The sequence below is a fragment of the Panicum virgatum genome, chromosome 9N (genome assembly GCF_016808335.1).
Source record: "Panicum virgatum strain AP13 chromosome 9N, P.virgatum_v5, whole genome shotgun sequence".
Taxonomy (NCBI): domain Eukaryota; kingdom Viridiplantae; phylum Streptophyta; class Magnoliopsida; order Poales; family Poaceae; genus Panicum; species Panicum virgatum.
In genome coordinates, this window is record NC_053153.1 from 81,644,725 (window position 1) to 81,714,668 (window position 69,944).

The following is a 69,944-nucleotide window of genomic DNA, read 5'->3' on the forward strand; positions in this document are numbered from 1 at the left end:
TAGTCAGAGTTGTATTTGCACCGCCACCAACCTTTAGTCAGCAGCTTTGCTGAGGCTGCTAAGTGTCATGTAACATCAAGGTGCAACGTGGATCCTATTGGACTGGTAGGCTCTGAGGACCTAATTATAAAATTGATTAGGCATTAATCCAGCCATAGTTCCATTTTCTCTTTTTTTTACACTGGAGGATTAAAAAAAACAATTTAACACTGGAGTTGCAGAATATAAATGAGCATACAACAAGATGAGTTAAGCAGGTCCATGCATCCTTGGATCTTGCTATTCCAATAAGCACGCATGTTATTGTTTATGATGGAAGTATCCATATGCATACTGTGATACTGACACTAATTAAACAGATAAAACCGAATGGTGCCATAGACCAGGAAACAGCACAGCCAGTGCAAGTAATACTACTGCAACTGAGCAATTGGCACTACTGATACTATTGTACAAATCATGGCCCGTCTAAAAACACATATAATTCAAATTCTGAATCAAGATCATGGCAGCTGCAAGGCTCCAAGACACGCAGCTTCACCGTGGAAGGAACCTTAGGTTCAATGTATTCTCTAATAGCCAGGACTGCACTCTGAGCTTCCATGAGAATATCCCTAACCATTGGGAAGCACTTTCCAGATTTGTTCTCAGGCTCAGAACACTTCCAAGAACTCTGAGGAGCCTCCAACGTGAGGTACTCAAGTGACATTACATGCTGGAGAACATGGCATGTTAGCTCAACCAAGCTCTTTGCCGAGCAGAATCCATTGATCCGTACCCTCTTAAGTTTGTGATGATGCCCTCCTTGTATACATCTCAGTTCAGAGGGACTTGCAAAAATTGAGACATTCTCCATGAATCGCTGGAATACCTATATTGAAAAGGATGAATTTCAAGTTATTGTTCCACCACAGCTAGTGATATCGCAGCAGTACAAACAACGACTCACATCCAAGTGGAAGCTTTCCAAAATAGGAGCGGCATCAAGAAAAGAAGCCAGAGACAAATAATCATAGGCCGGGGAAAAGGGTGCTCCATTAAGGGAAATACTCAAGTACTTGAGGTGCAGGAATTTGCTATGCAGAATTGGAGCATATGCCACCTGCACAAAGATGCAGATTAATCGTAACCCGAGCAATGACATACCATAGCACAACATGATATGCATATTGCTCATCTAAAGGCACATAAGGCTATACCTCGCTGCGCGAAGATACAGTAAGAGCTTCAAGATTTGGCATGCTTGATGGAAGTTCAGCACGGGCATAGAAAACTGCTCCAGAACGGTACATGTTTAGTTTCTTCATCTGCAACGTTTCTCCGAATGATAGTTGTACTGTGGTGTCCCCTTCAAATTGAAAACTGGTGAGATTTGGAGCTTCATTGTTTATCACTTTCAGCCTGCCACACCCAAACACCTCCAGATAGCAGAGCCGCTGCAGCAAGCAAGGTACCTTGAGGCAAACTATTCTATCACAGTACCTGACTTCTAATCGCTCCAAAGCAAAAGAACGGGAAAGGAAGCATCCTAACTCATCACCCGTAATATGCACAAGATTAAGATGCAATCTCGTCAGACTTCTTAAAGGACCAAGAGCGTCAGTAGGGTGGAAGGAACAACTAGAAAGGTGAAGATATTGGATTGAGTCTCCACTCCCGTTAGACAGAAGTGTGTATGGGAAATTATATTTTGCTTTCATTGTGCAAAGCATGAGTGTGAGTTCTTCAATCCCTGGTGTAACAGCAATCTGAAGCCAACTGTTGAGATAATAAGAGTCCTTTGCACTATAATGTGAACCAGTTTGAATCTTGAGTTTCTTCACGCCGATGCCTGAGTGCCTTTGCAGAATGTGGTCCACTTTGCCGTAGAAAACTCCAGCTAATTCATCCTTTCCATATGCCTTTGTATTCAATCCAAATGTTGTATAACTAAAGGTGAGGTTGGGATGGCATCTCCAGGAATGTAGAAAGGCACGAGAAACACAAGCGACTCGGGCAGAATCTCGCATTGGCATCAGGGAACGTATATGGTGCCAGATGTCCTGCATGCACAAGCATGGGAGAGGTGAACATTGGAATCACAAGGACATATGGCTGATTTAAATGGAATTAAAAAAACATAAATAACTTACAGAGTAACATTGTAACCCAGGTCCAGGTGCTATGTGCATGATTAGATATACTATGCACTCTACACTTTAGAATTACTGGAAGCATACACTCTTACACAAATAGGGTCTTAGTGTCCAACAATATTTGTTTCTTTACATTTGTGCCAAAAAAGATGGACATAGTAGATGTTTAATCGTCTAATGGCACGTTAATCAATGGCAGCAAACGAACATAACTAAGCATGCACTTTGCATAGGGTACCAAGAGTACATCTGAATGTTTGAACGGCTAGAAAGCCCAGGTAGTAACGTAACAGGACCAAATGACTTTGGTATCTACAAAATCAAATGCCTAGTGACCAAAATGATGAAATAGTAGATTGAACAGACCAGACAGAAGAAGGCCGTCCTGCAATTATGCAGCTAAAAAATTATCATGTAAAAAAGAACCATTATTTTAGGAGATTGTACGGCCAAGTTAGAGAAAGTATGGAGAGTGGTGATAACTTGAATGCAGCAGCGTCGTGGGAGGTTGCAACATTAAAGTATCAGTATCATAGACTTTATTTAACGAGCATTGGCTCACTGATTTGAGCAATTGAAGCAGTCATCACGATATGCAAGTCTCCCAGTATTATGCCGTACCTCTGGAAGGGTTGGTCCTGATTGTATCTCTAGTTGATCATTCTGAGAATCATCATCTTGTTGGCAGGGTGATCCCTTTCTTTTAGCTCGTGAAGCAATAAGTCCAACTGCAGCACAAGATGCATGCATGGTATGAATCAGACATTTGAGGGGCAAAACAGCAGAGTCAAGTTGTAACAGTTTTTTCCCCCCTCTCTTGAGCAAGTTGTAACAAACCAAATAGCATGTTTCAGTTTTCAGTTCAGCATGTATCTAGTTTCGTCATGTTGCAGAGCGTCAGTGTGTCCCCAGTGCAAGTTTTCGTCAATCTAGTTCAGCCATATATATGGATAACACAGCCTTTGATGATCCCATATCTCAGAAAGCTTATCTGGTGTCGCAATAACTATACCAGTAAACAGGGACTGCAAAGGTTTCCCTGATAACTCGAATAGTACACTGGCATTGCCTGGACTAGCAAATCAAACAGGCAAAGAAAGGTACACCAATTTATCCACAAAATTAGTCAGTAGAGATTTTTTGGCGCGGCATACTCTAATGAAAGGAAGCGGAGAATTGTTGGTGGTCCGAAGAAAAAGAAGCAGCAAGCACCAAATCCTTGGCTTTGGCATGCGCAGAAATACTGTATCTTGGAAGGAGATGAAGAGGGCTGACTACTCCCCTGTCCATGAGGATGAGGGAGAGACGAGGAGGAGGCTCACTGGGGGGATCTTGGCGGCGGCGCTGCTGGTCACGCTGCCGCTGCATGTGCATGAAGCGCATCAGATTCTGCAGTCCCATGGCAGATTAGATGGGGAGGGCCGGAGGGGAGTCGCCAGAGCGCGGGCGCTAGATATATCCCTTTTGCAGATTATGGATTCGAATCCAACATAGCCAGCAGGGAAGGGGAGGGGAAGAGGAACAGCGTCTCTCCTCTCTCGTCTCGTCTCTCTAGTTCCTAATCGGAGGAGGAGCGCCAAGGCAACTACCACCGGTGGAAGCATGGAGGAGGAAGAAACGGAACAGCCAAGGCAGGCAGGGCCGGCCCCTCGTCCGTCAGATACCCAAAAGCGCACGAATCCTAAAGCACCGGTAAGAGCCTGTGGTGCTCAAGCTCCTGGTGCCCTGGTGGCCCCTGGGACACCGACAAAAAGCAGTGCATCCTAAATGTTATGTTTATCTGTTGGGAGTTGGACTCTGAGTGTATCCCCTTGCCACAAGCACCATTGCAAGCTAGGTTTGCAGATGCACAGCTAGTAACAATTGCAGTCTAGATTTACTGGTATAAATTACCTAATCCTGAGACCAGAGCACGCCTGCATTGATAAATGATTCTGGACACTTCTTGTTTGGGTATTTTGAGTAATGTGGTTATAAGATTCTTTGAGAGGATATTTGATAGCTGCAAGTGGTTAGGCATAGTCCACTGCTAATTTTCAAGGATCTATTTGTACTGAGTTTGTTCAAGAAAAGGAAACAAAAATACTGAATTGATCCCTTTGGTCTAAGTAAGGCTAGTCCCCATGGTTGCATTATGTTTGTTAGGATTTGCTCAGTGCTATTCTTTGATCCCCCCCCCCTTCCCCCCCCCCCCTCTCCTCTAGGTTAGGTCATCAAGTATTTTATTTTTCTTAAAATGTCATGGTCTTCTGTTTTTTGGGCATTGTTATGCATGGTTTGTTCGTTGAACCTTTACAGGATCTGGGAAGAAATGCTCGCTTTGCACAAATATGGAGGAGTCGGAAAGGAGAGAAGAGTGAAGCTGATGACTCACTGAGAGAAATATGCCATCTTTATGATGCTGTCCAAGTAGACCCCGATGAAGAAAAGCATCCAGAAGAACCACGGCAAGTCTTTTGTTTCCCACAATTTACCAGTTCTTTTGGAATCTAATGTTGTGCTGTTGCATGATTTCTTACAATGTTCTCTGCAGGACTATCTCTTTTGAAGAGGGTTCTGTTTTATGCAACTTTCTTCCACTAATACGGGAGTACTTGCCATCAGCTGCTGAGGAGATTGAGACAGATATTATTTCATTGGCACAATCAGAAGGTATGTATTCAATTAGTAATAGAAACAAATGATTTCAGTTTGTACTTTGTAGTAGTAATGGTGAGCAGTTTAGCTCCAGCGCCAATTTTGACGAGCCTTAATTTGCTGGTGAGCAGATTCAGAAGTTTATGACATCTATACTGTCAAGGAAGTGGATGTCACAAACATGGAGGATACATCAGCATCTTCATATCCACGGTGAATATGAATAGCGTGCCCCATTTACTGTATAATATATCCTGTTCCTTTGAGAGTGCCTTCTAAACGAATAGTTCCTGCGTCAGGTTACAAGTGGACGATGGCGATGATGAATGCTATGATGATGACTATCCATATGATACAGACGATTCAAATGGTAATCGTGCAGTGCAATCTTTCTGCTTGTTTAGTTCATCAGTGAGATACTTGGTCATCTGAAACAGCTTAACTTATCCATCTTGATTCTTGAATCTGCAGCCGAAGACAATCCACTTTTTGATTATCCTGAAGAGTTGTCAGAGGATGAGGATGATGATAGCAATGACGAAGATGCTTTTGGGGACCGGGGAGGTTCCGAATCCGAGTATGAAAAGGAAGAAGTAGAGGTGGATAGAGACGAAGAATGGTGATAGGAGACTGGTGAAGCTTGCAGTTGTAGAATGAACGTAACCGTTGATGACACGGTGCGATAGGTTCAGCAGATGATGGATCTTTCTATTGCTCACGCTGCAACCTGGAAGAGAGAGTTAAGAGTTGTACGTTGTTGCTGATGGAGTAGAGCAAACACTCATCTTTGTACACTAATGTAAGATGAATCAGTTATTGGGAAAGTGTCTTCTAATTGAAATCGAGTCTCACACTTGTTCCTCGCTCATTATCATCATATGCTGAAATCGCTAGCCGTCATATCCTGCTGTTATATGTACGAGTTGATGTTGAAGCCCATGGGCCTTCCAAACGGACCTGCCTACACGCCAGCAGGATTGCGCTCCCAGCCCAGTTGCAGCCACGGCCCATCGTCTCATTTCAGGACTGTGCAAGAGCAATCGGGAAGAACGTCAGACACAGGAAATGACATAATGAATAATGAAAACATACTTGTCTTCCTCAGGCACATCAGTTTGTTTGAGCTTTATGATTGTAACTCCAGATTATGAGCTCTCTCCATCGGTGGACACAGCAAACACACATGCACGCACACAGCACCTCCCATTTACTCTCTCGGTCGGTGTGTGCAGCAAATTCACCCCTCTCTCTCTCACACACGTCTCTCTCCGCTGGAGTTGCCGACCACACGATTCCCAGCGCGCCAAGCCGCCAAGGGACAAGAGGGGCGGCAAGGCAAAGCAAAAGCAGCAGCCGACCAGTCGTTGCCCCTGCCTTTTGCGCGTATCCGATTCAGATGTTCATATAACTCTACAATCTGAGGATTAGCCCTCTTTGGATTCAATTTGTTGACCTGTTATTTTTTAGAGAAAATTTGTTGACCTGTTATCTTTCATGTTTCGAAAAAACCCCAAGTTTCGGCCATTTGCAGAAGCACGATCAAGTTATTAAGCCTCTGATCACAAGGCAACCCAGTTATCATTTTTTTTGAACCATAACTCAGTTATCATTAACCTTTAGGGGCGCCCGCTCCCTCCGGCGGAGCTGCCAGGTGGCGGAGACCCTCAGTCTCCTGCTGGCGGGTGGTGTAGGTCGTAGGCTAGGTCCTAGAGTGTTCTCCTGCTGGCGGGTGGTGTAGGTCGTAGGCTAGGTCCTAGAGTGTCTAGGGGTAGGTGTCCGGCGGCGGCGCTGAGGCGGCGGCGTCGTGGCATAAGGAGGTCCTCTCGGGCTCTTCCTCGCCTTGGCGGTGCTGCACTCCGACGCCGTCGACGAGCTCGTGGAGGTGGGTCTCCTGGCGTGGAGCCCTATGTACAGGAGTCTGCCGGCGGAGGCTTGTCGTCCTCAGTGACGGCGGTGGCGGAGACCCTCAGTCTCCTGCTGGCGGGTGGTGTAGGTCGTAGGCTAGGTCCTAGAGTGTCTAGGGGTAGGTGTCCGGCGGCGGCGCTGAGGCGGCGGCGGCGGCGTCGTGGCATAAGGTCCTCTCGGGCTCTTCCTCGCCTCGGCGGTGCTGCACTCCGACACCGTCGACGAACTCGTGGAGGTGGGTCTCCTGGCGTGGAGCCCTATGTACAGGAGTCTGCCGACGGAGGCTTGTCTTCCTCAGTGACGGCGGCTGGATCCGGCCTTGTGCTTGGTCTAGGGTGCTTCGACAGCTGCGGGTGCTGTGGTTGGCTGGTGAGTGGATCGACCTCGACTTCCCCGCGGCACGTGTCGACGGCGAGGTTCGATCCATGGTCGGAGGAGCTCGGGGCGTGTCCCCGGCCGACGTTCTTTCATCGGCGTTTCTATCCCGGCCTTCACGTCGGGTGGCTACTGCGGCTCCTTTCAAAGCTTCCATGCGATGGGATTCCTCCAGATCTGAGGTGGCCTTGGAGCCTTCTTCATCGGCGGCGGCTGGCGACGGATCGACGACGGCGGTCGCTGGAGGCTTCTGGTTCTCGAGGATTTCACATGGTCCAGGGACTTTTCTGTAATTTGTGCTTCTCTCAGGGGCCTCTGTGTAAGTTGGTTGGACAGCTGTCCTTGTATCCTCCTGCGTATCTGTACTCGTACGCGTATTTGTATGTCTTCCTTAACTAATAATACAGGTACGTTTAATCAAAAAAAGGAACCGAGGAAGAAAATCAAGAGCGGCGGCGAACCGCCGTGGCCATGCGATTTTCCACCGCCCACTGCCGGAAGAAGAAAAGAAGAGACCTCGCGCCATCCAGGTAATCCTCTGCTGCTTCTTCTTCCCTTCTTTGCTCCATCATCTATCTGGTCTGGATTGCTCAGTCTACTCTCGTGGTTCTTGTTTGTTATCGTCTTGGGTTGGGGTGAAATCGCGTGTGGGAATTAGCATCTCGCATCATCCCCAGGTCGTCGATCTACTTCTGTTTCGGCGAAAAATTATAGCGTTCGTGTTCTGCTAGGGATATAATCGAGATAAACCTGCTTCCTCTTATAGGGTTGTAGAGTTACCCTGGGCCTTGGCTGCTTTCCTCTTTGAGTCTTTTATTTGTATATCACTAAAAAAAATTCATGGTTATGTATGTACCACTAAAAAATTCAGTGACACATATATGCTATTGTGCGAACTTCTTTTGATGTGTATACCATCCTATCAACGTTCTGTTAGGCTATCTCCAACAAGAAAACCCAAAATCAAGACCTATTTCACGTTTTAGGTAGCGCTACAGTGTATGAGTCACCCACCCAAAATCCCCTTTCTCCAACAGAGGATGCATTTCTGCGGCCACCACACTCCCCTCGCCTCCGGACGCGGCTCACCGCCTCCATGCCTGCTTCGCCTTGGGCCCCAGCGGCTCGCCGCCCGCCCACTCCGCCTCGGCCCCACGGCTCCTTCCCTGCCTACGGCCCTGCTTCCGCGCGCGCGCCGGCTGCCGGACTTCCTCCACCTCCCTCCTCTACCTCTGGGTCGCGACCTGCACATCTACCTCGCCCCCCGCCGCCCCTCCCCTCCACATCCTCCGCGGCTGGGCGGGCGGGCTGCGAGACCCGATGGCCAGGAGGGCGACGGCCTCCTCCTCGCCGGGCGCCCGTGTGTCGGTGGTCGGTGGGCAGGCTGCTCCTCGCCGCTCCAGCGCTCCTGGCCGACCCGCCTCGCCGGCTGTGCTCCCAGGTCCCCACCACTGTGGGAGAGATTTGCGTCATGGGAGAGAGCGACACATATTTGCGTTCCGAGAGGAGGGCTACCCAAAATGGGTGGTGTCTTTGGGTCATCTGTTGGAGTGTATATTTAGTAGGTAAAACACTGTGCAAGACTTATTTTTGGGTTTGGGTCACCATAAGCTGTTGGAGACAGCCTTAAAACTTAACGGGTTACATCGTCTGACAAGTGGGATCTACGTATAAAAAATGTCCATACATTCCCCTGGAATGAGGAGTAATCTCCATATGCCTCTCCCGATCGCCATTCGAATCCTCCTGAAACCTAGCGCACGACCGCACGCCACCGCCGGGACCGGCGCCTCCGCCCGACTCTCGCCCGCCGCCGACCCTCCAGTAGGCGGACGGGAGTGCTTGCATCGGCTCTGCTCGGCCGACGCAGAGCTGCAGGCCAGGCAGCGCGCGGTAGCTTGGCGCCGCGGCTGGACCCAGCTTCTGCGGTCACTCGCCTGGACGGCCGGCCGCCCAGGCGCTGCTGTTCCTCTTGAAAGGCACCAGGTACGGCGACCGCAAGCAGCTCGGCTTGGCTTCGTCAGGCAAGGCGGGCAGGTGGCTCATCGCAAGCAAGCAGGAAGGGCAGAGCAGCACCTCATCATCAACAAATCGTTGATTTTTCTGTGATTGGCTTCGAGCCATTGTGTGTGGGACTTTGCAGATTGGATTGGGGCTGAACTGCATCAGGCACCACCACGCCTACAAGTTGCTCGACGATTTGTTGTAGAGGCCGACGGCAGCAAGGCAAGGAAGCCGTCTTTTCTTCTGAGCTCCTGTGCTATGCTTGTGCTTATCTGAGTTCATTATCTTTTGGCATGCTTGCACTTACCAGCACGCGCGGCGTCCACAAGGCACCAGAAAAAGCAGAAGGGCAGAACTGACCTTTCCCATCTCCATTAGCTTCCGTTAGGCCTCCTTTCATCCAAAATGGTATACACGTAAAAAAAAGTTCGTGCGATGGCATACACATATCTCCGAACTTTTTAATGACATACACGTAATCATGAATTTTTTTAATGGCATCCAAAATTTCTTGAGTCTTCTTTGAAAAAAAGAAAGAAAAAGAAAAAGAAAAGGGTGCTCTGTTTGCTCTTGCTACGGTATATCTTAGCCAGAAAGAAAGTGATGTCATTAGGAGGCAAGGTCCATGCACCCAGCGGCGGATCCAGGGGGGGCTGGGGGCTCCAGCCCCCCCAAGAGCTCCTAATTATATGTAAATCACTGTAGCAAAAGCCTCCTGATAGATGCATGCACATGTCTCCTGATAGATGGTGATGTTTGAATAGATAGATGCATTTTGTCCAGCTAATATAGAGCACTAGATGGGATTAGTATGGCCTGCATGGATCAAGGAAATGTTGTGGAGTCACTTGCATTGTAATCATTGGACAGATTGTCCATTTGTACATACGGATGGTGTTTGTACAGTTGCCAGCTAGCTGGTCTCAAGTTGTAATGTGTGTAAGGATGTGTTTCCCTTGGGTGGGGTTAAGGAAGAGGAACATGGAAGCTGTTGAAGGTTTGAGGTCTTATGTTGCAGTGCTCCCCCTGCCTGCGATGGTATCTGTGTGTACCCAGGAGGTGGATATAATGAGGATGGATTATATATTTACTTCATTGACGTGGGGGTGCCTGCCCCATTGGCTGCTGTCCGCAAATCGAAGATGGTGAAGTTGATGAACTGCAGGGTCCATAATCGGAAATTGAACATGAAATGCAGTGTTCTTAAGATGAACTGCGGTGTCCTAGGATGTTTGAACTACTGTGTCCTCCAGAATTGTTGGAAATTTAAGGTGAACTGCTGCGTCCTTGGATGTTTTTGCTCCAGAATCCAGAATTGGGGGTTTGCATTATTGGATATATACACATCTGGATCTCTTCTGCTTCTGGCAAGTGGGATGGATTGGAATCAAATATACTGAAAACCATCTGTCATGGTTATTATGGCGTCACCTAGTCGTCGCCTAGGCGTCCAGGCGGTTTCCCAACTGAGGCATCTCGCTCGCCACGGATTGGGTGACTATGGCGTCGCCTCACGCGCCCTAGTCGTTGCCTTGGCGTCCGATTCGTCGAGGCGGACGCTGCACGGCCGCAAAATCGGCTGCGCGCGCGGAAAAAAGGGTGGCGGGAAGCGAGCGCGGGGGAAATCGAGCGCGTATACCTCCTGCGTGGGCGCGCCCCATCCCAGCAGCACGCAAAATCGAGAGATTGGGAGGGAAAGAGAGTAGAGAGAGAGAGGAAGAGAAGAGGGCGGCGGCAGCGGCACCTGGAATCCGGCGGCGCGCCGCCTCCATCTAGCCATCGCTGCTCCTTCCACGCCGCCTATTCGAGGCTCTTGCTTGCTGCACGGCCTCTGACTTCCGCTCCGCCGATTTGCCCCTCCGATTGGGCCTCTAATCCGCCGATTTGCCCCTTCGATTTGACCTCCGCCCGTCGATCCGCCCCTCCGATTGGACCTCCGCCCGTCAATCTGCACTTCCGCCCTCTGCCCCTATCGATTTGTGGATGCTTCCTCTGCTCCGCCTCCATGCTAGCATCCTTCATGTTGGCTTACAAGTACACTCTTCTCTCCCTCCTTTGCTCCTCCTTCACCTTCTTCCTCTGCTATGAATCTTTTGGACTTGGACATACTGTGGTGATGTCCGCTTGCGCTTGTGCACTACTTGCCTCTAGCTTGTGGTGCTGGTTGTTCGTGCTAGCCTGCTAGGTGCTGATTGTCAGTCCAGTGCTGCTCTGTTCTGCTTGCTATATAGTCACAAGCATGCTACATGGATCAAGCCAGCAAGCAAAGATGGAAAGAGGAGGATCACTAACTAGTACATATGCTCCAGAATTGGCAGCAAAAAGGTATGCATCAGTGTATTTTTGTGCTGCTCCATTGGAGATTAGGATATGAATATGGCGTCGCCTCGCCGCGCGCCATATTCGCCTAGACGTCTGGAAGGGGGTAGGTCGCCGCGCCTCGCCTTGCCGCCATAAAAACCATGCCATCTGTTGATTTATTCCAATTCTGTCTCTTGTGTTCTCTCTGTTCTACTTGTGCTCTGTAAGAGTAGCTGAGGAATGCGAGCTTCGTTTCTGAAGCCGTATGTATAGTCAACTCGTCAGCATATATGAAGCTTGGTGCAGTGCAGAGCGGCAGCAGCCCCGTCAGATGAGCCACACCCAGACCCACGGTTGTGAGCTTGTTAACTTCGCGGTCGCCGGGGGACGTGGACGCGGCCAGCGAGGCAGCGCCGGCGGCCATGTCGCGCGGGCTGCTGCTGGACATCCTGCGCCGCCAGCGTTTGAGGAGTTTGGCAGGAGGAACGGCACTGTGCGACGACGACGGGGAGGGGAGGGCCGGAGGGCAGGGGCGGAGAGTGGTCGCCTGACTGATACTGAGACGGGACGCCCTTGCACTTTCGCGTGACTTTGGAGTTTGGAGGCCACGTCGTCAACTGACTGGACTGTTATGTCTCTGGTGGTGATTGTTACTGGCAGCAGGCGTGTAGTGCATTTTCTATGTGCTACAAAATTATTTTTCTTCATTTAGCGGCGAGTTGCCAGCACTGTATAGCCTATTGGCAAGGAATTGTTCTGGAGAAGCACCGTATATCCTTTTCGATCTAGTGTTTTCCAGGCATATCTTATAAAGATGCAGTGTTGCTAATTTTTAGTTCTCTTCCATGGTGAAATCATATCACCTTAATTATCTACTCTGCCTGGTCCAAAAAGCCCAATTCCGATCATCTATAGCCACTAAGGTCATTAATTATTTACTTAATTTTATTATTGCCCATGGATATTTTTTATAGAATAACTACGCTAGTGTAAATACCATTGTTAATTTATTTTAGTGACATAATAGCTATAATATTACTAATTTAGTTTTGAGCAGGATGAAACAAAATCCTTCTTTTCTTGATTCTTTACCTATATGTTCCCGTAGACAATAAAATGGGAGGAAGTAAAGGAGAGGAGGAGGAGCACGCGCATCTCATGCCCTCGGACCAGGACCACTGCCCCCAAAACTAGTAAAAGAAAATTTGGGGGAAAAAAGAGCGAATCCAATTTCCATTTTTTTAAAAAAAATTATATTTGCCCTTCAGTCTCTTTCCTCGGAGTCCTCGTCTCTCGTCTCCCTCCCTGCCGCTTCACTTGGCCCTGTTTGGTTTAGCAATTATATCATAGCACATGTTTCTCAAAAAAAATCTCATATACATGGAGTACTAAACGAAATTTATTTGTAAAATCTTTTCACAGATGGGTATAATTTTTCAAGACGAATATAATGATAGTAATTAATCGATGATTGACTACAATGATGCTACAATAATCATCCTCTAATCGTGCGGTCAAAGGCCTCATTAGGTTCGTCTTGTGAAGTAGCGCAGGGTTGTGGAGTTAGTTTTGTAAATTGTCTTTATTTAGTATCCCTAATTATTGGTCAAAATTTTTGTGCTACTAGTGCAACTACAAACCAAACAAGGCCCTTGTCTCCCCTCCTCCCCCTTTCTCTCTCCTACCTGCCGCGTCCCTAAGGCTCTCCGCACTCGTCACTCTCCAAATTCATTCTCTAAACAGAATATTTCATCCTGATTATCGAGATTCTCCACTCTATATTCATTTCTTCTGCACTCGTCATATTCTATATCCCACTCTCTATATCCTATCCTAGTCATCTACATTTTCTACTCAAATCTATTCCACCCACCACTTCTACTATCCCTGACGAGTGGGACCCACCCAACCTTATCTCCCACCCATCCACTCCCTCTCCCCATGTCTCTCTCCTCCCCTGCTTCTCCTCCGCGGCGAGTGGGCGGCGCCGGCCTTCCCCGGCGGCCCTCCCCGCGCCCGTGGCTGGCAGAGCTCGGCGGCCCCCCTGCTGCTCACCCGCCGGCGGCCCTCCTCCCTCCCTCGCCACGGCCCCCCCGCGGCGGAGGAGCGCGCGGCCACGGCAGGGCGAGGCCGCGGCCATGGCGGAGCCGCCGGGCACGCGCGGCGGCCGAGCGGCGGCGGCCTCCAGGGCTCCGGGCAGCAGGACCGGGGCGCCCGACGGCCGCGGCGGCGTGGCCAGCAGGCCGGCGAAGGGGGCAGTCCACGCCGCAGCCTCCCATGGCGGCTCCTCCTCCGCCCCCTCCCCCGCCCCCGGCGGCGGGCCTCGCGGGGCGCCGGCAGCGGATCTGCGGAGCGCGCGGCGGCCGCGGACCCTGCCTCTGCTCGCGCCGGCGCGGGGCGTGGCGAGCAGGGCGGGCCAGCCGCGGCCATGGGCGCGGGGAGGCCATGGGCGGTGGTGAGCGAGGGCTTGGCGCGCGCGCGCCGGCGTGGCGCACCGGCGGCGCGGCGGGCAGGGCAGGGCACAGCGGTGGGCGGCGGCGCCAGCAGCTCCGCGGCGGTTCCATGACGCGCACCCGCACGGGCCCGACGCCGCGTCAGCCGATACCACAGCTCTGCACCTGCGCTGGAAGTAGCGCGCGGAGGCCGACTCTGGAATTTACCGCGCGGGATACCGCACCCCGCTGCGGGCTTTTTTTCTGTAAAACCGATCTGTAAAACGCATAGAGAGTGGGATAGAGATCCCAGTGCGGAGAGCCTAAACCCCTCCCTCCACTGGCCTGGCTTCCCCCGCCGGATTCGTCGCACCGTGCGGATTCGATCGATGTAAGCTCGGCGACCTCGGGATGGCTGCGGGGTGAGGAGGAGGTGGAGGGAAGAGAAGTTGAGGCAGCAAGCATCGATGGCAGTGGGAGATGTTATGCCGTCCAGGCTCGGCCACTCGTCGTCCTCGCCAGTGCCGGTGCCGCTGCCGAATCACCACCACAGCCACGTCCCGGATGACCTCCCCGTTGTGAACGGGCCCAAGTCCAGGAATGGGCTTGAGGCCGCCGATGTGGAGAAGCCGGCGCCCGTGGCGTACCTGCCCCAGGTGGTGGTGCTGTGCGAGCAGCGCCACGAGGGGATCGACGAGGCTACGGCCGCCGCGGCCGGGCCATCCACCAGCGGCCCCGTCTCCAGATGGCGGTCAAAGGACCGGGTAATCGATGTGCTGCGTGTAGCTGCTGTTTCTATTGCTTCTGCTGTTACTCAATTATTCACTGGATTTGGCTCGCTTGGGCTCAGGGGTGATTCATAGGGTTGCCTCTTACCAGTGTAGTTAGCTTGATTGTACTAAGAAATGGAAATTAGGGGCAGCTGCTTGTGAGGTGAAGTGGCTGTAGTACCTGCATCTCAACATCTTTTGACAGTATCTATTACGGAACATGATTTGACAGCTGCTCTCTGATAGTAAGATGTAATGAAACCTTGGAAACTCATGGATTGAGTGATGTTATGATCACTACTGGTCTTAGTCTTGCAACCAGAGAACTACAATCCATTGTTGAGCTTTGTAAAAAGATGAATGCACAATTGTACAGTCTGCACATTGCATAAATTTGCTGAGCTATAAATGTTGTGTGAATTGGCCTACGGTTCAAAAGTTCTATTTATTTCTTCTATTTGCTGTTCTGATTGCTCATGTACTTTGGTTGGAGTATTGGTCTGCACCATGCATTATTGGTATAGTCATCACGGAACTTAGCTAATATATTTGTTTTCTCACATCTGGCCCTTGGATGGTTCTCTGTAATTTTTTTTTATAAGTCATGCACATCTCCTTTTACATATTTAGTTATTTACTAATGATGGATTTGCTAGTGCAGATGAAGACTGGATGTGTTGCCCTTGTATTATGTTTAAACATTAGTGTTGATCCGCCCGATGTAATTAAAATTTCCCCTTGTGCAAGAATGGAGTGCTGGATAGATAAATGTTTAGCTGAGTGCACTTTTTCAGATTTCTAATTACTAGCTGAGAAGTTATATGCTTTTGATAAATCTGGTTCCTCTTTGATGCTTGTGGAATAAAGCTTTTTGTATGAATATTGCTTGCAAATTAGTGAACTTCTTTTCATCATTTGAGTGGTAATGTCTTTTATTTTTACCTTTTGCATTTCTGAATGCCAATGGGAGAAGAATTTGCAAGATAGAAACTTCCTTGCAACTACTGTTCTCAAAATAAAGTTTTGAAATATCGTGTATTGGAAATGAGATTATTTTGCTCCATGGTTCTTAGATGATTTTACGCATCTATCCCACTTTTGGATATAGATTTTATAACTGGCATATGATTGCACAGGAACTAAAACTGTAGTGTAAGATACTGCAGTTCTTGGTAGTGGAACGTATGAACTTATTTCTTAATCCTTTTGATGACTATTTGCCAAGAAAGTGGAAAACTGACTGGATTTTAGAATTAAGACAACCATGGTATTTCATTTTGTGTTATTGCACTCATGCAGTAGCCTTGAAATCTGTAAATAGATTTTCATTCTTCCTTTTCAGATCCATTTTCTATGGCACCTCCTAAAGCCCTAGAAAATATTGGCGAAACATTGCACTCGCAGTATGAGCGCTGGCAACCTAAGGTGACAAAATTACCTATGTGTTTGACTTTGTGGTATTTTGGTAATCACTATTTGCAACTGCATGTCCTAAATTCTGACATGTGCAGGCTCGTTACAAGCTTCAGCTGGATCCTACAGTGGAGGAAGTTAAAAAACTTTGCAATACTTGCCGCAAGTATGCCAGATCAGAGAGAGTCCTTTTCCATTATAATGGACATGGTGTACCAAAGCCTACGGCTAATGGTGAGATTTGGGTGTTTAACAAGGTAAATATTGTTAAGGCTCTGTTTTGCTTCTGCGTATACTTATCATAGGTGTCTCTGACGAAATGATCTACTTTGCATTTTGTTGCAGAGTTATACACAGTATATTCCATTTCCGATTACTGATCTTGATTCATGGTTAAAGACACCTTCCATTTATGTTTTTGACTGCTCAGCAGCTGGAATTATTGTGAAAGCTTTTCTGGAGGTATGCTATATGCTTTTGACTAATGTATTTTTTCTCTTATGCTTGAAGTTGAAGGTGTCTCATGATTTATATTTTACTCTGTTTTTGTTCCTGGCTTCCTGCATTATCTAATATTCCTTGTGACTTTTGCTTCAGCGCCTAGACTGGAGTTCTAGCTCCTCCGCATCTTCACAAAAGGATTGCTTTCTTCTTGCTGCATGTGAGGCACATCAAACTCTTCCCCAGAGTGCAGAACTTCCTGCTGATGTGTTTACGGCTTGCCTCACAACACCCATCAAAATGGCGCTGCACTGGTTCTTTCTCTTCCCCTCTCTCTGTCTGTCCCTCTTCCTCTCCCTCCTCCCTCCCTTTGTATACATTCCCTTATCTCTATAACATGAGCTTATATGAGGACATGCCTATAAACTGTGCAGGTTCTGTAAGCGGTCTGTACTCCTGGTTCTCTGGATCATTCTCTTATTGACCAGATTCCTGGAAGGCAAAATGATCGTAAAACTCTTCTTGGGGAGCTGAATTGGATTTTCACTGCTATTACGGATACAATTGCATGGACTGTTCTTCCTCGTGGTATGACGTCTAGGAGATAGATATGTTGGAGTATATTGAGCCCATGTAAAGAGGCCCATCTAGAGGCCCATGTGTAGGATCTATATATCCCACCCTTCTAGGGTTTGGAGGAATACAAGCCATTATTCTCTCCTATCTTCTCTCTCACAAGATACAATATTATCAGGAACATGAAAATCAAAGACCATTTAAGTTCAAAATAAATTCTTTGGGCTGTATTGGTTTTATGATACAAGTTTGAATGTGCAGATATGTTCCAACGGCTTTTCAGGCAAGATGTTCTGGTTACTAGTCTCTTTCGGAATTTCTTACTTGCTGAGAGAATCATGCGATCTGCAAATTGTTCTCCAATTTCTTATCCATTGTTACCACCAACACATCAACACCATATGTGGTGACGAACCTGAATAATCCTGTTTTTACATTAGCTGCTTCTCTGTGCATTTCATAACTTGCTAAATCCCAGGGATGCATGGGACATGGCTGCTGAGATCTGCCTTTCCAAGCTTCCTCAGTTAATTACTGATCCAAATGCACGGTTTCAGGTATTGCACTCGTTGTTTAGCACGTTCTTACTGTTTTTCCATTTGAATACTCTCTCTCCAGTATTGGCAATTTATTTATCTCTTTATTCAAACTAGCCAAGCCCATTTTTTGCGGAACAATTGACGGCCTTTGAAGTGTGGCTTGATCATGGCTCTGAGAGCAAGAAACCCCCTGAACAGTTACATATAGTTCTTCAGGTAATACATTTTGCTTTTACAGTTTCATACAAGTCAATACCATTTGTAGAATCCAGCTTTACTTTGGTAGCTTTTTCTTTGAGTACCTCATTATGCTTCTCTATGCTGCTTTACTTTTTAACTAGAAAAGAAGGCCCGCGCATTGCTGCGGAAAGACAATGGTTAACGTTTCAACAGAATTGAATGTAACCAAATGATCCATGCTATGAGATAAAGAAAAACAACAACAAAATAACATGCTTTGGCCCCCTATGTTGGGGTCGAGTTTGCATCTGAATCTGTAGATCTATAATTTGTTAATTAGGGAGTTAAAACAGAGGAAAATCATCTTCCCAATTTCATGTCATCAATATTCAGTACTGGGCAATTCAAACTTAGCAAAGCCAAATACTTATTCGATTCTGAATTAGCGTGTGGATGTACCACCTGGTCTCAATAGAGATAATCATGCATGAGGCTCTCATCTTGGGTCCTAAGAATTATTCCCACTGTACTCTGTATAAGATCAGGTGATCTAATAACAGCTTCTCTGTTAACTGAATCTTGAAAGCATGGACAGCAAGTACGTCCAGAATATTCCATGATGATTCGCACATTAACAAACACAAATATTCCATGATGATTCACACGTTAAGAAACACATTGCAAATATCTATACTTTAAGAATCACACAGTAGAAAGGATGAATGTCAACCCAACCTTCTAGCTTGTTGACCTTTTACACTCAGCATCAATATCTATCAGATCCCTTCAGCCTCTGTTTTATCTGTGACAAACAAAGAAGTGATCTGATTGACTGACTGACTGATTGGCATGAATGCATAAATTAGAATTTCACAAAATAAAGCAAAATACTGATGTCTACACTAATAAAAAAGTTAAATCGGTATAACACATCCAAGGTAGTAAATTTAGTACCACTCATCTCTTAAGGGGTGGTTGTCATGGCATATGAGCCCAAATTATTTCAATGCGAGGCTGGATAGGTTCTGAACTTTAGTCCCAAGATCAAAGGACAGACAATCAACAAAAGCCGTAAGCTTTCTACCATTACGTTTCATTCGATCTACTTTATGTTGAGCATGCCTAAGCTATATCACAGCTCTGTTAAATTCTGTTTTCAGTTCTTAAACAGAACTGTATTTTGCTCTTTCATTAAGTTGAATGTGTATAACTATTAAGCCTTTTGCATAAAGGGGTTGCCAATGAGGATCCGAGTTGTTATTGATTCAGAACAAGAACCCTGAACATCCTATCCAGTGAGTAAATTAGCTTCTTGTAGTTGAATCTTACCTATATTAATCCAATTCCATACCAGTTCATGCAGGTAAATTGATCCTTTTGTGTCCTTCAGTTTCTTTCTGAATTTCTTTGTGAGAGTAATGTCTATTACCAAAAATAGCCAGTAAAGATATTTCAACACAACAACCAGCTTGATATGAAATATTGAAAATAGCAAGGAATACATACAGATCCTGTGAAGGGACAAAATGAAACCACCATCAAGAGAAACCAATTACAATACAAACCATATCAACATCAACAAAGCCTTTTAGTCCCAAGCAAGTTGGGGTAGGCTAGAGTTGAAACAATAAAGACCATTATTCATGGTTCAGGGACGTGAGTAACCGCCTTCCAAGCACTCCTATTCAAGGACTTATCTCTAGGTAACTTCCATTCTTTCAAGTCTCTTACTGTTTCTTCCCATGTCAATTTTGGCTACAGTACAAACCATTGTCTAGCAGAAAACGTTCAATGGATAGTTTGATGACATGGAATCAGGGACAGTTCCTGACATTTGTTTTTTTATACACCCTATACATATACCAGTCGTTACCATCCCTTCAGCTCCAACAAACTAATAATATAGCTCTGATAAACACAGATAGTGTCGGTATACTATAAACGAACTAAATAGATCTCATCAATGCAAAAGATAAAATGTGCTAGACATGTACCGATGACAGAAATTGAGAAGAAAATTGAGCCTAAAGCCAAATAAGAAATTTTGATGCAAGAATCACTTAAACTTACAGTTAAGAAGCTACTACAGCAGGTTCTGGCAAGGCTGCTGTGGACCTGGCAGCGGGGGCAGCATCCTTGGCTTGGTTTGTCCTAACAGCAGCAGCAGAAGTATCCCCTGTAGTGGGCACCAGACTCTCGGGTACACCACCAGTGGTGCCGACAGGTTGGGCACTGGTGGCCGCGAGATCTGCGGCAGAGGGTCTACCTACACTCTGCACAGCGCCGGCAAGGCCTGAGCTAGCTGGAGCAGCGGTGGGAACACCACATCCGGCGGCGCGGTCAACTGCCAGGCTTGCGAGGGCTCCCCCAGCGCCAGGAGAGAGGAACCGGACGGCTCACGGGCAGGCAGGACACATGTGGATGCGGAGTGGGGCATTGGCGTGTCGCTAGATGAGTCGCTGACAGGCGAGGCCACATCCGTACAACGGATGAAAAATTGGGGGGGGGGGGATTTCTCTCTTTAGAGATGTAGAGATTTGGTAAAATGTTTTACATTCATTCCCTTTAGTTATCTTATGCATTTCTTTTCTTGTTTTCCATTCCTTCTTACATCTTTGTGCTTTCCTGCAGGCCCTGCTTAGTCAATCACACAGATTTAGAGCGCTTGTTCTGCTTGGAAGATTTCTTGAGATGGGACCATGGGCAGTTGATTTGGTTTGTAGCTGCCCACTTCTACATGTACTTTTTTTAAAGAGGTGATTGTTATTTATTCTCTTTGGAATCTTCAACCTCTGGCACTTCATTGTTTTAGGCTCTATCTGTTGGAATCTTCCCTTATGTACTTAAACTGCTTCAAACAAGTGCGATGGAGTTCCGTCAAATTCTTGTGCTCATATGGACGAAAATTCTCTCTCTCGACAAGGTATGCAGCACTTGGAATCTTCTAAAGTCCCTTCTTTCTTTTAAGGTTCAGGCATTTAACCCATGTCTTTTTCCCCAATGACAGACGTGTCAGGTTGACTTGGTTAAAGAAGGAGGACATGCATATTTTATCAGTTTTCTTGAGAATCTGGATGCTTACCCAGAGCAGCAGCGTGCAATGGCGGCGTTCGTTTTATCAATTATTATGGATGGCCATAGGACGGGTCAAGTGGCGTGTATTAATGCAGGTCTTATAGATGTTTGCCTGAGACTTCTGCAACCTGAGAATCCTCAGGATGCACAGACAGAACCTTTGCTTTTGCAGTGGCTTTGTTTATGTCTTGGCAAACTTTGGGAAGATTTTCCTGAGGCTCAGTTACTTGGTCTGCAATCAAATGCACCAGAAATTGTAATGTGTCTATTATCGAAGCCTCAACCTGAGGTATGATGTTTTATTGTGTCTGTTCTTTGTTTTGCGTAATGCACAAGATATGCATTAAATATTTGATCTTGACAGATCAGAGCTTCCGCTGTTTTTGCACTTGGGAATCTCCTGGATATGGCATCTGCACCATCAAATGGCACTGATGATGACGAAAAGATGAAAGCTGAAATAAATGTTGTTCGAAACCTTATGCAGTTATCTTCAGATGGTAGCCCCCTTGTTAGATCTGAGGTTGCTATAGGTATGTGTACTAGAAAGATATATTATATTTCCTAGAATGGTCCTTTAGCGTGCTGTACATTGAATATTACTTTCAACCTTTTTATAAACAATTTTGAGTTGAGCCTATGTTTTTCCAGCACTTACTCGCTTTGCGTTGGGTCACAACAAACATCTCAAATATGTTGCTGCTGAGTATTGGAGACCTCAAACCAATTCATTGCTGAAGTCACCACCATCGTTGGCTAATATAAGTAATCCAGGCAACGTGTACAGTCCCAACAGCATTCTACAAAGCAGCAGTGACCTTGTTTCTCATATTGGTCCTCTGCTTAGGGTTGGCAGTGATAGAAGTGTTACTGGTCGTGATGTAAGAATTTCTACTAGCAGCCCGATTGCAACAAATAGTATCATGCATGGCTCTCCCAAGTCAGATGATTCTTCCCAGCATTCTGATTCAGGCATATTACTGAGAGACAACACAAGCAATGGTGGTCTAAGCTACACGAAGTCGAGACCTGTTGATAGTGTCATTTATTCTCAGTTTATATCAACAATGTGTTCTGTTGCTAAAGATCCTTACCCAAAAATCGCAACTATTGGCCGGAGAGCACTGTCCGTTATAGGTGTTGAGCATGTTGTCATGAGGAACACTAGATATAACAGTGTTGTTGGGCATCAAGGAGAGACATCTGCACCTTCATCAAACTTTGGAATCGCGCGCTCCTCTTCCTGGTTTGATATGAATTCTGGTAAGTTATAGTCCTTTTCCTTGGTATGTGCTTGGGACATCTTAATTCTGTGCACTGGGTGTTCAGGGAAATACAAGAATCATTGAATTGCGTGTTCCAATATTTTGCAGGAAACTTCTTGAAGGCATTTAGGACCCCTCCTGTTAGCCCTCCTCAGCATGATTGTCTTACAGGATTGCGCCGCGTGTGTTCTATGGAGTTCAGACCACATCCTGTGAATTCACCTGAGGGCTTAGCTGATCCACTTTTAAGCTCTGCTGCAGCTCCCAGTAATGCTGAACTAAGTATAATTCCACAATCAACAATTTACAACTGGAGCTGTGGTCATTTCTCTATGCCACTTTTAACTGATTCTGAAGATAATGAAGAAGTGAATGCTAGAAGAGAAGAGAGAGAAAGAATTGCATTAGATTGCATTGCAAAGTGCCAGCGATCCTGTATGTTGATAGATATATTATTCTGCATTAAGTTGTTGTTGTTGGTATTCTTGCATATTTATCTTTCCTTTTCTTTTGTTGTTGTTGCTCATCGTGGGAATAGCAGCTTGCAAGATGACCAGCCAAATTACTAGTTGGGACACGAGGTTTGAGTCAGGTACAAAAGCAGCACTGCTGTTGCCATTTTCTCCGATCGTTATTGCAGCTGATGAAAATGAGCAAATAAGGTAAAAAATGATTATTGAAATTAATACTTTAAATGCTCTGCTGCACTTGTACTAAAGTTCTGTCATATCAGAGTGTGGAACTATGATGATGTGCTACCGGTAAACTCTTTTGAAAACCATAAGTTGTCCAATAGAGGGCTATCTAAGCTTTTGCTTATCAATGAACTCGACGAGAGCTTGGTTTTAGCTGCCTCAAGTATGCCTCTCTTTCCTAAGTATTTCTTTCTGTATTTCTACCACTGGGTTATCTAATTTCATATTGCAGGTGATGGAAATGTCCGTATATGGAAAAACTTTAATCAAAGGGGAGGACAAAAACTTGTAACTGCTTTCTCATCAGTTAAGGGTCATCGAGCTGCTGGTCGCAATATTGTGATCGATTGGCAGCAACAATCTGGTTACCTGGTAATTTTCTATCCAGTTCAATGATTTTATTTTACATGCTGTAGGTTGTTCTAATACAGGGACTTGCTCCCTTTCATTGTCCAATAGTATGCATCTGGTGACATGTCTTCCATCTTGGTGTGGGATCTTGAAAAGGAACAACTTCTCAGCACCATCGAGTCCCCTGCTGACAGCGCGATTTCTGCACTGGTGAGTAGTTGCCAACTTAACCAAAAGATATGTAGCATACTCCATTGTAATGGTTTTGTCAGCTTATGTTGTTATTCTCCGTTCATTTTGAAAGTTTTTTTTCCTTAGTACACGTGTATTTCTGTTCTATAGTCGTGAGATGGGCTATTTGATTGCTTTATTATGATTCTTTCCATCAAGTCTTTTGCTAATCTGGTTCACATCGTATGTTTTTTAGCATGACTTCTGCTTGCTTCTTCGTTTCAGTCTGCATCTCAGGTTCGATCTGGACATTTCGCTGCTGGTTTCGCTGATGGTTCTGTTAGGATATTTGATGTCCACACACCTGATAGGTAAGCATAGTAGTATTCAGATCCTCTGGCCTTCAGCCCCTGTTTTAAAAAACATTTTAAAACTATGTTTAATCTTGATTAAACTCTAAACTTTGGCCTAGCGTTGCGTTTAATCACAGTGTCGTTTAATCACAAAAGATGTTTAATCTACGTTTAATCACAAAAAACTCTAAACCATAGGTTAGCGTTCACCTAGCGTCTAGCGTTTTTTAAAACCTTGCCTTCAGCCATTTGATGCATACCATGCATATGTTGCAGGTGTCCTATCCAATATCCTTCTTCATCTTTCTTTTCTGCCAACTTATTTTTACTCTGGATATTCTTATTCTATACTGTAGGCTTGTCTATATGGCGAGGCCGCATGCCCCAAGAACAGAAAAGGTTGTTGGCATAGGGTTTCAGCCTGGGTTTGATCCATACAAGGTAAATACTACCACCTATCTTCACTTGTATGTTATGCTCCTTTTGTTTTGGTTTGTTGAAGCACGTTAAACTATTTTATGGGCTTGCTTAGGCTTTACAATGCTTTCTTATTTATGATCATTTTATGTTATCACAGATTGTAAGTGCGTCTCAAGCTGGGGACATTCAATTTCTTGATGTTAGAAGGGCAGCAGAACCATATCTGACTATCGAGGCACACAGGGGTTCACTTACAGCGTTAGCTATTCATCGGCATGCCCCTGTTGTCGCGAGTGGTTCATGATAGAAGGAATAATTGTTATATTCCTCCAACTCTAGAAGGGTGGGTATATATAGAATCTACACATGGGCCTCTAGATGAGCCTCTATACACATGAACTCAATATACTCCAACACCCCTCCCCCCCCGCAGTCTGAACTACCGGCGCAGCGGTGTTCAAGACTGGACAACAAGAAAGCTAACACCCCCCTTCAGTCTGAACAACCGACGCAGCGGTGTTCAAGACTGGACAAGATGAGAGTACAAGTAGAGTACAAAGGGCTAATACCCCCCGCAGCTACAACTAGCCACCGGCTACGTTGAGGCTGGATCGAAACTCCGAGAAGGTCGACGAGGGCAGCCCCTTGGTGAAGATGTCAGCAAACTGGGAGGTAGTCGGGACATGGAGTACCCGAACATCGCCGATTGCGACTCTGTCGCGCACGAAGTGTAGGTCGATCTACACGTGCTTCGTCCGCTGATGCTGGACGGGGTTGGTGGAGAGATATACGGCGCTGACGTTGTCGCAGTAGACGAGCGTGCTCTTGGCGAGCGGGCTGTGGAGCTCCGCTAAGAGCTGTCGTAGCCAGGACGCCTCCGCCACGCCGTTAGCGACAGCCCGGTACTCCGCCTCGGCACTGGAGCGGGAGACAACCGGCTGCCGCTTGGACGACCAGGAGACCAGGTTGCCGCCCAGGAAGACGGCGTAGCCGGAGGTGGAGCGACGAGTGTCCGGGCAGGCAGCCCAGTCAGCGTTGGTGTAGACCACCAGCTCAGCAGAGGACGAGCGGTACAGTACCAGGCCGAGGTCCACAGTGCCACGGACGTACCGGAGGAGACGCTTCAGCGCAGCAAGGTGTGACTCCCGGGGATCATGCATGTGGAGACAGACCTGCTAAACAGCGTAGGTGAGGTCCGGCCTGGTGAAGGTGAGGTACTGCAAAGCGCCGGCCAGACTCCGGTAGGCAGTAGGATCAGCCACCGGATCACCCAGATCAGCAGACAGCTTCGCCTGAGTGTCGACTGGAGTGGAGCAGGGCTTGCAATCAGTCATCCCAGCCCGCTCCAGAATATCGAGGGCGTACTGCCGCTGGTGAAGTAGAAGACCAGACGGGCGAGTCTCAACAGTGACGCCCAAGAAGTGGTGGAGCTGACCGAGATCCTTCATAGCGAACTCCTGTTGCATAGAGGAGATGGCACTCTGAAGCAACTGCTGACTGGAAGCTGTGAGCACAATGTCATCGACATATAGCAGCAGATATGCAGTCTCATCCCCACGACGGTAGATGAAGAGAGACGTGTCAGACTTGGCCTCGGTGAACCCCAGTGTCAGCAAGAACGTGGCGAACCGAGAGTACCAAGCCCGTAGAGCCTGCTTCAGTCCATAGAGAGACTTGTTGAGCCGGCAGACCATATCCGGACGACTCGAGTCCACAAATCCCGCAGGCTGAGAGCAGTAAACAGTCTGACAAGGTGTCGTGAAGAAACGCATTCTTCACGTCCAGCTGGTGCACAGGCCGTGCGCGAGAGCGCAAGCGAGAGGACCGTGCGCACCGTAGCGGGCTTCACGATCGGGCTGAAGGTCTAATCATAGTCCACACCAGGCCGCTGAGTGAACCCCCGGAGAACCCAGCGAGCCTTGTAGCGATCCAGTGTGCCGTCAGTCCGACGCTTATGCGTCCAGATCCACTTGCCAGTCACCACATTGCAACCAGACGGACGCGGCACGAGGTCCCACGTCTGGTTGGCAAGAAGAGCCGCGTACTCCTCTTCCATCGCGCGACACCAGTGAGGATCCGCCAAGGCGTCGCGGACAGAGGAGGGTACCGGAGAGACCCGTGGCTCTCCCTCGGTGGCGGAGAGAGTCGCGGCCTGTGACGCCATCCGCCGAGTCACCATGGGATGGATATGCCGAGGATCCCGATGGATGACCGGCGGGTGGTACACCTCCGGCTCGGCTCGAGAGAGAGCCAGGGGAGGCGGCGGCGACGACGGCTCCGGCGGAGGCGCCGCAGGAGCTTCCGGAGCAGGAGGCGGCGCCGGTGTCGACGCCGAACGACGCCGGTACACCTGCACTGGCTCAGCGTACCGCTACGGCGCTGTGGTCGGCGCCGAGCGACGCCGGTACACTTGTACCGGCTGAGCGTACCGCTCAGGCGCAGGGGAAGGCACCGGGGCAGCGCGTGGCGCAGCGGGAGACACCGGGTCCGCGCACGGCACGACCAGAGGTCCGGGGGCCGCACGTGGCGCGACCGCGGGCACCGGGGCCGCGCGTGGTGCAGCAGGAGACCGGGGCCGCGCGGGGGTGCAGCAGGAGACACCGGGGCCGCGCGTAGCTCGAGCACGGGCACTGGGGCCGCGCTGGGTGCAGCAGGAGACACCGGGGCCGCGCTGGGCGCAGCAGGGATCACCGGGAACGGTACCGGTGTACCGGGAAAACCTGCAGGGAAAGGACAGCCAGGAAAAGGTGGCTGAACCACCGGGTCAGCCGGAAACATAGACTCCAGCTCAGGGTCAGGAGAAGGTGTGGTGGAGGTGGAGTAGGGGAAATCCGACTCGTCAAAGACGTCGTGTCGGGAGATCAGGACGCGGCGAGAGATGAGGTCAAAACATCGGTACCACTTGTGGTCAGGGGAGTAACCAAGGAACACACGAGTCGAACGGGGCGCCAGCTTGTGAGGAGCAGTGGCGGAGGTGTTAGGGTAACACGCACACCCGAAAACCCGAAGGTGGTCGTAGCGAGGAGGGGTACCGAAAAGAGCGTGGTGTGGAGTGGGAGCAGGAGAAGCAGTGGACGGAAGACGGTTGAGCAAATAGGTGGCGGTGTGGAGGCTCTCAGCCCAGAAGCGTGGGGGCAAAGAGGCCTGGATCAGAAGGGTGCGCACGACGTTCGTCGTGCGAATCATCCGCTCAACCTTGCCGTTCTGAGGAGAGGTATACGGACAAGACATACGCATCTGAACACCCCGAGAGAGGAAGAAAGAACAGAGGTGGAGTTGTCGAACTCCCGTCCGTTGTCGCACTGGACGGCCTTAACGGTGAGGCCGAACTGAGCGGACACCCAGGCAAAAAAGTGGAGGAGGGTGGGGAAGGTCTCAGACTTGGCGCGCAAAGGAAACGTCCAAGAGTAGTGCGAGAAGTCATCGACCACCACCAAATAGTACAGGAGAGGTCCATAGGTCACAGTGAACAATGTCAAATGCATGCGTCGCATGCGAAGAAGAAGAAAAAGGGAGCCGAACATGACCGAGCTGGCACGCATGGCAGAGGGGCTCAGCAGGAGCCCTAGTACCAGGAACAGCGGCACTACGACTGAGCTGAGCCAGAACGTCGCGGCCAGGGTGACCAAGACGGCGGTGCCAGGTGGTGGAAGACGGCGTCGCGGCAAAACCAGCAGACCAAGACGGCCAGAGCGAAGAAGAATACGAGAGTGGTGCAGCGGAAGAAGGAAGGCGAAGGGTGTAAAGGGGCCCCGTGCTGTCACACCGGAGTAGCGGACGCCGGGAGGCCGAATCCTTTACAGTGAGGCCAGAAGAATCAAACTCGATGGAACAAGAATTGTCAGCTATAAACTGACGAATGGAAAAAAGGTTATGAACCATCTGAGGAGCAACAAGGACATTAGGAAGACGAAAAGAGCCAGGAGCAGAACCCACGGCGGTGACAGGAAGGCAAGACCCGTCACCAACCATGATGGAAAAAAGACAAGAGGGGTGTGGGGGTCGGACAGAAGAGAGGATACCGGCATGTGGGGTGGTGTGGAAGTAGTCACCCGAGTCAGCGATCCACTCGGTGCTGACCGGCGCCGTCCGCCCCATGGCGCTGAAGGACTGCGCCAGTGCGCACCCCCCAGGCCAGGTCGGCTGCTGGCTGGGTAGAGCGGGCGGGGTCCAGAACGGCGCGAACAGGGGAGCAGCAGCGGCGAGCATGGCCGCCGGCTGGGGCTGAGGACGAGGGGCACCCCCCTGCGCGGCAGGCGCGATGACCTGGGCCTGTGCGGCGTGCGCAGCGGGCGCGACAGCCTGCGCAGCGGCGAGGGAGGAGGGGGAGGGCCCGGCGCTGGGCGGCGGCCGGCGCGCCATGGCGAGGGAGGCAGCGTCCCGCACGAGGTCCCTGGGCGCGACGGCCTGCGCGGCGTGCGTGACCGGCGCGGCCACAAAGGTTGCGGCGGCGGCCAGAACAGGGGATGGCGCGGCGGCAGCGCCCAGAACAGAGGAGGGTGCGGCAGCGGTGGTAGCCGGGGTCCCAGCGCCCGCAGGGGCCGCGTCCACGGCGGCGGTGGCGGTAGCCTGGGCCAGGCCCTGCGTCAGGTGTGCAGCGTCGGCGGCCTCCAGGTGCAGCGGCGGCGGCTGCACCCAGGGCCCACGCACTATGGGGGCCTGCTGCGCCGCGCCGGGCGGCGCACCCAGGGCCGTCCAGGTGGCAGCCTCCCTGGGCAGCAGCAACGACGCCCAGGGAGCCGTAGGCGGCAGTGGCAGCGCTGGGCTGCCCGCCACGAGCAGGGAGGGCGGGCGTCGGCGGCGGTAGAAGGGCCCCTGCAGGCTCAGGCGGCGGCGGAGCCCAGTGGTCACCCACCATGGAGGGCGTGGCGCGTCCGCGGCCACGGTGTGCGCGGCGCCCGCGCCGGTCGCGCCCACGGCGCCCGCGCCGGTCGCGCCCACGGCGCCCGCGCCGCCCGCACCCAAGGTGCCCGCGGCGTGCGCGGCGCCTGAAGAGCTCGCGTACGCGGCGGCGAAGTAGGCGGCATCCGCGGCGGCGCTGGCAGGGGCGTGCAGGGGAGGTAAAATAGAGAAAGAGAGGAAGGAGGAGGGGGAGGGCCCAGCGCCGGGCGGCGGTGGCCAGGGGGCGCCGGCCATGGGAGGCAGCAGAGGAGAGATCCCAGGAGGAGGTGAAGGCAGGCGGCGGCGGCTGCGGCCCAGCAGAGGAAGGAGCCATGGAGGTGGCGCAGCGGCGTCCTGCAGGGGAAGGAGCAGAGGAGAGGGGAGGGAAGGAGGAGGAAGAGGGGGCGGCCGGCGCGCCATGGCGGCGCAGCTACGGCGGCGGCGGTGCTCAGAGCAGAGCAGCCAGCGGCAGTGCCCAGAGAGATGGCTGTGATACCATGATAGAAGGAATAATTGCTATATTCCTCCAACCCTAGAAGGGTGGGTATATATAGAATCTACACATGGGCCTCTAGATGGGCCTCTATACACATGGGCTCAATATACTCCAACAGTTCAGCCAAGCAGATGATTAAAGTGTTCAGTCTTGAAGGAGAACAGTTGACTAAAATTCGCTACCAGCCGTCGTTTATGGGCCAAACAATTGGCAGCGTGAATTGCCTCTCTTTCCACCCATATAAATCACTCTTGGCCGCTGGTACTGGTGATAATGCTCGTCTCTATCTACGCCGAGGAAAATTAGAAGATGGCCTACATCTTGTGACATGCAATCACAATGCAATCGGTAGGCCTTATGTTTTGGCCGATGGTGGCTCCACGCCCTGGTCCAGCTACAAGATCCCAGATTATGTGAAAGCCTTGTGAGCGACATGGTGGTGACGGCGCCGGAGCATTTGGCAGTTGGACTGACATGTACAGTTTGTAAGATACAGATAAAGATTCAGTTTGCCTCCTTGCAGAAGGTTATGAAACCCTACCCTAGATCTGTCATTGAACTTGGAGGCTTACCCCAAATAATCAATCATACCTAGGTTAACCAAAATGTAAATAGTCACCTAATTTGGGTTGTCCTTTGGTTTGCCAATTGTAAAAAGGTTTGCAGACGTTCACCATGATATTTTTTTAAAAAAAAGTTTGGTAGGGCTACTGCCTGGGCAAGCGGGGCTGTGTATTTGGGCCCAGCCGCCCAGGTAGAATGCATGAACATGCATCACAGATGGTGACATTGTCTGAATAGATAGATGCATTTGTCCAGCTAATATGGAGCAGTAGATGGTATTAGCATGGATCAACCAATGTTGTGGAATCACTTGCATTGTAATCATTGGACAGATTGTCCATCTGTACATACGGATGGTGTTGGTGCAGTTGCCAGCGATGGTATCTGTGTGTACCCTGGACGTGGGTATGATGAGGATTGATTATATTTACTTCATCGATGAGGGATTGTCTCCCCACATTGGCTGCTGTGCGGAAATTGAAGATGATGAAGTGATGAACTGCGGCATCCAGAATCGGAAATTGAAGATGAAACGCAGTATTCTGAAGATGAACTGTGGCGTCCTTGGATGTCTGAACTACTGTGTCCTCCAGAATCGGAAATGAAGATGAACTGCGGCGTCCTTGGATGTTTTGCTCCAGAATCCAGAAAAGGCTGTCGATGCATCGGATGGAGTTGGGAGTTTGCATATATTCCACTTGCTGTGCTTCTGCCAAGTGGGATGGATCGAGATCAAATGTAAGAGTCGCTGAGCGATGCGAGAGCTGTGCATGTATGTATATACTCAACAAGTCAGCAGCATATGTCAAAGCTTGCTGCAGTGCAGAGCGGCAGGAGCCCCGTCAGATGGAGATGAGCCCCACCCACCCGCTCTTAGCACGGCCGGAGGCCGCCGGTCACCCTTGCGCGCCACGGCCGCTTTGCCGCCGCCGCCACCCTCTTCTCCACCTCCCTCCGCACCACCCGCGCCCTCAACTCGCTCCTCGCCGCGCTCTGCTCCTCCGCGTCGCCCCCTCCGTCCTCCTCCGCGCCTCCCCTCACGTCGCCCCAGACGTCTCCACCTTCGGCGTCCTCACCTCCGCCGCCGTCGACCTCCTCCGCTGCATGCCCGGCCTCCTCCTCGACCCGGACCCGCACCAATGCCGCGCGGTCCTCGCCTCGCTCTGCCGGTGCGCGCCAGCTCCGGACGCGCTCGCGTTCTTGGACGACATGCGCCGCTGGGGCGTCTCGCCTGGCAGATCGGACCACCGCGCCGTCATCGACGCGCTCCTGCGGGAGGGGAAGGCGGTGGAGGCGTACGAGTTCGTGACGGAGCAGATGGACGCCGACGGGGTGGCCCTAGGGCTCCCGGAGTTGGAGATGTTTCTGCGAGCTTTCCGCGAAAGCGAATCGTTCGACGCCGTCGAGGAGGTGTTCGACGAAATGCTCCTGCGGGGCCTCGTGCCAGGCGTGCGCGTCTACGACGTGTACGTCGGTGCGCTGTGCGACAGGGGCGACCTGGCCGGTGCACGCCGGATGCTGGGGTGCATGGAGCGCGCGGGGTGCCCGCCGGACGTCAGGACGTTCGGCTTAGTGGCCGCCGGGGGACCTGGACGCGGCGCGGGAGGCCGTAGCGCGGGGCCTGCGGTGGGACGCGCCGGCGCTGGTGGGCGTGCTGCGTGCCGACGGCCATGTCGCGCGGGCGCGGCCGCGGCCGCTGCTGCTGGACATCCTGCGTGGCGGCTGCGCTGCGGAATTGGACGCGTTCGCGTTTGACGTGCTGATGGGAGGAACAACACTGTGCAACGACGACGGGGAGGGTCAGTGCCGGAATGCTCGGCCAGAATTAGATTGAGACGGCGACACCCTGACACCCTCCATAGGTTTGCCGTAGTGCGGAGGCCGGAGGTTTGCTGACGCTGGGCCGTATCGGAATCGGATATCACGCCAGATACGTATCAATATGCGTATCGGATGTTTGTATTTTTTTTCTCTTTTTATGTTGGATACTTATCGGTGGTTCCGTATCCGATACGGGATACGACGCCACACTGCCGTATCGGGGTAACGTAGCGTCCGGCGGGTGGGGGAGGAAAAAGATTCTTTTCCCCCAAATCCATCATCTAGCTCTAGGAATTGTTCTGCCAGCGGACCTCCCTACATGGCGAGCAGCAGCAATGGATGCAGAGGAAGAGGGCAGAGGGAGGCGTATAGGTGGCGGAGCCGCTCCCCCAGTCCACACCACCCGTATGAATACATCACTCTCCCGGGGGGCGACCGCTTCGACATCCCCGAAGGTGACGACAAGCAGGAGTGGGTACAATTCTTCGACGAAGCCGATAGAGCGACCAGGGAGGTCATCGCTCGCTGCGGAAACGGCCGTCCAGCCGATGGTATAAACCGCGCCGCCATCCTCGCCAACAGTGGCCACCGCGACGGCTCCGTATACGCCGTGTCCGGTGGATGGCATCAAAGATATCGAATTTCCGACCGTAACGAGAGTGAGTCTTCCTCCTCGATTGGTAGATTCCTTTTTTTTAGGTTCTTTTCTGTTTCTCAAAATAAACCCATATATTGATACTCACGGGTTAGTTACTTGATCCATTCTTTTTATATAGCTTTTTAGTTAAATGGTAAAATGTACCAAACAAAAGGAGAGAGAGAAGAAAATAGTTCGATTAATTCTTATCATTCGATTCATGTTGCATGCGGTCTAAAATAAAAGTTGTCATTCACACTGCTATTGCAATATAAAAGTTAAATTTCCTATTCCTCTTACTGCTTCCCTTAAATTGTATCTAATATTGTTTTATTTGTCTTTCTTGTTTAGCTGGACTGGAACCGATGACCCTCTCTGACCCAAGCAATTGTTGTCCAGATCGAGAAAACTGTTTCATCCATACACCGCGTCCCATGGTGCAAATATTTTCAGTGAAATTGGGCAAACTTTTAGAAGAAGATGGCCCGGTTCAGTTATACGGATATATAGCTACCCGTGACCTTCTAGATCCATTAGTAAATTACATAGTTAATCGGAGCAGGGATGATCCTATCATTGTATACCAGGTAAGCATATGTAATAACTCATTGTACTTGTGAACTTTTAAATCCTGATATTTTTATTTTTCAGAAATAAGTGTAGGTAATGGAAACAACACACTGTTCTGGTCTGATCGATGGCTCATGGGCTGCTCAATTGTTGAAATCGCACCTGTGGTTGTTGATGCTGTGCCACTAAAAATTCGCAAGCAACGCACAGTTGCACAGGCCTTGCAAAATCAATCTTGGCCCACTGATATTCAAGGAGGCCTCTCGCCGATTGGACTGTTTGAGTATCTCCAGCTGTGGGATATGCTGCTGGACACGACCCTCTCCCAGGATGAGGATGTGCACATCTGGCGATTGGATAGCTCTGGTATTTTCTCCTCTAAATCAGCTTATCGTGCCTTCTTTAATGGAGCAATTACTTTTGAACATTGGCGGCGGTTGTGGAAATCATGGGCTCCTGCGAAATGCAAAGTTTTTCTCTGGCTCGCCATCAGGAATCGGTGCTGGACTGCGGATCGTCTGGCGAGGCGTGGCCTGCCACACCCGTCCATGTGTCCGCTCTGTGACCAGGAAGAAGAAAATATCCAACACCTGCTTACTACGTGTGTCTTTTCCCGGGAGTTCTGGTTTAGAATTCTAACGCCTATGGGATTTCAAGGCCGGGTCCCAAGCCGCCATGAGGTTTCTTTTGCTGACTGGTGGAGAAAAGCAGTTAAAAAGGTCCCGAAAGAAACTAGGAAAGGCCTGAATTCCACTATTATTTTGGGTGCCTGGGTTATCTGGAAGCTTCGCAATGCTTGCGTCTTTGATGGTGCTCGACCTTGCATAAACAGTCTCCTTCGAGCTTTCAGAGATGAGGGTGTCTTGCTGGAGCTCGACGCCTGAGAACACTTGGTCATGGTCAGGTTGGTGAGCTGGGTAATCCTTAGCTTGTGGTTTCTAATTTGTAGTAGGTCAGGTCTCGCTTCTAGGTGTGTGTGCTATTGGAGTACATCTTGATCATGTATTTTTTCAACCCCTCATGGCTCGGCCCGAAATGAGGTGGTGAAGATTGTAAGGGGCCGGCTCTTCTCTCTTTAATACAATGATACGAAGCTCTCCTTCGTATTCGAGAAAAAAGAAATAAGTGTTTTATGTACAACTTTGATAGTTATACATATATATTGTTAAAAAGGTAGAATTACTATGCATTGTTGATTTTTTTTTGAAAAAAAATAGTCAGATAATATGACATGGTTCCCTGAGTTTGAGTTCAGCATAATGAGACACTTTTGTAGACATTGTTGTGCATTGGATCATTATTCTTTAATGAGTACTGAAGACGCTACATTACAAAATGTTCTTGCTACGAAAGAATATCTTCATAACTGAAACTTCCTGGAGGTGCACATATTTCGGTCATACATATCCTCTATCTACTTTTCTATGAAGGGTTACAAAATAGAAAATTTGCGAGCAGGCTTGCAAGTCTGGAATAATACGTGATGCCTTGTGAGACTCTTGTAGAATGAGACAAACTCCTTGTAGATTTTGTTGTCCATGCAATCAATGACTGGCCCAAAAAGAGGTATTGAGATGCAATCTGCCGTGCTAATAGAGTATGACTTGAGGATCAAGAAGGGAGAACATGAAGTTGACGACTTGCAATTGATTGATGGAATATCAGACTTCTCTGAGCTAACTACACCGACATGCAAACCGTTTTTGAATCGAATTGATGGTGCTGGTGGTGCTGTTGACATTACATTAGCAATGCTTTCCGAAGCTGTGGAGGCAACAATACAAGTAGACATAACACAAGTGCATGGCAGTGGTTTCCGTCTACTACTTAGTTCATATGTTGGTGGCTTAGAGAGAGAAGAAATTCATCTTTTTCGTGGTGTTATTAGTGAGGCATGTGGTATGAGAAGGTTTGTGGTCGCTGCAGCGATAGATACTTGGATGCGTGTGAAGTTCAAGGTCATTGATGGAAGTGGAGGCTCAACAAGTGAAGTTGAACGCCATGCTTCTTTTAAAGCAAGCATGCACGGATGTGCTAGTCAACAAATGGAGCTGGATCAGACCTCTATTACGGTGAAAGTGACCTGGTCGACTTTGTGAAGTGAGTTTTTCTGGTAACGCAAGATCTTTGTTCTTCCCCCAGAACTGATGAACCTCATCAATGATTATTCTTGCACCAGACCCCATATAACCTCTGTGACTAGCAACGTAACTTCTGCCTATATATTTTGATGTTAGTGTTTGTTTATCTCCATATGTTTGCAAATTGCAAGTGCCAGCAAGGCAAATGAAACTCTTCCAACCTAAAATCTCATTCGATTTAGGGTTTTATTTGATGAATTTTTCTCATTGGCCGTGTCCCTCTATATTAATAGGATGGGGAGGTCTTGTCTTTATAGAAGTCAAAACTCATACAACTCCTCGGATTACAGACCAAAACCGGTCTTGAAATCCAGTTGGATTCATTGGCATTGTTCTTCCCAAAGTCATACTCATCTAGACTTCAAATTAGACTTTATACATATACATTTCGATCATATCGACGAGATCTATGTAATGGTGTAGATAGGCAATTTGACAAAGTTTACTAAACTGTTCTGACCACCTTGATGGACTGGCCAGACCTGTTTGTGCTGCCAGATCGGATATAAGGCTAAACCCAGTGCCAGATTGGCTACAAGGCTAAACTCAGTCTGACCACTTTGAAAACCGGACGTGTCAGCCTTTACTCGCGTGTTTTATACACCGTGAGCTATGCACCCTTCAGGGGCACTGGAGGTTCTGCGCACGACACATGTTCTCTTTTTCTCGGCGTGATATGTTTTTTTTAAAAAGTCCTTCAAATTATTGCAAATAGAACTCGCAGTCCATTTTTTTTCCAGAAAACCCTCTCCCCGCCCTCTTTTCCATCGAGCCACGGCTCCTCCTCACGCCTCCACCTCCTCCCTCACCCCCTGCGGAGGTGGGCCACCATTCTGCCAAGGAGGTGCAGTCGGCGGCGGATACTGGGGAGGAGGAGGAGGCAAGGTTGGGGCGGTGGCTTGTTTTATTTGTGGGTCTTGCTTGTTTTCTTTCAGTTGAAAAAAACAAAAATTTCAACCAATCAGCCTCTCGTCATCTTCCACCTCCCGCCCAGGCTATCTCCTACCGCCGCCGCCTCCTGCTCGCCCCCGCCTCCCGCCCACCTGCTGCCGTCCCCAGTGGCGCGCCCGCCGCACTAAACCGGCTCCGTCGCTCGCCCCCGCCCGGCCGCCGCCTAACCGGTTCCAATCGCCGCCCGCGCCCCGCCCTTGCCGCTGGCCAACCTCCCTCCTTTCTTCTTCTAAGAGCGGGAGCTCGTCGGGCCGCCTCCGCTGCCGTGCAGCACGCCGTCGCCGTCGCGCCACAAAAATCGGTTGAAACTCAACCGCTTGTAACGAAGCAAATATGTTTATTTATGCGCAACTAAAACGGACGAAACAAACCACGCGTCAAACCCAGCAAATCTTCAATGAGCATTAACTGACAAGCGGGCACCACAATTTTGAGGGACCCATCTGCCATAGAGAACTATCCTCCTCCGGAAGCACGCAGAGGCAGAAGCACAGAACCCTCCAGTGTCCCTCGCTCTCCAAGGCAATTAGCGGCGGCGGCGGCGGCGGCGGTGGGGGTGGATATGGACGGCGGAGGCGCAGCGCCGCCCGATGCCGCCAGAAGCACCTCTCCTGCGCCCATGGTGGCGGCCGCTCCCGCCGGAATCAGTACGTTTCTCCAACCCTTCTTCCTTCCCCCTTCTCATCAGATCCATGTGTTCCTTTCCTCGTGTCGATTCGCTAGGTATCTTGGAGGGGATGATCTTTTCTGCCTCGTACTTCTCAAATTTGCTTGGCCCCCAGGATCATATATAGCTGAAAGCCTGAATTTTTTTAAAAGCGCAGCGCATCCGCATTTGCTTTCCTTCCCCTTTTCGTTCTACTGTATTTTTTGTCACTAGAGCTTGCTAGCGCATCGCACTGGAGGATTCCAAAAATCTAAATTAACCTTATTTCTCCCAAACATTTGCAGCACTGATATTTCCTTAGCTGTTGTATGCTTGATTTGGCACAGGGGTGGAGAATTGCTACGTATTCAAGAGCCGCCTTCAAGAGTATGCGCAGAAAGCTGGCCTTCCAACCCCGGAATACCATACCCTCAAAGAGGGCCCTTCCCACGAACCAATCTTCAAGTCCACTGTGGTGGTTAACAACACCAAGTACGACTCGCTTCCCGGATTCTTCAGCCGAAAGGCTGCAGAGCAGTCTGCCGCTGAAGTTGCGCTCATGGAGATAGTTAAGTCCATTCCAGCAACTGAATGCAGAAGCATCCCAGCAGTTGTAAGTTGCTCATGTTCTTAGCTTTCGAGTAATTTTAATCAGTTTGAGTGGTTGGTTAGAGTACTTGATGACAATCACATAAGTTTTTCTTTTCATGACATTTCACCAAGTTTCATATTGTTGGTTCTTTGCTGTTTTCTCTAGTTGTTTGTTTAATATTTTTGAAGCTCCCAGTTATGCTAAGGTATCCCATGAATACATTAGGGAATTTGTGGTAAGGATTCGTGCAAGCTTGTTCTGCCCGTTTATGAATCATAATAGCTCACTGTATGTTTATTAAATTTTCGTACTATGTCCAGAGTTTTTTCCCCCCTTCTAGAATTTGAAGATTCTTTAGTTCTTATTAGGAATCAGGATGACTAAATTAGCATCAGTGGGCATCCCTTCTTGATTGATGTGTTCGCTGATACCTGACTATGCTTTGCAGCAAGAAACTGGCCTGTGCAAGAATCTTCTTCAGGAGTATGCTCAGAAGATGAATTATGCCATTCCATCTTATATTTGCACTAAACAAGCTTCAGGCGTAGCTCCTTTCATATGCACTGTTGAGATCGGTGGCATACAATACATTGGTGCTGCCGCTAGAACAAAGAAGGAGGCAGAGATAAAAGCTGCCCGAACTGCTCTTCTTGCAATCCAGGGTAATTTTCTTATTATTCGACGCATCATGCAAATTTGTTCCTCCTGTTCAGTGCTAGCTGGGATGTAGAGTCATAAATGGATAATGTTTTGTGCAGGTCGATCAGAGGGTTGCACAAATGGTGACACAAAGTACATCGTTGTTCCTGGCCAAAGAGAGGTTAAGGAGGCAGAGAAGAAGCCAACTGAAACTCCAAAGCCACTTAAAGTCAAGAGAGGTGGTCACAAGAAGAAATGGAACAAGAGGAAATTCATGAGGAAGACTGACCAAATATTTGATGTTGAAATTGATGGACCTAGAGTGGCTGGGGATTCTGATGTCCCAATGCAGGTAACAATAGCAGAGGAGCCATTCAGCGATACTATAATCCTGCAACCTGAGGAGCCTATAAGAGTAGGACAGGAGCTTCTTAGAGATACTACAATGCTACAACCTGATGAGGAAGCTACAATTGTAAAGCACGGGCCAGCCGGTGAAACTGCAATGCTGCTACACGTGGAGGAAGCTAGAGTAGTAGAACAACAGCTAGCTAGAGATACTGCAATGGTTCAATCTAACAAGGAAGTTGTAGAACCACCCAGCAGCAGTGCAACGCCACAGCCTGGTGAGGAAGCTAGCATAGTAGAACTGTGGGAACCTAGAAGTACAAAACAAGAGTCACTAAGTAATGTTGAAACACTGAAACCTAAGGATGAAGCTAGAACCATAGAGCAGGAATCACTGAGTGGCTATGTAGCATTGCAGTCTAATGGGAGCGCTATGGATGCACATGAGCCAGGGCCACCAAGTAATACTGCAGTGATGCCACATAAGGAGCAAACAGAAGCCGAGGCCACCTCACATTTGTGAACTGGTGCAACCTAACTAGAACCTATTTTTTTCAGAACAGCAAATCTGTCCATGAACAGGAAGCCTGAAATTCAGGAGACGCGTGCATTGCTGGAGACATAGGTCCACAGGAGATATATGATCACGAAATAAATTGTGGGGTTGACTACAGCATAATGAGCATACAATATTAATGATGTATTCACATGCAAAGAAGTGGTATTTCTAGTTTAGAGAGAATTATGGAAAAACAGATGAGACTGTGTGCTGAGGTTGTTAGTTCACATTCGCCATTATTAGTATTAGATTGTATTCCTGATATTATGGTTGGGTTTTCCTGTCGAGAGAGGACTATTTAGAAATGAAATGAATTTGGTGTTGCTGGTCCAATCCTCCACTTGAATTCCATGATCTGGTCATTGGATGGCCGTTTCAACATTTGTATTCATTGTTTGAAGCCATAATATCTCATCGTGAATGCCAATAGAAACAGCCGTACCTTTTTCTGCATTTGCAAGCATAGTTCACTGACTGCCCAAACAACACTGAGCTAACCAACTTTCAGGAGTATTTGTGTGTGACTACCTGATTTGTACGGCAAAAACCGTGTTTACTATTCACATTCATTGCGTGACTGCGATACAAAATTTTCTGCCCCTAGCGTGGTTATTCTGTTGCTCAGCACTAACTGTTACCCCAAATTCCCCTATATATATGCAACATTGCTGAATGGCTAGATCTCAACACTGCTGTAAGCTTGCACCTTCTGCACTTGATTCTCAGCCATCATCCTCCTTGTCTCCTCTGCAGACTGCCACTCTCCATCTCCAGCATAGGCATTCGACAGTGATACGTAGGTGCCGTCGCTGCTTGGCGCCATTCTCAGGATCTGCTCTGCTGCAAGCACGCCAAGTTCTTTGTTCCCATGGATCCGGCAGCCATTCATCAGAGACCTCCATACTGCAGGCCATGGCTGAAATGGCATTGCTTCTATGACATCTTTCGCTTCGCTGACGAGCCCTTTTCGCGCCAGGAGATCGACCAGGCAGGAGTAGTTGGCCCTTGTCGGATGCACGCCGTGTGCAAACAGCATGGAACTGAACAGCAGCTTTCCCTCCTCGACTTGCCCAAGATGACTGCAAGCTGAGATGACCGCGACGAACGTAGCTGGTGTTGGAGCCAATTGTAGTTCTTCCATCTCTCGGTACAGCCTGAGGACTTGATGGATCAGACCATGGTTGGCATAAGCTGTCAGCATGGTGTTGTACAGTATGGTGTCATTAGTTACCAACGAAACATCAGTGAACACACTTTCAGCAGCAGTAACATCGCCACACTTTGCATACGCATCAACCAAGGCGCTTGCCACACAGAAGTGCTTGCTATACCCTGCCCTGACAACGAGGGAATGGATGCATCTGCATTGCCCTATCAATGCTGCGTTTGCACAAGCGTTCAGGATGGTAGCCAGGATGAACTCATCAGGCTCCTGTGTGCACTCATCTCTGAACAAAGTGAAAAGGTAAAGGGCCTCATCGTTCAGGCCATGCTTCAAGAATGCAGAGATGGTGACTCCCCATGATACCAAATCCATCTTGCCAGTGTCCTCGATGACTTTCAGTGAACCATGAACCGAACCAAGGGTTGCCTTTACTTTGATTAGTGAAGTCGAGACGAACTGACATGATGCAAACCCATGTTTCAGAATACATGCGTGGATCTGCTCATGGTTTCTTGAGTCGTGAGCTTGTTGGAATGCAGACAAAACAGCTGGATAGGTGAACTCATCTGGTTTTGATCCAAAGCAGAGCAAGCTGCGGAAGAGCTTCATTACATCTTCAGAACTACTGTGCAGACCATAACCTGCAATCATCTCGTTCCATGTCATAATATTTCTGACACTGAGATTACTGAAGAAGCCATAAGCAGAGTGGAGCAGACCACATCTAGACAGCATGTTGATGACCGCATTCGCTACAAGTAGTTTCTCAGAGTAGCCATGACGATAGGCAAGTCCTGAAGACCGAGGGAGGTGTTCTCCTTAGCACCACAGAGCCTCAGCATGACAGATTGTTATCGCCATAAATTAACAGGATTAATTTATGGGCCGAAAGCAAGATGGGCTTAAAGCAAAAAATTGAAGAAGGCTTGTAAATCGACTTCTGCGTGAGCATTTGGGCCACATGGGCCATGTATCTTTAGATTTAGTTTAAGATTAGAGATAGAGTCCGATCGGGACAAGATTAGTTTAAATTGTTTCCTAAGTCTCCGGACTATAAATATGTACCCTATGTTATTCATAAAAGAAAGAACGTCATCACGTCTCGCAAACAACAATCTCGGCGCATCGCCACCCCTAATCCTAGGGTTTCATCCAAGTAAGCGTCATGCTGCCCTGATCGCTTCTCGCGATCAGGGCAGCGTTGTTCTCGCTTTTACCTTGGTATTACTCGTACTGAAGCGTTTTTATGGCGAGTAGTACTAGTTATCTCGATGTTCGTAGCATGACTTTTAGTAGATCTGTCGTGCTTTGTTGTTTATCATCTACGAATATCATCTTGTCTTTACGCGATCATGTCATCATCTTATGCTAGCTCTTGTTGCATAGAGTTAGCTGCGTAAAGGCAACACCCTGCTTCTTTTACATCTAGTAGATCTAATCTGTTATGGTTTGCTCTTATCTCTAAGAGTTGGCGTAATATCTATTAGATTAGGCCTTGCAAACGGGTTGGATGATCTGGTGGTGTACTAGATGCTTTATCTTAGCCTTAATAGGGATCGTTCCGGGAATCGGCTCTTGCTAGTTTTTAGGCCTCTGTTTTGGGTTATGGTTTAGTTATCTGTTACGTTCATTAGGCCCAGTCACGTGTAGGACGTTCCGATCTAGCAGTGAAGCTTTTACCATCGTGGATTAGATTAATTAAATTTAATTGAAGCAGCTTTACAGTTATTCGCTTTATTTATCAATATCCGGATGTAAACAGATCCAATCTGACACCGGGACTCGATCGGCTCCTTAAAGCCGATGCAAGAGTCGTCCCGGGGAGCCGATCACGGCTCGGACTTACGTTTCCACGTGTTTGTGTATGCAGGCTAATCGTTGCAAGCACGTTCACACCTTCCTGATCGGGTATAGGTCAGGTGGCACGCCCTACGTCTTCACAAGCCGCGGCGTGTGCTGGAATTGCGGGCCGTCGACGAGGGAGCAGTGCCTGCCAGCGCCCCGGCAATCTCCCGGCTCTTCGTGTTGCCTGTCGCTGCTCGCCGGTGGGTTTCGACCGACAACACATTCTGGCACGCCCGGTGGGACCTTCATCGACAACAACGCCCGCCGCAGAGATGACAGGAGCTCAGGACCAAGCATCGGTTCTGCCGGTCACCAAACCTGTCACATATGAAGATCTGACTCTGGAACACAAGCAAAAATACGATGAGGCCAAAGCTCAGTTCGAAGCAGATCTCATCGGCTCTTTTGAGAGGACCCGCAACCATGGCATCAGGTGGAAGGGGTTCTCACCGGAGGGCGCTCTCGACAATGTTGATCTGTCTGTGCCGTCAGAGGAGCGCACTAGGGTCCTACGCCAGGAGATGAACTACATGGTGGCTCACACGCTCCATCGGCATTCAGAAAGCCTGGTGAACGAGCTTGAGCGCGTGGCACATCGCGTTGTCCAAGAGGTGATCAAGAACCAGTACTCCCCATCGGGACCAACTCTGGGGAGTCACAAGGGGGAAACTGCATTGCAAACCAAGCCGCCAGTGTCCTACTCGCTCGCGGCAGCAATACAGCAGAATTCGCCGATCTACGTCGTCCACAAGATCGGCGGTGATCCTGGAGAAGGCCAATTCCTCACCGAGCCACCCAAGGAGATCCCGCACGGCTACACGTGCGCCTACATCCCTGACAGCGTCAATCCAACACGCTCGGTGCAGATGGTAAACCCAGGAACTTCTGGAGCAGACGCGGAGAAACAAGCGTGGCTGGCAAAGTACGCTACCGGGCCGAGTGCTGAGCCATCGGCCCCAGGAGTTCTTAGTGTGGAGCAAGTCAGTGCAATACTGAGAGACCAGTTCGGCATCCTGCCCAAGAGAAAAGCGATCGGCTACTCCAAGCCGTATCCAAATGACTACGACTTGATCCCGTTGCCTCCCAAGTATCGGCTTCCTGAGTTCACCAAGTTCAACTAGTCAGAAGGAGCCAGCTCCATAGAGCATGTGAGCCGATACTTAACACAGCTTGGGATGATCTCAGTATCGGATCCTCTGAGGGTCCGGTTCTTCGGCCAATCTCTTACAGGCCCGGCTTTTGGATGGTACGCGTCATTGGCTCCAGACTCAATTCGAACTTGGAGGCAGCTGGAAGATCAGTTCCATACCCAGTATCACTCAGAGGCTGCTGAAGCTGGAATTGCCGACCTCGCCCAAGTCAGGCAGAAGCGAGGAGAGACTATGTCGGAATACATACAGCGCTTCAGAGAAGCCAAGAACCAATGCTACTCATCGCGCATCACAGAGAAGGAGGCAGTGGATTTGGCTGTTCTGGGACTCGCTAAGCCGATTAAGGATCTGGTTTTTCAGTTGGAATTCACCTCTCTGGCACACATGGTGCAGAAGCTTACGGCATATGAGCTTTACCATCCTGAGCTGTACCAGGACAAGTTCAAGCGTCATGTAAACATGGCCCAGGCGGATGAATCTGATGACTCTGGCGAGGAGCAAGAAGTGACCGTGGCAGAGTGGACTCGGGGGGCAAACCCTGTCCCGTGCAAGTGGGTCAAACAGCAGGGGCTTGTGAAGGGCTTCGACTTTGATGTGAACAAAGCAGAGCAGATATTTGATCTGCTCCTCAAAGAAAAATAGCTGAAGCTCCCAGAGAATCACAAGCTACCAACCGCACAAGAGCTGCAGGGAAGGCTGTACTGCAAATGGCACCACTCGTTCACTCATGCCACGGGTTAATGTAAGGAGCCGCGTCGTCAGATCCAATCATCTATCGAGCAAGGCCGATTAATTCTGGCTCAACACACGATGAAGGTTGACACGAAGCCTTTTCCACAAGCCAACGTGGTAGAGTTGTCAGACTTCACTCCTAGGAGCCAGAATTTTTCATTCCAGATCAACATGGCGGGGCCTGTACGCCGTCGTGACGAGCAAAGGAGAGAGGCCGTTTCTGGCAAATGGCCTCAGGATCAAAATGAGCCAGGGCGACAACATATTACTGAAGAGCAAGTGCATTACATCCGCAATCAGCTTCTAGCTTCCGATCGGCTTCTGGAAAAATATGAATATCAGCACAAGTTATGTCGCCGATATCAATCGGAAGAAGAGGAGTACGAGTACCGCACAGGGAGGACGCTGGGAAGGCGCTAGGCTGTACGTGACCACTGGCATTGCCCGTTCTTCAGGTACTACTAGAATTTCGGCATGAGCCGATTGCCCACTATAGATGATTGTCTGGAGTGTAGGCCTCGGACACGCCAGTCAGGCGATACTTCGGTGTTTCGACGCTTGGGGCCCAAAGTGCGTCACAATGAACATGTTGAGCGGTCGACCAGGGGTGATTCCGAGCCAGAAGAAGAAGACGGTGGTGTCCTGACGGGCTTAATCGCTCGCAGAAGCGCAGAGTGCAGCGCTTGCGCAATCTAGAAGAGGCAGAAGCAAAGTACCTTGACGTGCCGAGGAAGGCGCGCCCGGATCTCGCGAAACAAGTCAAGCACCCGCGAAGGGTGGAAAGACGCCCTCCAAGAAAAGAGTGGCGCCCCAAGCAGACAAAAGCCGATAAGAAGCCATCGGCTGATGTGAACATGGTGTTCGTGCTCCCATCAGAGTTCCGGGCACCCCAACCGGAGGATTTGCCTATTACACAGTTGGATCTTGGCCCCCAGCCAATCATCTTCGAGAAGCCAAAGGAAAAAAGCTACAAACATTTGAAGGGGTTGTATCTCAAGGGCTTCATCAACGGTAAACCCGTTAACAGGATGCTGGTTGACACCGGTGCCGCAGTCAACCTGATGCCATATTCGGTGCTGTGCCGCTTGGGGCGTTCTTCTGCCGACCTAATCTAGACCAATGTGATGCTCAATGACTTCAATGGACAACCATCAGAAGCAATGGGGGTTCTTAATGTGGAGTTGACAGTGGGCGGCAAGACGATCCCGACTTCGTTCTTCATCGTCAACAGCAAGAGTATATACACGGTATTGCTTGGGAGGGATTGGATTCACGCCAACTGTTGTATCCCTTCCACAATGCATCAGTATCTCGTCCAATGGGATGGCGATGAAGTGGATGTGGTCCATGTAGATGACTCCAGTGAGGTCTCGCTCGCAGACATGAACGCCTGGGATGCGGAAGGGCAAGAGCCGATCTCAGGGATCGCCCTGGAAGATTGTGATCGGATCGAAGAGACAAAAAACGGACTGAGGCTGGTCTTATCCACTGGCCTCACAGAGTAGACGCATCCTGGCACGCTACGGGGTGTAGTAGAGATAGAGAGGCCAGTCCCAGCGACCGGCCCCAAAAAATAAAAAAAAAATCCTATTTGGGGTCGGAATTGTTACATCATGTACATACGATGGCCTGCTCTGGCAGTTGGCCACTCATCGACTATTTAGTTTCGGATGATGATGGGAGTATAGAAGCGGCCAGCCCATGCGGTTGGCCAAATAATTTTTCTTGTCATCTCCCTGTGTTTGCCGCGGATCTCGTGGATAACGAAGACTCACCTGCATTCGCAGCTGGTTTTTCAAACGACGGCAAGCTGGGATACGGGTTCACGTCAGCTAATGATTTGGAAGAGGTTGACATCGGTCCTGGGGATAAGCCACGGCCGTCATTTATCAGCAAGAAGTTAGATCCGGTCTTGCGTGAGGAGATGATTGCACTGCTGAAAGAGTACCGGGATTGTTTTGCATGGGACTACACCGAGATGCCCGGTCTAGACAGAAGTATTGTCGAGCATCGGCTCCCGCTCAAGAAAGGGTTTCGGCCGTTTCAGCAACGAGCACGTCAGATGAAGGCCAAAGTCCTAGAAGAAGTCAAGAAAGAGGTGGAGAAGATGTTGGATGCTGGGTTCATCAGGCCTTGCCGGTATGCAGAATAGATCTCTAGCATGGTACCGGTACAAAAGAATGATGGCCGATGGCGTGTCTGCGTCGATTTTAGAGATCTCAATAGAGCGACGCCAAAGGACGAATACCCGATGCCTGTTGCAGAGACATTGATCAACGCAGCTGCCGGCCACAAAATGATGAGTTTTATGGACGGTAATGCCAGCTACAACCAGATCTTCATGGCCCCAGAAGACGTAAACAAGACCGCGTTCAGAGTACCAGGTGCGGTCGGCTTGTTCGAATATTTAGTTATGACCTTTGGACTGAAAAATGCCGGTGCAACGTACCAACGTGCCATGAATTATATTTTTCATGATCTCATCAGCAAACTGGTAGAAATTTATATTGATGATGTCGTGGTCAAATCCAAATCAGCTGGGGGGCACCTGGAAGATCTGCGTCAAGTCTTGGAGCGGACTCGACGGTTTGGGCTCAAAATGAACCCAAAGAAGTGTGCCTTTGGAGTATCGACCGGTCAATTTTTGGGATTCCTGGTGCACGAACGGGGAATCGAGATCGGCTTGAAGAGTCAAGAAGCTGTAAAAACGATGAAGCCACCAACCACGAAGAAAGAGTTGCAGAAGCTCATTGGTAAAATTAACTTTGTCAGACGATTTATTTCTAATCTGTCTGGGCGCATTGAACCGTTCATGGGTTTAGTGAAGATCAAATCCGATGATGAGTTTCGCTGGGGGGCAGAACAGCAGCAAGCTTTCGATGAAATCAAAGAATATTTATCAAAGCCTCCAGTGTTGGTTCCTCCTCAGCAAGATAGGCCGTTCTACGTGTACCTATCCGTGGGTGACACTTCGATTGCTTCGGTGTTAGTCCAGAAGCACGACGGCCAGGAGAGGGTGGTTTTCTACCTCAGCAGGCGCATATTAGACGCCGAGACCAGGTATCCTGAGATCGAGAAGCTTTGCCTTTGCTTATTCTTTACATGTACAAAGCTTCGTCATATTTTGCTCTCGGCGGAAACAATTGTCATATGCAAATCGGATGTCATAAAGCATATGCTGTCGGCTTCTCTCCTGAAAGGCTAGCTTGGAAAATGGATGTTTGCATTGTCAGAGTTCGATATTCGATATCAGCCTGCGAAAGCAGTCAAAGGACAGGCACTGGCAGATCTTGTTGCAGATAGGATCAGCACTGATATAGCTGCACTATTTATTCGTGCTTGGGCTATGTTTTTTGACGGATCGGGTTGTGATGATGGGTGCGGTGTGGGAATTCTGTTGGTGTCTCCTCGAGGGGTGACTTACTCCTTCTCCATCAGGATGACTGCCCCATGCACCAATAATTTGGTGGAATATGAAGCCGTTCGCAAAGGGATGGAACTGCTCCTCGAAGCTAGTGCAGAAGCGGTGGAAATATTTGGAGATTCCAAGCTAGTGATTTCTCAGCTCACGGAAGAATATAGATACGAGAGCGAGGCTCTTTTTCCGATATGGATGCAGTGCCGTGAGTTGATGTCACAATTCAGGTACATCAATTTCCACTGGTTACGCAGGACTCTGAACAATGAAGCTAATGATTTGGCACAGATGGCTTCTGGGTACAAGGAAACAGCCGATGGAGTCGATGTAGAAGTTCAGTTTCTAGAACCCGGAGACTGGAGAGCCGATATCTTCAGTTACTTGAAGGATTCGGCTCGGGGGGCACCCAGAAGGATAAGACTCAAGGCCATGAAGTATGTTCTGATAGGGGATGACATGTTCTACAGGACCTTGGAAGGACTACTGCTTAAATGTCTGGGACCTTCAGAGTCAAATCAGCTCTTGCATGAGGTTCATAAAGGAGTCTACGGTACTCATCAATCGGCTCATAAGATGAAGTGGCTGATTAGGCGATCGGGCTATTACTGGCCCACTATGCTTGAAGATTGCTTCAAATATTACAAAGGATGTCAGGCATGTCAGAGGTTTGGCAAAATTCAGATAGTGCCAGCATCAGTAATGAATCCTATCATCAAACCGTGGTCATTCAGAGGTTGGGCCATGGACATGATTGGTCAGATCAACCCGTCGTCTAGCAAGGGTCACCAATGGGTCTTAGCTGCTACAGATTATTTCACAAAGTGGGTAGAGCCAGTGCCCATGAGGTCAGTAGCGTCAAAAGATGTGATCAGTTTTGTCAAAGAGCACATCATTCACAGATTTGGGATCCCTCAGACCATTACGACCGATGGAGGATCGGTCTTTATATCAGAGGAATTTAGGAAGTTCGCCGATGACATGGGAATTAAGCTGATCAGATCATCTCCATATTATGCCCAGGCCAATGGACAAGCTGAAGCATCCAACCAGAGCCTCATCAAGCTCATAAAGAGAAAGATCGATGAATATCCTAGGCACTGGCATGAGGTGTTGTCAGAAGCTTTGTGGGCCTATCGTATTTCATGTCACGGGTCTGCCAAGACATCGCCGTACCATTTAGTCTACGGCCAAGACGCTGTGTTACCATGGGAAATCACGGCTGGATCAAGGCGTGTCGAGTTCCAGAACGATCTGACAACTGAACAATATGCAGCCTTGATGAACGATAATGTGGAGGATCTGACAGAGCTAAGGTTTTGGTCGCTGGAGAAAATCAAGGAAAATAAGGCTAAAGTTGCTCGTGCGTACAACAAGAAGGTCAAACCAAAGAATTTCCAGGTTGGAGACTTGGTTTGGGAGGCAGTATTGCCATTGGGAATTAAAGATAAAAAGTTTGGTAAATGGTCTCCAACTTGGCATGGGCCGTACAAGATTGATCAGATTTTGCCTGGGAATGCATACATGCTCGAGGAATTGGACGGCGTCAAGTTTCCTGTTGCTGTTAATGGTCAACACCTCAAGAAGTACTTTCCGAGCATGTGGGAAAGCGAGTAACAAGAGCCGATGAGATCCATTTGGCTGTACTGAGATAGGCCAACACGTTGAGTTGGCCGGTAAAAAAAAGAAAAGAAAAGAGATAGGCCAACACGTTGAGTTGGCCGGTAAAAAAAAGAATGAGAAGCCAACACATTGAGTTGGCTAGTAAAAATACATATGAGAAGCAAGACAGCCGATGTCTAACCATCGACTTAAGATGTTTTAAATGAGTACAAGTTTCAGGTTTAACAGGCCACATCAAATGTTTCCTGAACAGTTCTACTAGTTCAGGAATTTTTATATGGCATGGATGGCGTTCGCATGTACAGCATCAGCTCTTGCAATGATTTCTTCGTCGTCCTTGTCATCACCTGATATTATCTGTCGACTCAAGGTGCTTATCTCTGCAAACTCTGCCTGTATTTGTTCAGCCATTTCTTGGGCTTCCTGCCTAGAGTTTGCGATCAAAGCTTTCTCCTCTTGGATTAGTCTTTGGGTAGTGCGGACCTTTTCTTCAAGTTCAATCAGTTCCTTTTCCAAGAGGTTGAGTCATCTTGTGTTCTCGGAGATATCAGCTTTAGCATCCAGAGTTGCTTTCTTTTGGTTGAGGGCTTTGCACTTTTGAGCTATGTCAGTTTTCAGAAAGACTTGAGAATGACGTGCTTCTATTCTTTGTTGAGCTGCCTTCGCCTCTGCCCAAAAGAAAGGAAGATGGCCGGCTGGCCAGAGTTTGACTCGAAGTAATTCTGGAAGCTGGGATTCTATCTGCTCAAGAATTTCTTTTATCTTGCTGGAATCATCAACCAGAGCAGTGATCGGAGCAGATAATAGATCCTTGATGAGTTGAAGCTGATTTGCCAAGTTAGCCGATTGCTGCAGAGATGGTGTTTTTGTTCCAGGGGCAATCAGACCCATCGATGCCGGGTTGAAGGAAAGTAAACATGAAATATCAAAGCCCTATGGACATATCTAAAGTTAGAGCGAGATGCATTTATGAAGCTATCGGCTGGTTTAGAATTGGTTCTCATAAAAGTTACCTGTTCTGAACAAGAAGTAATGATCGGTTCAGGTGTAGCCGATCCGGTTGGATTGGAGGTGACAACAGGGGTTTCGACTGTGTTAGCCTGTTCGTCATGCACATCCGTTAGAGTATTTAAAGTCTCAGTTGCTCCAGTGTCAGCTTCATGAACAATGACCTCGTGTTGTGCTGGGCTACTGGTTTCAAGGATGTCTTCAGCTGCGTCCTGGAAATAGAATTACAGTCAACCAGAGTACATGTGTGTGCAATAATAAAGAAGAAGTTTTAGAATGATGAACTACCTGGTTGGTGTTGGACTCTGATGGACTCGGGGAAGCTGGTGCTGGTTTCTTGATGACACGCCTCGTGATCATCTTCCTTTTCTTGGTCAAGACTCGGGGGGGCAACGCTTGCAGAAGCTTGTCTTCGTTTGGAAGCCGACTGAAGTAAGTCTGGCTGAATAGTCATTATCACTTTCTTCATTGATGATGATCCTTTGCAGAAGTGTACATTAGGAGCAGTTGGAAGAAAGTGGAATGGCTCCCCATCGCTGGTCATAGGTTCTGGACCATCCTGTTGCTGCTAACAGGGTGAGCAGGATTAGTCAAGTAAAGGAGTGGATGATTTAGAAAGGGTAAAGTGCATAAATTCAGTACCTCTTCCTCGGGGATTACATATTCAGGATCAATTTGCTGCAGTCGAGGACCTAGAGCTTTTCTGAAAACATGGTTTTCCACATTCCCCACTATGTGCTAAAATCGATCGATGAAGGATCAAAGGATAGATCGGCTGGTATTTGAATGCGGAGGTCATCGAACATGTTGTAGCATCTTGAGCTGGTGAGACCATCAGGCAGATCGGTTCTGCTCTCCACCAAGTGGTGAATATGGAAGTGGGGAGGGACTTGTCCTAGGCCGAATTGCCGAGCTGCTATGACTGGTTGGTAAGATTCATAACCTGGCTTGATAATTCTATTAGAGGTGCTAATGCCAATAGGAAGGAAGCCAGGTCGGATCATTAAAGAGTATAAATGCCGAGTGTTGTTGTCATCGGCAAAGTTGTCTAATCTGAAGGCAGTTGGGTTTTCAAAGGATTCAGATTCAGTGAATGGGAAATAGAGTGGATTATCCAATCCTTTGTAGAAGACTCTGAACCAGTTTGTTGCATCTGCTGAATTCAGTTTATTGCCAGGGAGACTAAATAAAGCTTGGCCATAGCTAGTACATCTAATTGGTTTGTCACTCTCATCAGGAAAAGAGTTCTTGGTTAGGCCTTGGAAGTTCGGAATCTGGTGCTGAAAGTACAGTTGTGCCCACAACTGAATAAACCACCAAGGGCCTCCAGTTCTCAATTTCTTTTGGTTAAGCAAGTTAGATGTCATCAAATAGAGATATCTGTAGGTTTCTCCAAGAAAAAGTTTGCCTAGGCCGATGTGATTGCCATGGGCCAGGTGATAGGCCAAGGGAAGATAGTTTTTAGTTGGAGCTAAAGAAGGGCCATAGAAGATGAAGTGCTCTAGCCAAAGATTTAAGAAGGCTGTGTGTTCCTTCTCAGTCACTGGACCTTTTGTTTTCATGTGCTGATTCATGTAAGTGCCCCAGTTTGTGCAGTTAACTTTGGAAGAAAGTTTGAAGGGGACTTCTGCCATTTTGTGGGCAGCTGGATTAGGAGATCCAATGTCTAAGCCAGTGATCATGGTGACATCTAGCAGAGTGGGAGTCATGGATCCATGACCAAAGAGGAAACAGTTCAGAGCATCGGACCAGAAATAGCCGATAGTTTTCAGAAGATTTTCATCTTTGTCAAGTGGAGACAATGATAAGCTAAGTGCATCGGCTATGTTCAAATCCTGCCACAAGGGCATATAATCTTTTGCTACTCTGCGGTACCATGTAATCCAGCTCTAAGGAGGGTTAGGCCAGGCTCTTAAGCAGTCGGCCCAGAGGTTCAAATCAATGTTTTGACTCACAAAAGGGATCCTATTTGCTTCACAAGAGATCAAATCTATGGGATTTTCATAGGTTTGTGGGCCAAGACATAAAGATTTTGGATTGGAGGGATGCGGCAGAAGGATATCTGACACCTGAAGTTCAGAAATTCAGAAGTATGCATATGGTGTCATGTTTCAGAGTTTAGCGTTTCAGAAGCTTAATAAGCTGAGGAGTATTAAAAGAATCAGGCTGAATATTACCTTCAGGCTGCAGATTGCCGCATCATCAACGGTAGGATTTGTTGTCTGAGCTGCAGAGTCTGCCATAGTTCAGATCCATTGACTTGGGGTTTGGTTGCTGTGGGCTCTGATTCGAATTCTGGATGCTTGAGGAGTTCTTGCTCGAATTTGTAGAGCTGGGTTTTCGAATTACGCTCGGATTTGAGAGCTTGTTTCGAGTTCGGTTCAAGGTGGAAGTGTGACTCTACTCTTGTGCGGGTTGCTTCTAGTTCGAATTTCGTCGGCTCTTGGATATTTATAGAAGCTTGATGCGTTGCCATCGGCTTTTTGGAAAGTAAAATACAGAATTGGAGGAAATTGATTTCATTAATAGAAAAGTCATTACAAGGAAAGCCGATTGTTACAAAGGAATTAATCTTTCGGCTTTGTGATCCTACCCCTACGATGCTACCTACTTCTACTGCTCGTAGGTACCTAGTACCTACGGCGTTTGGGGCTTCGGGCCAGCGCATCCCCGCTGCCGTCGTCGTCGTCACTGTCGTCGTCGTCGTCGTCACTGCCGAAGGCGCTGCTGCCGCCTTCGGACCCAAAGTCGCTCCAACCATCGCCGCCGCCGCTGTTCTCTTCTTTGCTGTCCTCCTCGGAGGACCCGAGGAACCGAAAGGGCTTTCCGCCCATCGGCTCGTCATCGTCGGAGGGGGAGTCGATCTCCTCTTCCGAGGAGGAGTCGACTCCGTCCGAAGAAGGGTCTTCCTCGTCGCTGTTCTCCGACTCCTCTTGGAACAGGAGCCGGAGGTCTTCTCCCTCGGTCTTGGGCTCGTCTTCCTCGGAGACGGTCCCGAAGTCGAACTCCTCTGCATCCCAGTGCAGAGGAGCCAGCGCTTCATACACTGCAGTTGGGTCCCACTCCGGCGTTGGCTCCCGACTCTCCAGGATGGAGTCGGTGGAAGAAGCAGGGAGGGGGGGAAGAAGAAGGAGAAGAGGAGGAGGAAGAGTCTCCAAAGGAGTTGGAGTCAGAGGAGGAAGAGATCTCCATGGCTATTGGTGTTGGAGGACTGGGGTTTTCTGCACTACTGGCTTGGGAGGAAGAAGGAGTTTGCCGTGAAGAAGAGCCGATTCGGGGTGAGATTAAATAGTGAAAAGACGGAAGACGGACTGGCAGTTTCACGTTCTACGAGGAGCCAGTTGCAGATACATTGCGTCTTCTTTGGTGGTTGCAGTGTGTTTAATGAGCATTAACGGGAAGATGATGCGACAGAGTAGTTTTGGAACTATCATTGCCAAAACAAGGGGGCATGTGTTATCGCCATAAATTAACAGGATTAATTTATGGGCCGAAAGCAAGATGGGCTTAAAGCAGAAGATTGAAGAAGGCTTGTAAATCGGCTCCTGCGTGAGCATTTGGGTCCCATGGGCCATGTATCTTTAGATTTAGTTTAAGATTAGAGATAAAGTCCGATCGGGACAAGATTAGTTTAGATTGTTTCCCAAGTCTTCGGACTATAAATATATACCCTATGTTATTCATAAAAGAAAGAACGTCATCACGTCTCGCAAACAACAATCTCGGCGCATCGCCACCCCTAATCCTAGGGTTTCATCCAAGTAAGCGCCATGCTGCCCTGATCGCTTCTCGCGATCAGGGCAGCGTTGTTCTTGCTTTTACCTTGGTATTACTCGTACTGAAGCGTTTTTGATGGCGAGTAGTACTAGTTATCTCGATGTTCATAGCACGGCTTTTAGTAGATCTATTGTGCTTTGTTGCTTATCATCTACGAATATCATGTTGTCTTTACGCGATCATGTCATCATCTTATGCTAGCTCTTGTTGCATAGAGTTAGCTGCGTAAAGTCAACACCCTGCTTCTTTTACGCCTAGTAGATCTAATCTGTTATGGTTTGCTCTTATCTCTAAGAGTTGGCATAATATCTGTTAGATTAGGCTTTGCAAACGGGTTGGATGATCCGGTGGTGTACTAGATGCTTTATCTTAGCCTTAATAGGGATCGTTCCGGGAATCGACTCTTGCTAGTTCTTAGGCCTCTGTTTTGGGTTATGGTATAGTTATCTGTTACGTTCATTAGGCCCAGTCACGTGTAGGACGTTCCGATCTAGCAGTGAAGCTTTTACCATCGTGGATTAGATTAATTAAATTTAATTGAAGCAGTTTTATAGTTATTCGCTTTATTTATCAATATCCGGATGTAAACAGATCCAATCTGACAACGGGACTCGATCGGCTCCTTAAAGCCGATGCAAGAGTCATCCCGGGGAGCCGACCACGGCTCGGACTTATGTTTCCACGTGTTTGTGTATGCAGGCTAATCGTTGCAAGCACGTTCGCACCTTCCTGATCGGGTATAGGTCAGGTGGCACGCCCTGCGTCTTCACAAGCCGCGGCGTGTGCTGGAATTGCGGGCCGTCGACGATGGAGCAGTGCCTGCCAGCGCCCCGGCAACCTCCCGGCTCTTCGTGTTGCCTGTCGCTGCTCGCCGGTGGGTTTCGACCGACAACACAGATAATGTAACTTGGTTAGGTTTACAACCATATAGTGACATGTCGACAAAGCAGTCTGTAGCTGCCTTCACTTCCTCATCATTGGCAAGACCGGAAATTACCGTGTTCCAGGAGACAGTGTCCTTTTGCCGAATCTTACCAAAGATAGCTATGGCCATGTCCTGCTCTGAAGTACATATCAACAAGCGCGTTCATCACTGAAGTACTGGATTCGAACCTGTTGTGGATGACAAGACCATGTAGCTGCCGCCCAAAATTCAACTCGCTGTTGATCGAAGAAGCCTTTACAGCTGAAATATAGGTGAAAACATCAGGCCTTATTCCACAGCGATGCAGCTGAACCACTGTCCTCATCGCATCACATGCGTATCCATTCGAGATATAAGCCTCCAACATCGCATTCCAGCATGCCAGGTCTCTGAAAACAATGCCTGCAAACACGTGCTCCGCAGCAGCAGTACGCCCATGCCTGGCATACATTAGCATCAACGAGCTTCCCACATAAGGATTGACATCCAGGCCAGCTTTGACAGCGAGGCCATGAACGGAAAGGCCGAGCCTGGCGTTGGCCACCGCTGACTGGCAACAAGCACCGAGCGCGCTGGCGAGAGCGAACTCGTTGGGGCAGAGGCCGTTGCCGAGCATGGAGACAAACAGCTGGAGGCCCAGGTCAGGCGCGGCGTTGCGCACGGAGCCGGACACCATGGCGGTCCAGGAGAAAAGGTTCCGGTGCGACATTTCGTCGAACACGCGGAGCGCGCCGGCGAGGTGGCCGCGCCTCTTGTAGAAGATGAGGAGGTGGTTCGTGGTGAAGGTGCCGGCGGACACGCCGAGCTTTATGCACTGTGCGTGGAGCCCTGAGCCCGTGGCGAGGGATGGTGGAGAGGTGAAGGAAGACGAGGAGTAGGCAATGGAGGAGAGGGCATGGGCGATGGCGAAGGGGTCCCTCTCCCTGGTGGGAGTGGGAGTGGGAGTGGGAGTGGAGCCGGCGAGGGTGGAGAGCATGTTTGAGCTGCGGGCAATGGCTGCGGGGATGGAGAGCGCATGAGAGATGGCAATGGCAAATCGAGATGGGCGGCGCCGCGGCGTAGGGGCGAAGCCAGCATCAGCATCAGCATCAGGAGATGGCGGCGGCGGCAAAACTTGGATTCGGTTCCGGTTGTCCCAGGTGCCCTGCCTCTCACGTATCAATCCACTGTACCTGTAAATTCATTGCACTACTAATACTGTAATCCGCAGTCAATATTCTGATTTTGAACTGGAATAACCTGTAAATTGTGCTTGATTTGTGATTTCTACTTCAAGCTGAAAAACTTACGAGAAATGCTAGTGATTCTGCTGCGTCTGCAAGATTCACAGTTCACACTGTATCTAATACCGAGTAAGGATAAGGGTTAAAGTTGTACCCTCTGCCCCTGTGTTTTTTTAATGAAAAAGAGTACACAAAATCAGCTTCAGTATTAATGAGTGAAGTGCATCTAGGCCGATAGATGTTAATGGTAAGTTTCGGTGATTAATGACAACCGTATGCGACTAACGTGTGTTTTGAAGGAAAAAATAATGATTAATTTAGTCTCATATGAAATGTGAAAAGAGACCCCTCAATTCGGAACAATCATGCGTGCCAAGGACTCAATTTCAAAGATTAAGGACCTTTCTAGTCTCAAGTGTTACAAGAAAATGAAGGACACTTGATTTAGATAGGGTTATAGTTTTTAGTTCTTGACTGTACTTTTAAGAGGGGTTCATGAGTTAGTAGCTTGATCAAAATTGAGTTGGCCTTAGAAATCTTGCACACTCGCTCAAAAATAGCTCAAGATGGTCAATAGAAGTTAACACAACACTTGGAAGAAGAAACAATCGAAGTTACATTCAAATCCAAGTAAATTCAGCTGAAAACAAAGAAAAACAGCAGCACCGGTTGAACCGGTGCCCTAGCGTCGGAGCATCCGATGCTTGGCGGGAGGACCAATGCCCTGTCGGTCTATCTTCTCTGGGTACAGGTAGGAATCAAGTCGAAAACTCTATAGCACCGGTTGAACCGACGGTCAAAAGATAAGCACCGGTGCGTTGGATGTACCTTGTTCCAGAGAGCATGTTTTGGTGGACTTCTTCTTCTCTTCAACACCGGTTGAACCGACGCTTCAGAATTGAAGCACCGGTGCATTAGACGTCCTATGTTCCAGAGAGCTTGTTTGAGTTGATCAGTCAACCTCTTCAGCACCGGTTGAACCGATGCCCCTACGGAGCATGCACCGGTGCAATGACGCAAGCCTGGATACTGTGTCAGAACCCCAACGACTAAAATTTGGACACAGAAAGACCGGTTGAACCGATGCCTCAAATCTGACACACATCGGTTCTTCCGGTGCTCACGGATTTTCTGTAGTGGACTTCCAACGGCTATGTAACTCTTTCCACTCTATATAAGGGCACCCCATGGCTCATTTCAGTTGCTTTTGACACCCTGAATACTTGAGGCCACCCTTGAGAAGAAGAGAAAGTGCTTTGAGCAAACAAGAGAAGATCTAGCATTTTGTTTGTGCTTCAACCTTGAAGAATCCATCCTTTGCAAGTGTAGCAAGTGTGCTTGAGCTAGGGGCAACTGAGTGTAGGTCAAGTGAAGGCTTAGGAGCTTATTACTCTTGGTGTTTGACGGCACCTAGCCGGTCTTTGTGATCGGGAGGTTCTTGGTGAGCTCTTGGTGTTTGTGGGAGCCCCAAGACAAGAAGATTGTACACGGTGTGAAGCTCGCCGTTCCGGTGATGGAGAAAGAACGTTCTTAGTGATCACTTGCTCCTTGGTGAAGCAAGGGAGCTATACCCTTGTGTGGGTGCTCCAACGTGGATTAGGGGGGAGCGTCAACTCCTCGATACCACGGGAAAAAATCCGGTTGTCTCGTGTCTCTTACTTTTATTTCAAGCAATTAAATCCTTTTGTTGTTACTCTTGCCTTTGATTGCTTGTAGTTTGACTAGGACAACTTGCATGGTAGTGTGATCTTTTGCTTAGGTTTTGATCTTGCTAGTGTGATATCTTTTAGGCAACATGATCATGATAGTGTGTTCACCTACCTAAGGACCTTGTGCTAGCATGCTCTAGTGACTAGGTTTCAAATTTTATAGATTGGGCAATACTAGTCTAGGTTAAGAACTAGATAGAATTTTGAAAAAGTCCCAATTCAACCCCCTTTCTTGGGCCACGATCCTTACAATGAGAAAGTTCAGATCAAACCACGACTGCCATAGTTTCCTCTAAAATTTATCAAAAAAAAATATGTAGAAAATGGTGCAAACAATGGAGCGAGAAATTAGAAAGCTCCATCATTTTATTCCCTCGTCAAATCAAATGGACAAAGTCAGCTTGTATTTCTCCGGAGCTCGTACGTGAAACGTACTCCAAATCGGGGCTAGCTAATCTACGGTCGACCGTGAGAACCAATCTCGTACGGTCGATCCTCAGACAGCAGATTATTTCGGTATTTGGAAAGCGAGCAGCGAGCGCCCGAATCGACACACGACAGCAAAATTAGTTTTGCTCCAGCGGTTGACACGCGGCGACGAATCAGAATCCACTCAAGGGCCCGCGCGTCAATTCATTTTTCCTTCTCTTTTAGGACTTCGCGACTAAAATTTTCTTTTAGCAAGCCAATCAATTTTCGGGATTTGGGGTGTAATATCGGGTGGGCGGTTGACATAAAAGTAAGTTTTGTTTATTTTTTAAGAAGAAAATGAAAGTAAGTTTTGTTTATTTGTTTAGGAAGTGACAGAGCTTGTTTTGTTTTGGGCAGGTTTCAAGAAAGAGTTGAGTATGTACGGCACGGGAGATATTGGCCGGGTTGCTGCGTTGCTGTGTACGATGGTGCGCTTTGGTGCTGTAACTGAGAGCTTGGGCGCTTTTCTGCGTCTCTGTGTTCATATTGTATTATGCATATGTTCTTGAATGGGCATATAACTTCGAATACGGTATGTTAACAACGAGATTGGCCCTAATCAGTCGGGACGATTATGACTGGTAGAAAATGATTGACCCTAATCAATTGGGTCGCGTATGGCAGGATGACGTGATTGGCCCTAATCAGTTGGGCCAAGTAAGGCAGTTTGACGTGATTGGCCCTAATCAGCTGGGACGAGTATTGTAGGTGGACGTGACTGACCCTAATCAGTTGGGACGAGTATGGCAGGTCAGCCTTGATATATACTAAAATCCCATTATACAAAGCATATGATCATGGAGTCGAATCCTAAAAACTCAGACCACCTTAACTCGTTGGGCCGAGTATGGCAGTATGACGTGATTGGCCCTAATCAGTTGGGCTGACTATGACAAGTTAACGAGATTGGCCCTAATTAGTTGGGACGATTATGCCTCGTTGAAAATGATTGGTTCTAGTCAGTTGGGTCGAGTATGGCAGGATAACGTGACTGGCCCTAATCAATTGGGCCAAGTATGACAGAATGATGTGATTGGGCCTAATCAGTTGGGACGAGTATGGTTGGTTGAAAATGATTGGCCCTAATCAGTTGAGACGAGTATGGCTGGTTAAATTATTTTTGAAGCAAATTTTGACTAAAAAAAGATTGCTAAAACTATTAGTGAAGAGCAAAAAAAAAACAAATAATGTTGACCAAAATATAGTACAGTTGAGCAAAATTGATAGGCAAATTTTGGAAAAAAAATATTGTAGAGTTTAAAAAATTGATTGGGAAAACTTTGGAACAAAAAATATTTTAGACTAAGAACTATTTAAAAAAAGGAGAAACTATGAAGCTTAAAATTTTGATGAGAACATGAAGATAAAAAAGTTCAAGAAAAACTACACATAATTAGAGAAAAAACAATACATAGCCGCAAAAAACAAATTAAGAAACAAATAAGGGTGGCCAAAAAAGAAACAAAATTATTAAATATGTGAAAAATTTTGCAAAAAAATTTTGATGACCAAAATAATTTAAAGTAAACTTTTTAACAAGCATATATTATCAACAAAAAAGGCATTTACTAGCGAAAAAAGGTGATGACAAAACTTTTGAGTTAAAAATATGATTAAGATAAATTTTTTGGCAAAATATGTTGATATTATTGGTTCGAGATGGCACGAGCCCGTGAAGCGGAAAAGAGAATGTCGTGCCCGCGGTCGTATCCACCATGAGTTCCGCAAATTACGGTCGACTGCAATTTCATGATTGGCACTGCTAGTTTATGGTCGACTGTAGGGAAGGGTTCCCTATGGTTGATCTTCGGACAAATTTGAAGAGATTAAAAAAATTCAAGAAAAATTTTGAAGTGATAGAAAAAATAGCAAAAAATTTGAAAGAGAAAGTTTTACATAATAAATTGAAAAAATTCAAGAGAAAATTTTACATCCAAAAATAAAAAACTCAGGTAAAAATGTTTTTGAATAAAAAAAGGAAAAAAATAAATATACAAAAATGAAAAGCAATAATTTGGAAGCAAAAATGGTGAACAAAATTTTAAAAAACTTGTAGATAAAAAACTTATAAATAAAAAATGACTAAAAAAATTGTTTAAATTCGGGAAAATATTTTTTAAAAAAATTAGCAGACAAAATTTTGATTTGGTCACAAAACTTTGAAATAAACAATCTGCTAATATTCAGAACAATAATTTTGAAGAAATTTTTTATTAAAAATTGAAAAAACAGAAATTGTGAACAAATCTTTGGGAGAGCAAGAAATTGAGAACAAAAATTTATAGAAAAAATAAAAAAACAACATTGCACGAAAGAATTTTAACAAATAAAAAAAAGTTTATATAAATAACTTTTTTGCGCAAAAGTCAAATAGGAAACTTTTACTATGAAATCAATAAATGTTATGTGAAAAAAGTTTGGAGAAGGAAAAATAGGTAAGGGAAAAAATAAAGAAAATGCAGCTCTAGCATTCGGATAGCCGGATCCGGTAACGCAACAACACAGATCCGATCGGCCTAGCTCATAGCTGCTCCGACGCGGAGCTTTCCAGCTCCTCTACTGCCGCGGGTCGGCTCGGCTGTCGCACCTGACGTAGCGAGGTTGCCCCAAGCGCCGCTATGCCCGCGCACGGCGCGCCGGCACGCCGGGCAGCAGCTTCTAGCTCAAGGAGCTCGCCTGAGCACCTCCGCTCCTGCGGGCCCGCTCCGCCAGGCTGCAGACCGCACGCTGCTCTTGCATGTTGCTGACGGGAATATGAGAGGAAAAATGAAGGAAAGAAAATGGTGAAAGAAAAACATTGAATGGGAGAAGAAGAGGAGCGGTTGGTTTTAGTTTGTCGAAAGACACGTGTTATGCGCAAAATGCTCAGATTGACCGTGAGGACGAGAACCTGCGGTCAACCGTAGAATTAGGATTGGGCTCCAAATCGTACGCACCCAAGATTGACGTTGACCTGACCCCAGTTTGCTGGATCGCGCCCTTCATAAGCCGTTCCTTCTTGGCAGTACCACTTCTTGCAAGTCTCCGGCTCAGCCGTCGCTTCTTGCCACGTCGCCGCCATGCTTCTCGCTGGCGATGACAATGCCCCGGCCACACCGGACCACCACGCCCCTGCCCTCCCCAGCTACCGAGCCTCCATGCCGCCGCTCTCCGAGCACCTCCTCCCCGGCGACAGGCCACAACAGCGCGCGCACTGGCTTGGGCAGTTCCCCACCTTCTGTCGCCCAAAATCTGCGGACGACGACGCGTCATCCGCCGTCGACTGGGGCTCCCTCCGCCGTGCGTGCAAGGAATGGCTCAAGAACCCCATGAACATCGCGCTGCACCTCTGGCTCCTCTGCGTTGGCGTCTCCGGCGGCATGCTCGTGCTCCTCCTCCTCGGCCTGCTCGACGCCGCGTTCCCGGCGCCGGCGGACCGGAGCTGCTGGGTCAAGACCAACAACCAGGTGCTCAACGTGCTCTTCACGCTCATGAACCTCTACCAGCACCCCGCGCTCTGCCACCACCTCTTCCTCCTCTGCCGCTGGCGACCCCGCGACGCCGCCGACCTGACTGTCGTCGTCGCGCTGCTCCACCTTACCGTCGCATGCCAGTACGTGCTCTGCGGGCTTTACTGGGTGTACACCAGGCGCACGCGCCCCGAGCTCGCCGAGGACGGCTTCTTCGTGCTCGGCGTCGTCGCGCCGGTCGCCGCCGCCATGTACACCGTCTGCAGCCCGCTGGGAAAGGCCAGCTCGCCGTGCAAGCTCGCGTGCTCTGACGCCATGGTCTCCGATGCAAAACAGCGCCTTTCTCCGGTCGGGCACGTCATCGTCGAGCCGGAGTGGGCCGGCGGCATGTTCGAGTGCGCCGGCAACGCGTCGCCGGCCTGGTGGCTCTCCTTCACCTACACCTTCTGCGTGTTCGGGTGGAACATGGAGCGGCTGGGCCTGGGGAACGCGTGCGTGCACGCCGCCACGTTCGCGCTGCTATGCTTCGCGCCGCTCTGGGTGCTGGGCGTGTCGGCGCGGCACATCCGCGATGTGGTGGGCGGCGCCGGCGTGCTGCTCTGCGCGTGCGGGCTGCTCTACGGCGGCTACTGGAGGATCCAGATGACGGAGAAGTTTGGGCTCCCCGGGAGCATGGCCTGCTGCGGTTCCAAGTCCGTGACGGACTACGCCCGGTGGCTCTTCTGCTGGCCCTGCGCACTGGCGCAGGAGGTGCGCACGGCCAGCCGCTACCACGTCGACGGCGAGGTCTTCTTCTCCAAGGCTGCCGATGATGATCGGCATCGTCAGCAGAGGCAGCCGTTGCTTGCGGTGACCATGACCGATCACCACCGTGACGTTTTCAGTGCAACTGACATGGTTGCAGTGTCACAGGGGTCACCACCGGACGATGATCATGTGGCGGTGGTTGTTCATGACGACGACACCATGATGGCTCCGCCGGTTCAGGTTGTGGTTGAGGTGGAGGAAGATGACAAATCAGTGTTGTTCTTCATGGTGAGAGGAGCAGTTGTTCGGTTTCGACATTGGTGACGGTGAGGGAGGAAGATGCTGATGATAGTATGTCGTCTGAAGGAAGCTGGAGGGTGGAGAAGGTGAAGAAACTAATCAACATGCTCACTCTGGTTCTTTTGTACACCAGGGGCTTTCTTCACTAGAGGCGGAGGATATTGGCACATTCTGGGCAGTAGTTGGCATAGGTTAGATCACAGTCTCCTTCATTTTTCTGTTGCTGCAAAAGGGCATTCGATTTTTTTCTTCTTCTACAGACTACAGTTCATTGGTGTATATATACAGAAACACGTACTTGTAACAAGAGCCACCATGTGAATAGAATATGACCCGTAGAATACATCTAAAGTTGTACTTTAGAACAAATCTCGAGATGTATGGATGGTCTAGATAAACCCCGCGGTCGCATGTATATGCAGGGGCGGATTTAGCGTGGGGGCAAGGGGGGCTCAAGCCCCCCTACCCCCATGAGCTCCATGGAAATTAGAGGAGAGGAGGAGGGAGGAGAAGAGGAAAGAAGGGAGAGAAGCAGAAGAAAGGTGGGCGGGAGGAAGAAGAGGAGGAAGCAGCCCCCCTGCCGGTGATTCTAGCCTCCGCCACTATGCATATGTGGATTTTTCACTTTGCTGTCGGCCGCCCTCCCGCGCCCTTCACCGGCGCCGCTCCGTCCTCCCTCCCGCATACATGGTGTTGTTGTCAGTTTCCGTTGTTTCCAAACGTATCGGCATTTGGTCCACCGCCTCAGGGATAACGTTCATCCTGCATCATATCATGTATCCAACAGGAAAGGACAGCCATCAGCACAAAATGATTTTCAATGCATTATATATGTAATATGTTGATCCTTCATCTAATTATATATTCCAGTGAGATGTAACATATGTGCTAGCTCTCGATCGCTTCGCTATGCTTAATTTAATGAGGCAACGAATTGAAACAGGCAGGCATGAAGAGCAACTAACAACTCACCTATTGCGATACAAGGGGACGTAGTCGTCGTCAAGCAGAAAATTCACGGCGAGGTCGTTCTGATCTGACTGATAATGCTCCAGGAAATCCAAGTCGAGGTTGTCATTTGTTGCTGCCGATGGCGGCGGCGCCCTGTTCAGTTCAGTCAGTAGCGTCGCATACATTAGTAATCAATGTATCGCAAGTAATAGTGCAGCAAATAAAAGCAGCAGGATGGGTGGGATTGGAACGCACATGATGATAGCGTGCTCCGGCCAGTAATAAACAATATAATTGAGGGGCTATGTATCTGTCCGATCCTTCACATACTTGCATATATAACTAGACTAGATACGCAGGCAGCAAGCAAACAAGCGAGCATTTAAGTCATATTGGTTCAAATTAAACTTATTATGTCACAAAATCTATTTGCAGGGATTTTGATCAATGAATTTAAACAAAAATGGCTTACTTATCTCGTTGTAATGGTCGGGTATTAAGTTATCTTGGTTTACATTAAATTTATTGTGTCACAAAATATATTTGCAAGGATTTTGATCAATGAATTTAACCAAAAATGGCCTATGGGCCATGGGCCTTATGATTGTTATAATGAACAATTGAATCTTTCTTTCTTATTTCGATTAACATGTTTTTTCTTTTTATTTAGGTAATTGACTTCAAATTTGTATGAGCAGAGCCATCATCAGAAGCAGAGCAATCAAGCAAAAACACACGAGCATCATCGGGATGGGATGGGATGGACGCACACGCACCGGACATCGTCGTCATCATGCGGACCCGCCACGGGGTTGTTGTTGTTGGAGCGGGAGCCCCCAGGTGCTGTGGAGACGGTGGTGGGAGCAGGGCCGGCCGTGGACGACGCGTCGCTGTCGCCGGCCATCGCGACGCGGCAAGACGACGAGCGATGGCTGCCTGCCGCTGCCCCAGTAGTACAAGATGCACTAGCATTCTGATGAGGGATCGAAATACCTTGGCACGCACATGTGGTCCTTGTGATCGTTACGCCGGTTGTTGTGCGGGTGGAGGCAGTTGGCGGATCCACAGGGGGGCTCCAGCCCCCCCCCCCCCACGGGCTGCAACCTCCATTGGAAGCTATGCCTGTGACCTGGATCCGCCACTGGGTGTAGGTGCAGTTGGAGGTTGCCGCCGCGTTGGCCGGCGGCGGGGCCGGAGGGGCGGCCACAGCACCACCGCACGAGAATGGTACCCAGCCAGCCGGCCAGCGCGACGGCAACGGCGCTGAATAAGGCCAACCCACAGTCCTTTAAAATGGACCAAAACGAGATTCGAACGTGCCCCATGGACTTGGATCGGTTGTGTGCTCTGCGGTACTACCTCTGTCGTCCCAGTATAAATATACTTCTTATCTTGGAACTTTTTTCGAATGTTAAAATGACACTTAAGGGAGGTGTTGTACCTACACACCTACGAGATATTGAATTATCTCAGACATTCTGTTCGGCAGCTCCAGCAGCCTCCAGCCCAACAGTATTTTCCTCTCACACAACTCTAGCACCATCTTCCAGCCACCAGCCAACCAACAGTATTTTTTTTCTCACATCACTCCAGCCACCAGCTCCAGCTCCAGCCCAGCGAACAGAGTGAGTATGGACAGCTCGTGATCCTAGGAGTACACCAGTAAGTATCTCCTAGGTGCTTAGGAGCAGATATTGGTTAGCACATGTGCTCAAGATATTGGTTATTACATGTGCTCAAGGTATTGGTCAGCGAACCAAAAATGTGTATGAATGGAATAGTAACAAGAGCGAGCAATACTGAAGAAAACTCACCAGTACGGTGCCCTCCAGTACGGTGCCCTCCCACTGGGATCCGTCGGCCATCCAGGTGGCCCTGGGCTCGCCGTCCTTGAGCCCCCTGGCGGCGTTGTACGCGTTGGAGCACTGCTTGATCTCGTGCTCCAGCCAAGGGCGGATCCAACATGGGGCAGGGGGGGGCTTGAGCCCCCCCTACCCCCAATGCAGCAGTGAAGCCCCCCCGGAGCCCCCCCTCTATTTTTTGCGCCATGGGAAGGAGCTTAGGAGGGGCTGGAGCCTAGCTGAAGGTTGACGAAGGAGATTTTGCCGTCGCGTCCGCAGTCCGGCCTGCGTCCGGCTATTGGTCCCCAACTCCCATCAGTCCTGGCCCCGCATATGCCACAGCCCAAAGAATTAGGTCGGCCCAATCCCAAACAAAATGGCCCATCCGGCCCGGCAACCCCACCAAAATATCAAACCCTACCACCAGTCCGGGATACCCCTGGCAGCAGCCTGGCTCCCGATCGGCCGCCACCCAATGCGACCTGGGGGCTGGCCAGCTGGGGGAGCGGCGCGCCGGCCCCGAGCCCGATGTTCGCCGGCTGCCACCGCTTGCTTCGCCGTCCGCCGCCGCTCGCCTCCTGGCAACCGCCGTCCGTCGAGCCGCCAACGCGACCTGGGGGCTGGCCGCTTGGCCGGATGGGGGAGCGGCGTGCCGGCGCCGGCGCCCGACGCGAGCACCACGCCACGCCGCCGCACGGCCGCCTCGAGCTCGCGACTGGCGACCGCAGGCCGCAGGCCCCAGCGTGAGGACTGAGGAGTGCCCCGCCCCGTGGTCGGCGCCCTGCAACAAGGTATGCTCCTGATAGTCCTATAGAAATACAATTGGCTAAAAATTAATAGTGAAATTGTTACTTTTAGTATACTGAGTAGCCAATTGAACCTTGAATTCATCCCTAGATTGCAAGATGTTGAAAAGAACATTGTTCAACTATTATTCAAGCAGTAGCAGTACTCCTAGCCTAGAGAATAATGAGAACACAAGGCCACCAAAATTATCACGGATGGAATTTCGTTCTTCGGATATTGTTAGTGACCCAGGAATGTGCATACCAATTGATGAGCATCCATTTAAAATTAGAGATCAAGTGAAAAGAGCATATGCTTTGAGAGGACCAACTCAACCGGTTGGTATTTCATTTCCTCGCAAATGGCAAAGTGGTGAATGGAGATCCTTCCAACAAAGTTGGTTTGCAAAATATGATTGGTTGGAGTATAGTGAATCAAAGGATGCTGCATTTTGCTTGTACTGTTATCTTTTCTTTCAGCCCGGCAAGCTTGAAAAATTTGGGAGTGATGTCTTTGCAAAAAAAGGTTATGAGAAATGGAAGAAGGCTTTGGAAAGATTTGATAAGCATGCTGCCTCCCACTTTCACAACAATGCAATTATGAAGTGTGACGACTTCATGAACCAGAGGACAAGTGTGACTAACAAAGTTGTTAAGTACACTAAAGAGGAAGAAGCTCGATACAAAATTCGTTTGACCTCTTCTTTAGAAATTGTAAGATTTCTCATTGAACAAGGAGAAGCTTTTCATGGACATGATGAGTCTTCTACTTCTCTGAACAAAGGTACATTTAGAGAGATGGTTGACTGGTACAAGAACAAGAAAAAGGTGAAAGATGCATATGAAAAAGGTTCTAAACATTGTCAAATGTTGGCTCCTGATATACAAAAGGACCTTACCAAAGCTTGTGCAGAGGAGGTCACTGCAGTGATTATGGATGAGATTCGGGGTAGGCATTTCTCAGTGCTAATTGATGAGTCTAGAGATGTATCAATAAAGGAGCAAATGGCTATGATTTTGAGGTTAGTAGTCTCATGGATTATGTCATTTTAATTTCACAATTTTAAATTTTATTTATTAGTAACACACAATGGAATGTGTTATGCAGGTTTGTGAATGATGAAGGAAAGATCATGGAGAGGTTTCTTGGACTTAAACATATTGAGAAATGTACATCAGCTGCATTGAAAGAAGTTTTGGTCAATATGCTTTCCAGCCACAAGGTATCCATCTCTATGCTTCGTGGGCAGGGTTATGACGGTGCTTCTAATATGAGAGGTGAATTTAATGGTGTTCAGAGATTGATTTGAGATATAAATCCAAATGCTTTCTATGTGCATTGCTTTGCCCACCAGTTGCAGTTAATGGTTGTTGCTGTTTCAACTTCTACCCCGCCATTGCAGATTTCTTTAACTATGTTCCTTTAATAGTCAACACTGTGGGTGCATCTTGTATGAGAAAGGATGCATTGCTTGCAAAACATCATGATGTGTTGCTACAAAAGTTGGAGAATGGTGAGATTACAACTGGAAGAGGTATGAACCAAGAAAGTAGTCTAGCTAGACCTGGAGATACTAGATTGGGCTCACATCTTAAACATTGCTTCGAATTTTGGTAATGTGGGAGGCTATCTTGGAGGTACTAGAGATTGTAAAGAAGGATTCTATTAAACCAACATGTAATGGTGGGGCTTTTGGTTTAATTGGTAAAATGGAAATTTTTGATTTTGTGTTCATCATGCACTTGATGATAGAATTATTGAGCACTACAGACAGTTTGTCAAAGGCTTTGTAAAGGAAGGATCAAGATATTGTTGAAGCAATGAATTTGATAATGGATGTCAGAGATCGCTTGCAGGATATGAGGGATAATAGATGGGAGCCATTATTCAAAAATGTGAAGTTATTCTGTGATAAAAATGAGATTAAAGTGCCCAATATGGACAAGGAAGTAAATGCTAGAGGGACATCTGCACGTAGAAGGCAAAAGGTAACAAATATGCTGAAGATTTCAATGTTGCGGATCTTTTATTGTTACCGGGCCAACTTAAGGACTTTATCAACCGTGCTAGGAGAACTCAATATTTTAGTGGATGTAAAGAACTTTCAAAAGTTGCTGAAATTATGGTTACGAAGACAATGCACACATCTTACCCATTGGTTTATCGGCTCATTGAGCTAACTTTGATACTTCCGATGGCCACGGCTTCAGTTGAGAGGGTGTTTTCAGCTATGTCTCTTATAAAGACAGACTTGCGTAACAAAATGGGGGATGAATGGTTCAATGACTTGATGATATGCTACATTGAGAAGCAGATATTTAGAAGCATTGGTAATGAAAAAATCATGCAACATTTTGAAGAGATGAAAAAACGCCGTATGTTGTTGCCTAAACAGAATTTAGTGGTATGCTCCATTGTTCATTCTTTTCCAATATTCAAAATCATTTTCAAGTTGTAATCTGCCATTTCTCGCCAATTAATTTTCTCTTAAATCATGTGCAGATTGCTCCTCATGAAGAATAATGGGCATCAAGTAGGTGTTTGGTGTGGAGAAATTGTCGATTTGTCTTTGGCTACTTTTTCAACATGTAATTTGTATTATTCTTCTCTGTTTTTATATATGCTACTTTGAACTATGATGCTGCTCTATTATGAGAATTGAGATAATATAATTGTTGGTTGCGTCCAGGATGGAGTTGGCCGTGCTGAGGATGGGCTCCTTGAACGGGTCGGCCGTGGTGACGAAGATGTCGAGCCCGGGGAGGCGGGAGGTGCCGTCGGCGCGGTCGAACCGCTGCCGGAGCACCACCAGGTCGGGCACGCGGGTGATGGGGTTCAGCTTGGGCAGCTGGTCGAGCAGCCAGGAGAAGCCGAACCAGAAGTCGCCCGCGTTGGAGGTCACCCACAGCCACAACGCGTCCGGGTTGCGGTGCGAGATGCGCCAGATCACGAACAGCGTGAAGGCGATCAGACGCACGAATATGAGCACCCTGCATCCACATTCATTCGGATTAATTATTAGTCATCAGGGTGCGAGTTACTTACAACTGAATATTTTTTTACTACTACTTGTTTTGCCAAGTTAGTTATAGTTTACAAATATTATTTGAAAGAAAGAAAGAAAGAATTTGGAAGAGGCGGTGCTAATCATGAGGGGTGATTAATTAAAGCGTGAGTGGTGATTGAGTGCGAGCACGACGCACGAATATCTTGGCGGTGGCGGCGGCCCGGCAGTGGCCAGTGCAGTGGCCACGGCATGGCCGATGATTACATGCCTAAGCGGCCGCTATCTTCACAGCCCGGCGATCCTCTCGATGGCCTGGCGAACTCAGCGCCCCAGTCGACAGCACCTCGCGATCGGCGACCAGCCAGCAGCCCGGCAGCTAACAAGCCCGGCGATGATGCCTAGATGGCACCGGCGGCGAGCACATCATCATCTTGACAGGCCCTGTACTGTCAATACATCATCTGCGGAGGAGATCGGCGGCGCCGTCTCAGAATGTGGAGGGAGAAGAAAGGAATCAGTAGGGTTTAGGAAGATAATTGATTAGTTCATTCATTGATTGATAATCTCAGACTCAGAGAGAGCATCGGTATATATAACACCCACATGGGCTACCTTACATGGGGTTTTCCAGCCCAACAACCAAGGCTCGCAGGCCTGATTACTACTCACACATGGCCCATACCCAGGTCATGACAGCCTGATGGCCTATCGGCACGCCGCAGGCCCGGCGAGCCCAATAGTGTGGCCTAGCTGTGCCACATATTTGGCCCGATCAATGATGGCCTGCTCACACACGACCGTTACATCAACATGCAAGCCTACAGGCCCATGCAACATGCATGTATACGTGCACCTAAGCGAGTCCACAAGAAACACAGGATGCAAGAAATAATATCAACTAGATGCTGGGAGGCGCACCGCTCTCTCGTTCCATTT

At 48.6% G+C, this 69,944-nt stretch overlaps 5 protein-coding genes and 3 pseudogenes across 5 annotated transcripts; 5 read left to right on the top strand and 3 right to left on the bottom strand.

Moving 5' to 3' along the window:
* Positions 1-276: 276 nt before the first annotated feature.
* On the bottom strand, positions 277-3,850 carry LOC120691760. Its single transcript, XM_039974947.1, has 5 exons — positions 3,458-3,850; positions 2,757-2,863; positions 1,200-2,042; positions 950-1,102; positions 277-871 (listed from the first exon to the last, which is right to left on the bottom strand). The coding sequence occupies exons 1-5, from the start codon at positions 3,534-3,536 to the stop codon at positions 458-460; spliced, it is 1,596 nt and encodes a 531-aa protein (XP_039830881.1). The 5' UTR covers positions 3,537-3,850; the 3' UTR covers positions 277-457.
* A 511-nt stretch (positions 3,851-4,361) lies between these two features.
* Positions 4,362-5,627, top strand: LOC120693310 (RNA-directed DNA methylation 4-like). Its single transcript, XM_039976734.1, has 5 exons — positions 4,362-4,582; positions 4,669-4,787; positions 4,904-4,985; positions 5,072-5,142; positions 5,244-5,627. Exons 1-5 carry the CDS (start codon positions 4,377-4,379, stop codon positions 5,393-5,395), a joined length of 630 nt encoding a protein of 209 aa, XP_039832668.1. The 5' UTR covers positions 4,362-4,376; the 3' UTR covers positions 5,396-5,627.
* An 8,145-nt stretch (positions 5,628-13,772) lies between these two features.
* Positions 13,773-30,102, top strand: LOC120691467 (annotated as a pseudogene).
* Positions 29,849-34,196, top strand: LOC120689416 (annotated as a pseudogene).
* Positions 34,197-36,536: 2,340 nt separating this feature from the next.
* LOC120691472 (double-stranded RNA-binding protein 8-like) lies at positions 36,537-39,262 on the top strand. The gene is made up of 4 exons (XM_039974543.1): positions 36,537-36,746; positions 37,093-37,358; positions 37,786-37,999; positions 38,096-39,262. Exons 1-4 carry the CDS (start codon positions 36,662-36,664, stop codon positions 38,845-38,847), a joined length of 1,317 nt encoding a protein of 438 aa, XP_039830477.1. The 5' UTR covers positions 36,537-36,661; the 3' UTR covers positions 38,848-39,262.
* Positions 39,263-39,559: 297 nt separating this feature from the next.
* On the bottom strand, positions 39,560-40,699 carry LOC120689417 (pentatricopeptide repeat-containing protein At4g21065-like). The gene has a single exon (XM_039971698.1). It carries the CDS (start codon positions 40,697-40,699, stop codon positions 39,560-39,562), a length of 1,140 nt encoding a protein of 379 aa, XP_039827632.1.
* Positions 40,700-54,630: 13,931 nt separating this feature from the next.
* Positions 54,631-55,500, bottom strand: LOC120689418 (putative pentatricopeptide repeat-containing protein At3g15130). Its single transcript, XM_039971699.1, has one exon. It carries the CDS (start codon positions 55,498-55,500, stop codon positions 54,631-54,633), a length of 870 nt encoding a protein of 289 aa, XP_039827633.1.
* Positions 55,501-60,986: 5,486 nt separating this feature from the next.
* Positions 60,987-62,572, top strand: LOC120689419 (annotated as a pseudogene).
* The last annotated feature ends 7,372 nt before the right edge of the window (positions 62,573-69,944 follow it).

What these genes read in the sequence shown, in the direction of transcription:
- LOC120691760 (XM_039974947.1), bottom strand. Translation starts at nt 3,536, where the DNA reads ATGGGACTGCAGAATCTGATGCGCTTCATGCACATGCAGCGGCAGCGT. An exon ending in CAGGACCAACCCTTCCAGAG is followed by an intron (nt 2,043 to 2,756) that starts GTACGGCATAAT and finishes TTGTGCATGCAG; the next exon opens with GACATCTGGCACCATATACG. An exon ending in TGGAAAGCTTCCACTTGGAT is followed by an intron (nt 872 to 949) that starts GTGAGTCGTTGT and finishes TTTTCAATATAG; the next exon opens with GTATTCCAGCGATTCATGGA.
- LOC120693310 (XM_039976734.1), top strand. Translation starts at nt 4,377, where the DNA reads ATGGTCTTCTGTTTTTTGGGCATTGTTATGCATGGTTTGTTCGTTGAA. An exon ending in AAGCATCCAGAAGAACCACG is followed by an intron (nt 4,583 to 4,668) that starts GCAAGTCTTTTG and finishes TGTTCTCTGCAG; the next exon opens with GACTATCTCTTTTGAAGAGG. An exon ending in TCAGCATCTTCATATCCACG is followed by an intron (nt 4,986 to 5,071) that starts GTGAATATGAAT and finishes TTCCTGCGTCAG; the next exon opens with GTTACAAGTGGACGATGGCG.
- LOC120691472 (XM_039974543.1), top strand. Translation starts at nt 36,662, where the DNA reads ATGGACGGCGGAGGCGCAGCGCCGCCCGATGCCGCCAGAAGCACCTCT. An exon ending in GGCCGCTCCCGCCGGAATCA is followed by an intron (nt 36,747 to 37,092) that starts GTACGTTTCTCC and finishes GATTTGGCACAG; the next exon opens with GGGTGGAGAATTGCTACGTA. An exon ending in TGCTCTTCTTGCAATCCAGG is followed by an intron (nt 38,000 to 38,095) that starts GTAATTTTCTTA and finishes TGTTTTGTGCAG; the next exon opens with GTCGATCAGAGGGTTGCACA.
- LOC120689417 (XM_039971698.1), bottom strand. Translation starts at nt 40,699, where the DNA reads ATGATTGCAGGTTATGGTCTGCACAGTAGTTCTGAAGATGTAATGAAG.
- LOC120689418 (XM_039971699.1), bottom strand. Translation starts at nt 55,500, where the DNA reads ATGCTCTCCACCCTCGCCGGCTCCACTCCCACTCCCACTCCCACTCCC.